The sequence below is a fragment of the Thunnus maccoyii genome, chromosome 21 (genome assembly GCF_910596095.1).
Source record: "Thunnus maccoyii chromosome 21, fThuMac1.1, whole genome shotgun sequence".
Taxonomy (NCBI): domain Eukaryota; kingdom Metazoa; phylum Chordata; class Actinopteri; order Scombriformes; family Scombridae; genus Thunnus; species Thunnus maccoyii.
The window spans coordinates 3068463-3140551 of record NC_056553.1 but is presented as its reverse complement, the minus strand read 5'-3'; the positions used below and the strand labels follow the sequence as shown (position 1 = coordinate 3140551).

At 38.0% G+C, this 72089-nt stretch overlaps 6 protein-coding genes across 8 annotated transcripts in view; 3 read left to right on the top strand and 3 right to left on the bottom strand.

Annotated features, from left to right (window-relative positions):
- LOC121888329 (GTPase IMAP family member 9-like) overlaps nt 1-1662 on the bottom strand; it is a 4909-nt gene extending 3247 nt beyond the window's left edge. Inside the window, exon 1 of the mRNA XM_042399790.1 lies at nt 1648-1662. Coding sequence (XP_042255724.1) covers nt 1648-1657 — 10 coding nt within the window. The 5' untranslated portion in view covers nt 1658-1662. The remainder of the gene's footprint in view (nt 1-1647) is intronic.
- An 833-nt stretch (nt 1663-2495) lies between these two features.
- On the top strand, nt 2496-3590 carry LOC121887988 (GTPase IMAP family member 7-like). Its single transcript, XM_042399201.1, has 2 exons — nt 2496-2711; nt 2869-3590. The coding sequence occupies exons 1-2, from the start codon at nt 2693-2695 to the stop codon at nt 3588-3590; spliced, it is 741 nt and encodes a 246-aa protein (XP_042255135.1). The 5' UTR covers nt 2496-2692.
- Nucleotides 3591-24852: 21262 nt separating this feature from the next.
- Nucleotides 24853-33836, bottom strand: LOC121888328 (GTPase IMAP family member 7-like). Its single transcript, XM_042399788.1, has 3 exons — nt 33706-33836; nt 33474-33526; nt 24853-25789 (listed from the first exon to the last, which is right to left on the bottom strand). Exons 1-3 carry the CDS (start codon nt 33771-33773, stop codon nt 25212-25214), a joined length of 699 nt encoding a protein of 232 aa, XP_042255722.1. The 5' UTR covers nt 33774-33836; the 3' UTR covers nt 24853-25211.
- Nucleotides 27154-28360, top strand: LOC121888330 (GTPase IMAP family member 7-like). Its single transcript, XM_042399791.1, has one exon. It carries the CDS (start codon nt 27286-27288, stop codon nt 27979-27981), a length of 696 nt encoding a protein of 231 aa, XP_042255725.1. The 5' UTR covers nt 27154-27285; the 3' UTR covers nt 27982-28360.
- Nucleotides 33837-34717: 881 nt separating the features above from the next.
- LOC121888536 lies at nt 34718-40204 on the bottom strand. Its single transcript, XM_042400141.1, has 5 exons — nt 39934-40204; nt 37194-37327; nt 36695-37027; nt 36067-36223; nt 34718-35160 (listed from the first exon to the last, which is right to left on the bottom strand). The coding sequence occupies exons 1-5, from the start codon at nt 40202-40204 to the stop codon at nt 34718-34720; spliced, it is 1338 nt and encodes a 445-aa protein (XP_042256075.1).
- A 13744-nt stretch (nt 40205-53948) lies between these two features.
- Nucleotides 53949-72089, top strand: part of LOC121888075 (LIM zinc-binding domain-containing Nebulette-like) — a 121845-nt gene continuing 103704 nt past the window's right edge. For 2 of the 3 annotated variants that reach the window (XM_042399352.1, XM_042399351.1), the window contains exons 1-2: nt 53950-54282; nt 59196-59290. In XM_042399352.1, coding sequence (XP_042255286.1) covers nt 54214-54282; nt 59196-59290 — 164 coding nt within the window. In that variant the 5' untranslated portion in view covers nt 53950-54213. Of the gene's footprint in view, nt 54283-59195; nt 59291-72089 lie in introns of all 3 variants that reach the window. The other variant, XM_042399353.1, reaches the window with a different exon arrangement.

Here is a 72089-nt window from a genome sequence, read left to right as displayed (position 1 = left end):
TGTTATTTTGCTGTTCTTTGACAAAATGTCTCTCTTTCATCTTGGGGAGATTCATCTTCATCTGAAGATGATGCATCATGCCCTAGGTTGTATTTTTCCCCATCTTCTTCTTCAGATATCTCCTCCTCTTCTGAATCATTTCAAGCTATTTTTTATTTCATCTATTGTATATAACTAATTTGCTTTAAAATCTATCACAATTACACTGGTCAGTTTGACTCTAAATGTAATAGGAGGATAAATTAAACAAACCATGTTACATTTTACATTGTGTCACACAGATAAAGAAGAAAAAAGTCATTTATTTATCTTTGTGTTATTTCTTTTTCTAGTGTTTTCTAAGGATGTGTTAAGCCCTGAGATGTGTGGGGTATTGGTTAGCAGGAAGAGAGGATCAGTACTTAAATCACTGCAGAGACACTGGGTGTATTACACTACTTGCTTTTATTGGTAAATGTAATGTTTATTTATCTCATTCCATCACAGTTTACAAAGGTTAACAAAGAAAGAAGGAACAATTTCACCAGTAGAGAAATATTTGGCTTATTTGACAAACTAAACAAACAACATTAAAATAAAGTCGGTTAAATAGTGATTATTAAGAAGCAAAGTGAGAGAAAAACCAAACATGAAATTCATAACTGACAAATCATTTCAAATTAAACAATCAGACAATTCAAGCTGTTGAATCATTTTACAGTCTAACCTGTTTATATCTATATACAAAGAAATCACATCCAACACTTTATTGATCTGGTCTGATACATGCACACTTATTGATTCTACTATTTATTTAAAATCTTCTCCACTTTCTGCATGAGCTCTTCCACTTGATGTTGATGTGGGGTTTTGTTCTCAAAAACAACACATCTTCTACCACACTGATCAACTATTTTCTTTAGATCAGAATCGCAGTCCTGCAAAAAAACCTCCAAGTTCATGTCTGCACGCTGCAGCTCTTCTCCACGGGTAAACAGGATGATTGTTTGTTCTTTAGCTCTGTTACCAAAAGCGTCTTCCAACTTTCTCAGTATGTGTCTCTCACCATCTGTGAATCTACCAACTTGTATCACAAGTAAGAACACACAAGGCCCTGACTGAAGAAGCTGTTTGCACTTTGTCACATGTTGGTTCTTAACTGATGATTTGATGTCATCATCAAAGATGTCTGGGGTATCAATGACACGCACACATGTACTGCTTATAACAGTTTCTGCCTCCTGCCACTCTGTGGTGACCGGCACTGAACTGACTCCTGACAAGAACTGTTTCTTTCCAAGGATTGTGTTTCCACTCGCACTCTTTCCAGTCCTGGACATTCCCAGCAGAACAAGGTTCACTTTGTTGTCAGACTGATTTCCTGCATTGGTGTAGAACAAAAAGATGAAGTTTGTAATAATAATTCACAACTGTTCAGACACATCTTGAAAACCCTGATCTCACTTTTTAAACTCTGCTTTAGAACTTTAAAACTCTTTGCTTTGTCTGGCACCTGAGTAAAAAGGACAAATAAGAATTTATGTTATTATTGTTGTTGTTATTATGAGTTGCTATAAAAGCTTTTGTCAGGTTGAATTAATTTCAAACTGACAAACACACACTTGAATGTAAGTTGGTAAGATGTCGCTGAGAGAGACTGTGGCTTACCTGTCTTCATTTGAGAGTGTGGTTGGTCAGCAGATCTATAATGCAGAAGCAGAATCATATTAACTGACCAGGAAGCTTTTTGTAGAACCAGTTCATCTTTGGTGTAATAGTATTATATAATATAATGATAATAATAATTTATTAATAATTTGTATATTAATTACATCTCACATCTACATCCTTAATTTTTCAACTTTTTTACCTTTTGTCTGTCGGCATGAGATGTCTTTGTTCAGCCAGTTCTCTCAGTTTGCTGAATAACTCCTCCATGGTGCAGCAGTTGTCTGGATAACATTCTTCACGTTTATGATTTAATGGCAGCACAACTCTGAACTCTTCTGTGGGTTTTCCAGTTGTCTTCTGCAGATTTTCCATCTGTTGCCACATCTCTTGTGTTGAAATCTCATCCTTTAACACTAACACAGACATGTCAGGATGTTTTGAAGAAAATACTTTTTTTATCTCCTCACTTTCTTTGTACAAGTTTGGGGTATATGTGACCTCATATGTATCATTTTCATATGTCTCAGTTTTGTTCAGAGTACTGCTGTATACAGATATATCTTTCCCTAGGATGACAGATATTAGACTTTTCTTCAAATTATCTTCAGTCCCCAGGACAACAATTGAAATCTTCCTTTCTGTGAAAAAAAACAACACAATAGAGTTTGTATCATATAAATACAATGAAACATCTTTTATGTGGTCAGATTTCCTTTGATAATCCTAAAGTTTCCTTTCACTTTGACAGTACTTTCTTACTAACACAAAGCAATCAGAATATTAAAAACGATCATGCTGTATATAAAGATATCATGGCCAAACTTACTCTCAGACATGGTCCTCAGATCCAGTGCAGTAAAGTACAGGAGACAAGCTGTGTGTATCTGCAGGAGTCTCTGGTCTGCACATGTTTTATATGGAGCTGTTATGCAAATGTTAGGGGGCGTGTCAACTGTGAAGCTACAGTATAACTAAAACGTGTCTTAAACAAATGTTATAACATTCATAGTCAACTGTGCAGAGACAACAGTGCTGAGAAAAGATGGACTCAGTTCCTCCAGGTGAGATTTCAAGCAATTGTTTTGTTTCATCTACTGTATATGACTAATTTGCTTTAAACTTTATCACAATGTGTTTATATTCACTAAATTATTTGCACATCAAGCCAGTGATAAACTCTTTCAGAGAACCTAAACAGAAGTTCTGATTTGTTTTCAGGTCCTGATTTGAGAATTGTCATGATTGGAAAAACTGGTGTGGGCAAGAGTGCTGTTGGAAACACCATTCTGGGAGAGAAACGCTTCAGATCCTGTCCTGCCTCTGGGTCAGTGACTCAGTGCTGTGAAAAAGCTGAGACACGCTGGGGTAACAGAGTAGTTAGTGTGGTAGACACACCAGGGATTCTGGACACCACGAAATCTGCAGAATTTATCAGAGACGAAATTGTGAGATGTGTCAAAGTCTCATGTCCTGGTCCTCATGTCTTCCTGCTGGTCCTCCAAGTTGGTCGATTCACCCCTGAAGAGAAAAACTCAGTGGAAGCCCTGCAACAGCTGTTTGGTCCAAACGCTAACCAGCACATGATCGTGCTGTTTACTCGTGGTGGTGATCTTGGAGACATGACCATACAAGAGTACGTACGTGAAGGCGACCCAGACCTCCGACGAGTCGTCCAAAGATGTGGAAACAGGTTCCACGTCTTTGACAACATCAACAAAAGTGACAGAAACCAAGTGGTGGAGCTGTTCAAGAAGATCGATGACATGGTGGCTGGAAACGGGGGGGAATGCTACACAGATGCCATGTATCAAGAAGTTCAGGCCACTGCAAAAAGACAAAACGTGAGAGAAGAAGACTTGGATGTTGTTTTTCTGTTTCCATTGTTTGGTTCATTGCTGGAACGTATTGTCAATTTCTTCAGAATACTTACTAGACTGTAAAATACACAGTATGAAACCGTAATCAATGACCACAACACCTGATCAGTAATCAGTGAAAATAGGAGCTTCTGTAGCCTGAATGTGTTAACTGAAGACTATTTTTAAATGACAAAATATTAAAATATACTATTGTGAACATGTGACTGCTTCAAGGGTATCTATTCAAATAATACATCGGTAATGAAAACTAATGTTGTAACTGTTTGATCATGAAGAAGAAGAGTATGAAAGAAAGGATGAAGGCTATTAAAGAACTACTATTTGTATTTTGATTTGTTGGGTGTATAATATACATATATACTATATATGTGGTTTGGTGTTTGAGAATTTCATTGTAATTTATAATTTTACATACTTCGATGACGTATGAAATAGCTTGAAAAATAATAATAAAAACTGAAAGTGAAATAAAAGGATCTGAGACTAAAGTGTTTATTGTAAGTCACAGACTGGTTACCTAATAATTTTATTGAATATGATTATTAAAACAGTAAATTTGGTCTTGCCAACACATTCCCAGTTTGACAATTAAAAAACAAATTTCATTATTATGAACATGATCGTAAAGTGCTGTAAGTATTTCAGTATGAATTAAATAGCGTGAGTAAAAAATATTTTATTATTACAGTAACATGCATGGTGTATGGAGATTCTGAAGAGCTGGTTCCTTATGTGAAAGTCACTGTGTATTAAGAGATCAGTGACTTCATGGCATCATGACACAAACCACCTATCCGGAGAGAAATCTACAGAATGAATGTAACGTTGACACAAGAAGAGCAATTTGTGTTCATAATTTGTTAATATAAACACAGATCAATTCTCCAAACTTCTCTTTATAATTGTTCAGAGGGATGAAAAGCATCCAAACTCACTTCACATCAGGAAAAATGCAAGTTTTTGGGGTGTGACTGAAATTCAGCAAGCTGTCTAATCTGAATAAGATAACTAATTATATAACTGCTAATTACTTCATTTTAAAAATAAAGTAAAAATTTAACCATCTAAACAATAAAATTCAAAACAGCAAACAATGAAGATTATTGGCATTTTAGGTGTTTACCATACATTTTACTGGCAGAATACTTTTCTCACCTTTCATACCAGAATGAACTTTTTCAATTATATATATTGGTGCAATATAACATAAAAGAAGACATAGGAACATAAGACAAGGAAGTTGGACAGTGTCAGAACATACAGACATTAAGACAATACAGTAAAACAGTTTACATTGAACTGGGAGGCTGAGTTTGACAAGTTGAGAATAGAATAGAATATAGAATAGAGCAGGTTGGTGGAGGTGTTTTTAATTTTAATCTTTACTTTTTAGTTTAGTTTCTCCATCTGACCAGCCCAATCTTTGTCCTCAGTATTTTGTTTTATTTATTCATTTATATTTAAGCAATATTAATAGGCTACAGTGGAAACCTCTTGTATTAATCACAGTTACAGTGATCAACTGCTTATATGGGTTAAAAAGCTCAGGACAGAATCATTCCTATACAAATGCTGTTTAAATAAACTATGATAATTCTATTTTCTTTTTACCTTACTCCCATAATACATGTATGATGTGTATTTAGCGGCTGCAGCACCATTATCAGGCATTGCAGCACTTCTGCAGGGTTGTGTGGGGTTTGAGTGTTTATTTCTAACTGACATGAAACAATCAGAAAATAACATTTTATTCCTCTCATTCACCATCTTTCTTGCTACCACTGCTCGCTCTCCTCATCCACTCTCTAGCTCACTTGACCACTGCCTTTCTCTCTCTCTCTCCTTCCTCTTTTGTAAAATGAGTCAGGAAGCTGCCAGCAAAGTCTAACTTTACTTTTAACATTATTAAACAAGGAGAAATGTCCTCTCCTTTTCCTAGTAATGTTTTTATCTTCCCTCATGGCAGGATTGTACAGCCTTACAGGTTGCATTTCTCCAAAAGTTGATTCTGGTTCAACTTTCTCGCTGTGGCGCTCTTGAGGTCCCCACCCCCCGCAGCCTAAATGCACAACCCGTCTGCTGCCAGCTGGTGACCTGAGGCTGATACTGCATGCACATTGAAACCATGACAGGAGGGAGAAAAGGAAAAAGTCATTTTCTCTCAATAAAAAATGTGCTCGTGCCAAAAACCAGCCAGCAAGATGCAGCAGCAAAACAGGCATTTAAACAGCTGTTCTGTATTATGAAATTCAATTCACTTCAATTCAATTTTATTTATATAGCGCCAAATCACAACAATAGTTATCTCAGGGCACTTTTCACATAAAGCAGGTCAAAATCGTACTCTTTAATTTAAAGAGACCCAACAATTCCTCTATGAGCAGCACTTGGCGACAGCGGTAAGGAAAAACTCCCCTTTAACGGGTAGAAACCTCAAGCAGAACCAGACTCTAGGTGGACGCCATCTGCATTGACTGGTTGGGTTGAGAGAGGGGGCTCGTCTTAAATGTAGAGAGGGCATGCAGCTGCATTCTGGACCAGCTGGAGAGTCTTTAGAGACTTGTTAGGGCAGCCTGTAATAATGAATTGCAATAATCCAGCCTGGAAGTAACAAATGCGTGGACTAGTTTTTCTGCATCTTGTTGAGACAGGATGTGCCTGATATTTGCAATATTACATAAGTGAAAAAAGACAGTCCTTGAAATTTGTTTTATGTGGGAGTTAAAGGACATATCCTGATCAAACAGTCAATAAAATTCAGTAAATAGTGAAGCTGGCCATTTCATTACTTTATATTCATGTAATAAATATACAAATGTCAATTAGATGGTAATCTGCACGAAAAATTAAGAAAAAGAAAAAAAATTGGTTCAGTTATAATAATCATCCATTTATAGTGATCACTATAAGTAGTTTCTACTGTATTGCAAATGTACAACAGTTACCAACAAAATAAAATATATAATCAAAATGTATTCATATTGTGAGGCAGTTCGCTCTAACAAAAAACTTTTGCTAGTTTTATCCCCGTTTCCCTGAAAATAGATGGGGTCTGACTAATACTCATCACAATTAGTTATGTCAGTAGACTCATATGTAATGAAACATAGTTTACTATTCCAGCAAGTAGGCTGACCCTTAGTAACGACCTAGCAGTAGGGACGATTTCTAGTCCCTGTTGAGTCAGACATGTACATGCACATGGACACAGATCACAGATCAGTGATCGCAGGTTTGGTTTTGTTTCAGCCAATGTTTCACTTTCTCATTAAATGTTTTCATGTTGTTTATCTAACCAGAAAAACGTCTTACTGAGATTAAAAATGTCATTTACAGGAGTAACCTGCCAAGATATCAACAGCGCATAAAACATAAAGATTATGAAAACATATAACATAAAATGAAAAAGGTATTTTAAGGCTGAAGGATCAGCAAAACAGATACATGATAAAAAGGAAAATGTAAAATGGATCAAATAACAACAATCAATATACCATTGCCAGGAATTAAAAACAGATACCAAGTTGATTAAAATGTAAATATATAAATAAAACAGTGATAATCACAATATATTCTAGTATTCCAACAAATAAGATGTAGTTTAGAAACACTGACAACTTGCCTCTAAATCAGAGGAAATAGTTGTAAAAGCTTGTAAGGAAATAGTTTCCTGAAGTTTATGTCCAACTGAAGCCTGGTCCAATCAGAGCGAGCGAGCACCTTCAGAACAGAAAGAACTTCTACATCAAACGTCCAGTAGATGGTGATATTTTACCTGTTATTGTACAGTTTACTGTTTGGTTCAGTTGATCCTCACACAGATACACAAGTTTGGTTCCAGAGTCAAACATACAGGATGAGAAAAAAAAAACATTTAGACATGAAACATTTTTACTAAACTGACCCATATGTCAACAGACTTGAGTGATTCAGGGTCAAATCTGATGGGAGGGAGAGACGGACACATTATTCTTTATATTGTAGAAAATATTCAGAACAGATTTAGTCTAAACTAAATATTTTGACTATTTTTGGTTAGTAGTAATATTGATTTTGTGATTGACTGTCCAATATCCACATGTCATATTTGGAGGGAAACATGAAATTCCTCCTTTTCCATTTACATGTTCCTGCAGAAAAAGCCTTAAACTTAAAATAAAAACTGGTCAGTTTGACTCTAAATGTAATAGGAGGATAAATTAAACAAACCATGTTACATTTTACATTGTGTCACACAGATAAAGAAGAAAAAAGTCATTTATTTATCTTTGTGTTATTTCTTTTTCTAGTGTTTTCTAAGGATGTGTTAAGCCCTGAGATGCGTGGGGTATTGGTTAGCAGGAAGAGAGGATCAGTACTTAAATCACTGCAGAGACACTGGGTGTATTACACTACTTGCTTTTATTGGTAAATGTAATGTTTATTTATCTCATTCCATCACAGTTTACAAAGGTTAACAAAGAAAGAAGGAACAATTTCACCAGTAGAGAAATATTTGGTTTATTTGACAAACTAAACAAACATAACATTAAAATAAAGTTGGTTAAATAGTGATTATTAAGAAGCAAAGTGAGAGGAAAACCAAACATGAAATTCATAACTGACAAATCATTTCAAATTAAACAATCAGACAATTCAAGCTGTTGAATCATTTTACAGTCTAACCTGTTTATATCTATATACAAAGAAATCACATCCAACACTTTATTGATCTGGTCTGATACATGCACACTTATTGATTCTACTATTTATTTAACATCCTGATCACTGTCTGCATGAGCTCTTCCACTTGATGTTTATGTGAGGCTTTGTTCTCAAAAACAACACATCTTCTACCACACTGATCAACTATGTTCTTGAGTTCAGAATCGCAGGAATGCAAAAAATCCTCCAAGCTCATGTCTGCACGCTGCAGATCTTCTCCACGGGTAAACAGGATGACTGTTCGTTCTTTAGCTCTGATACCAAAAGCTTCTTCCAACTTTCTCAGTATGTCTGTCTCATCATATGTGAATCTGCAAATATGTAACACAAGTAAGAACACACAAGGCCCTGACTGAAGAAGCTGTTTGCACTTTGTTACATGTTGGTTCTTAACTGATGATTTGATGTAATCATCAAAGATGTCTGGGGTATCAATGACACGCACACATGTACTGTTTATCTCAGTGTCTGCCACCTGACACTCTGTGGTGACCGGCACTGAACTGATTCTTGACATGAACTGTTTCTTTCCAAGGATTGTGTTTCCACTTGCACTCTTTCCAGTCCCGGACATTCCCAGCAGAACAAGGTTCACTTTGTTGTAAGACTGATTTCCTGCATTGATTCAGAACAAAAAGATGAAGTTTGTAATAATAATTCACAACTGTTCAGACACATCTTGAAAACCCTGGTCTCACTTTTTAACACAACAGAAATTCTACCTGTAAAAACAATTGAAAATCCACATGTGCTGAAATTTTCTCTTCTAATTCAAATTGGTCAACTGTCTGTGCTTACTGACACAAAACAGTCAAAACATAGACATAAACCTTTTAAAATCTTCTTTGGATCAGTGGAGTGCTTTTCATTACATCCATCACTTTAATAGGCTACAGGCCCAGATTGGCCATCAGGAACACCAGGATTCCCAGTGGCCTGCCTGATTTGTCTGCTGATTGGCCTGAAGTGTCAGGCCAGTGTCAAAACGTAAAATTATTACATCCATTCAGATCTGTAGGCATGAAGTCCCCCCTCCCTTTCATTGCTTTTGACCTGATGGTAAGATCCATGTCTATCATGACACCCGATTGATCCAACACACGTAGCCTCCTGTATCAACAACATCATAGCCTGCAAACTTTCCAGTCTGTGCGCAACTCACTGTTGTAGTATTTTTGGTCAAGACTGCTTATGACTACGAATCAATGCAAATGATAATTACCGTTTTGCCCGGCAAAGCGCCTGTTGTACCCAGTTGTCATGCTGGAGTCACAGCTGTCCTGGGTCGTCTTGTGGTACAGAAGCTTTTCACCTGCTCCTCCGGCCTGTCTGATCTTATCAGAAATGTGAATCTGCACTTCATTCTGCAAGCGCTCAATCTACCAAGAAAAAAACAAAGAAATACAGTAGTAGTTTGTCAAAATTGCCTTGAAGGGATGTGATGGAAATATCTTAAAATAAATTATATTCACATCACGTTGAGGACAGATGTTATACATTTATACCCATTAATCTAGATGAAAGTTATAACGGATCTAAGCAACTGAATTCTCCTGAAGTAAAAATGTATAAGAAAATTGTATTTATGTAAATATGTGACAGAAATGGTTTAATGGAAAACAGTGGACACTGACACGGATCAGTGAAAATTGTCAAGGAAGGGAGCAGCCAAAAAGAAAAACACATTTCACACTTTGTGCTCTTCCTCAGCGATGCTGCCGAGGTAGAGAACCGAGCTTGAAACATGTTGCAATCCAGAATAGTCTGCTTCATCTCAATCAGGCCCAAGCTTTTATCAATATCGTTAATCATATCAGGGTTGGGTAAGTGCGGACCCTCTTGTGTCCCAACCTGGTTCATCTGGTAGTCTTGCAGAACCTCTTTCAGCTTGTTCACATTTTCACTGTAGCGCACCAGTACTTTGGTCACTGCAGCTTGTCTGGGAACTGGAATGAAGCTGACGTCCACTCTGAGCTCTTGAAGGTTTGCCTCGTTTTTAGCTTTGATCAGGATTTCCTTCACTCTGTCTAGATCTGGAGAGACAGCTGTGGCTCCCTGCAGCTGCACAGTGACTTCACTCAGCTCTCTCAGCACTGCTGCCTCAGACTCATCCAGGGCAGCAGAGGACAAACTCGACAGTACCAGGTCTGACCCAACCTCTAAGGCAACAGGATTTCTGAGGCTCTGCAATTATAAAAAAAGATACCATAAAAAGCTTTAAAAAAAAGACTCTGCTGGTAAATTCCTCCAAACTGGTTTGACTAGATCATCTGGCTATGACATTTGTGTTTACCATAATCATGCTAGCTTCAGCCTAGGTTACCTAAGGTCAATAGTGCCCTGTTAGCTCACCTGTGAGTGACTAGTAGATGGCTGATCAGTGGGTTTAGGGTTCTGAGGTGAATTGGTTCGGCTCCAGGTCAGATGTAGCTCCCCAGGAGGAAGGGAGAAAGTGTGAAACTTCCTCTGCAAGACCCTTTCCTGGTCTGTAAAACACAGCAAAGTCCAAAATCAAAAGCCTACATTTAAGCTCAAACTGCAAAGTAATATAAAGGGCTCAACATTCTCTGCTGCCCTCAGGTCTACAGGAAGGTGTTCCACAGACGAGGACTATAGTAATAGATGGATGCCTCGCTGTGGGTTCTGTTCTGACTTTAGGGATAATTAAAAGGCCGCTAACAGAAGCCCTGAGGGTTCTAGAGGGCTCATAGGCTAAGAGCAAATATTATAAACAGGTAGGACCAAGACCATTAAGAGCTTTATAAAGTAAATTTAAAGTAAATTCTCATCAATCCACCAATAATCATAATACACCAATGAGATTTTGGACATTTCATTCATTCAATGTGTTGTGATTTACCACCATAGAAAAATAAAGAAACAAATTCAAGACAAAGAAATACTTTCTCACAGGAAGTTCTGGTGTAAAACTGACATCCTGCTGCATTACCACACTGATCCACCAGATGTGCTACTGAGACTAAAAACTGTACTGATGTCAAAAATAAAGCAGCTGCTTTCAGCCTGACTATTGTGCTTTACAAAGACTGAGAATTACAATCATATAAAAACTTAGAACTTAATTATTTCAGCATGAATTGTGAACAACCTGCATTTAGTTGCAAGGTTATGGAAGTGATTACAGATGGTGATATACAAGTGAGAGCATAAAGTAAACTCAACTCAGGAGAGTAAAAGTTGAATAGCTGCCAGTGATTTATCTGTTTACTAAAATGAGTTAAAGCTACAGAGAGAAAGTGAAGAGGAGAACCAACAGGGACACTTCTGCTGTCCAGAGGCACTTGAAGTAATTTGGGCTGATCAAAGGATCACTATAAAATCACTGATCCCAATATCATTCATCTCAGTTGCCGATCAGTTTTCTGACAATCATTTAATCAACTAAGCATTGCAGCTTTATACACATTAGTTTCTCTTTTTGATAATACTTGTAATGATTTGATTTAACTATAAATGTATTTGTAAAACCATTCATATTGCAAAATCAATCAAAGACGTTCATTCCCCCATCTTCATAAGCTTCTTAATCAGTCATTTTTCCTATTATCCTATTCCTATTTTTCTATAACTCTCTTCATTATGAATCTCTTCTTTAAAGATTGTAAAACTCTGTAAGCTGATTATTTCAACATATGGGATGACTATTTTGATTTGATTTAAAGATCTATGAAGCACGTTGAATCCAAAGGACCAAAATGGAAATAAGCTCTTGGGCTTTATTGTGTTTTATCTTGTTGACAAATACTGAACAAAGACATGATGAACATGATGATTTTTCATGTTGTTCACCTGCCTGATCGCTAACTCTCCTGTCATTGCAGATCCTGCCACACCCACACCTGTCCTGCAATCACCTCATTCCCCTCACCTGAGTTTCCCCACCCATCTCCTCACCTGGATCCCATTAGGCTCATCAGTCACTCCTTATATATACCGGTCCACATTCACATCTGACTAGTGTGTTTGCATAGCTTTCCGGCATTTCTTTATCTACCTGTTCGCTTGCCTGTTTCCCGAGATCCTGCCTGTTTCCCGGTCGTGAGATTTGCCTAGTCCCTTGGAGTTGTCTGCCTGATCTGCCTGGTTTGTGACCCCTGCTTGTTTTTTTTTCGACTGATTAAAGAATATTGGACTCTGCTCCTGTCTCTGAGGTCGTGCTTTTGCGTTCTGAGTCGTTACAATGTCATATTTTTGGTATTCTTAAAGAATCTCAAAGGTCCCAACGGTTATTCAAAGTGACATCACTTTATTTCAGTTACAGTCCTACTAAAAAGTTGCATTTTGCTGTTCACAGAGTAGAGCCACGACCAACTTTTTTTGCAATGCTATCATGCAGTTTTGGTTTGACTGTTGTCAAAGCAATCTCATCCTGTTTCTTTGCAGTACTATTGTTGCCTCTCAAGTCAATTTATTTATATATCACCAAATCACAACAAAAGTTATCTCATGACACTTCATATACAGCAGGTCAAGTGTTTATTCATGGAGGGAATGTTGGATCTCTGCAAATTAACCAATAACGATTACTTTGTAGGGCCACCTGCCAGAATTACGTCAGTGCTCACCTGGCATGAGTTCATTCATGTTTTCCACAGTTAGACCCACAAAATTTCAATAGTCCAATGACAACCCCCCGAATTACCATCGGTGTGAAACCAGCCTCCAGGATGTACTGTATTTCTCAGATCCGCCAGTGTCTGTTGGTCAGTGGAGATACCACCAGATTTATTGTGGGCATTGGTTTGCTTAGTTACGTCTGTGTCGTATGATCATGTAGTCTGACTTCATGTGTATCTGTACCATTACATTTAAACCCTGTAATTTAGACTCTGTGTTAAAAGGTCTTTATCTCCCACACTGTTCTTTCTATGTTGAAGTAAAACTACTCAAATTAAAACTACTACTTTAATGTGGTATCAGTTATTTTATTTTAATTTGAATGTGCTGAAGCACAGAGCCTGAAGAATAAAAAAAACATGTTACTGTCCAAATACTTATTGTCTGGACTGTTTCTCCTCACAGAGCTGCTGTCTGGATGTGATGTCATGTTTGTCTCTTCCTGTGACTGACCTTCTGCTCCTGAGCTGATGTTCGGTAACTTCCCCACAAGGTCATTCCTGCTGATCTTCTTTAAAATACTCTTGAACACGCGCACAGCTCCAGGAAATGTATAATTCTGCACCATCAGATCCACCACATCCCGCATCTTCACCTTTGACAGCTTGATCTGTTTGATGGGTGGGATGTTGCCCACCTTTTCATCCTTCAGGTGCCACTTGAAGTCTTCAAATTCATCGTCTCCTAAATCTTCCAGAATGTCAAGGAGGTCCTTCTTCGTCATCTTGACTGTCTGGTAAAATCAGAACATTGATAAGAGAACAGTTGTGTTTCTGTCTGTCTGCCAGTATAAACTCATTCTTTCTACTGGATCTGACTGGTTTGACAACAATTCCAGTTTGGCTGCAGTCATTTAAGTGTTAGAGAAACTCAAGAGGATCTTCAGTTAAAACGTCTCACCACAAGTCTACTCAGAAGCTGCTCTGAGGCTTTCTACTGGATCGAGTTTTCTCAGTTGTCACGGAAATGTACGTGTGAAAATTGACATTTTTTGGCTTAAATGTTGAGAATAAAGGTTAAATCTTATACAAAAGTTGACAAATCAATCTCACCACAAGGTCCATTTAGTCTGTGATTTTGATGATTATATGAAGATTTTTAAGAACTCAACACCTTTTCTGTTGTGCAAATAAGAAACACAGTTTAGGTGTTTTTGTCAGAACTGGGCCTTTTGTTTCTAACTGCTAATGCTACAAGCCCTGTATTGTAGTACTGAACACGTTCTTTGTTGATGTTTGAGGGGAATGCAGTTTACACTCTAGTTTCTATGGAGTCTACCAAACAAATGTAATGTAATGTGATGTGATATCTTACATTGTGTTTGGAGGTTTTTCTTCATAACTGATAGACAGATTCTTCAGACTGATCTGTCTTCTCCTTCCTCCACACAATCACTCATCTTCTGGACTTCAGTCAGTCTGAGAGGTAAACCAGAAACACTGATTGTGAGCTCAGGACAGAGTTCTTTTGAAACAAGTCTGTACAAGTCTCACATCCTGTACTGAGAGAACAGAAATAAACAGTCTCATACACACATACAAGTTATAGCATAAAGAACCCAGTCACAACTTCACCTGTTAAATTAGGACCTGCTTACTTTCTTTAAAAGCAGTGTGAATAGTCAAGCTAATACAGTTGTGAACTGGGAGTTGCTACTTTGGGTGCTGGTTCCTGGAGTAAAAAACCCCATTTCCCATAGACAATGTTACATGACTCATAATTTGTCACTTCTTCCTTACATTTTGGATGTAAGGAAATGGACATTTACTCCTTTTTGTGATTTTTGAAAACTTTTATTTTGTCAAATGGTATTCTCTGCAGTGTGATTTATCTCAGTTCCTTCTTATTATACTTTTTCTTTATCAGTTCACTGTTCTTTTTTCTTTATTGGTTCCTTGTGCTTTGTCTTATTCTTGACACTGCTGCTCTCTGGTTAACCATTTTGCACCTATCATAGGACAAATAGAGGCACCTCTTTAGTAGTTTACTTACTCTATGACAGCTTGTAAGCCTGATGTTAGTCTGTTAGTCTAGGATATCCTACTTCAGGTTCCCCCTTTGCACACTATATATATATATATATATATATATATATATATATATATATATATATATATATATATATATATACACACACACACACACCAGTGGATTTTGATATGTATTAATCTGTATATATTTACTGCATATTTTGACACGGTTCCCCTCTACAAGACTGCTGATGCTGAACCCACCTAAAGGCCTTCATCATTACAGGTGATATCTTACTTTTAAGGCACTTTCACAAACATGTTTAAATGCCAAACAACAAAAAACACTGTACACACTATGAAAATGGGGTCATGTGTTTCTGTCCACCAATCAGGATTAAGCAGTATTTGAATCAACATGTGATGACAATGGTCAGGTTGTTTGTTCATGTTGCCAGGTCCCTGTCAATCAAATCTGGTCAAACCACAACCACACCGTCCTGACAGTTTGAGTGTTACACCCTGAGAATGTATTTTTCCCCAAACTTTTACCTTGATTGTTTCTGATTGATCATAAACACTTTATGTTATAGTGAAATACTTACACCAAGTTTTCAGGGTTTAAGAGTTCAGAGCCAAAAATAACAACACACACCACAGAAGAAAACACTAACAGTCTCCATACGGTGATCTCTACTATAAATAACTGATTAACAATGAACAATAAAAAGTCTTTCAACCAGCGAGGAGGAAGTATTCAGGTCCTTTTACCAAAGTAAAAGCAATAGTGTAAAGTACTCCATCAAAAGTAATAGTCCTGCATACAAAATCTTACTGAAGTACAGAAATATTATCAGCAAAACATACTTTAAGTATCAAAAGCAAAAGTGCTCATTATGTCAGTTATATATTGTATTATGGCTGATAAATAAACACGTAGCTGATCATATGGAGATAATGTGGACTATTTTGTCCTCTATTTTCATCTAAATTAATCTATTTTATTAATAATTTTATAATCAGATTTGTAGGTAAAGTTTTATAAAGTCAGTATTTACTCCAGCTGTCAGATACATTTAGTGCAGGACTAAAAGTATAAAGTAGGAGAAAAATACTGACTCAAAATTGCCTTCAAGTACAGTAAAGTAACAATAACTAATGAGAAAATCACCTCTAGTTTAATAATTATACATGGTTTTCATTCACTCACAGAAAGAAGACTTTCCTCTCAACTCAATGAAACATATAAACCATCTCCTTTGTCATCATGGCACTTTGCAGATAACTGAATCTGAACTACAACATTTCTATAATCATGTGTTTTGCACTCTTAAGCTGTTCTTTCCCTGCTCACACAGCCACATTTAAATTACCGTCTGTCCAGAATAACGATAAAAAGAAATAAACATTTTGATAATAATTTCTCAGACATGTAATAAATGATCATGTCAGATGTGAACATTTTCAGAAACAGAGATGAACTTACTCTACGTATTCCCGTCTTATCTTATGTCCATCAGTGCAGCAGCTCTCTCGTGTTGTGACGATGTCTGTAAAATAAATTATTATTCATCTCAGTGGAACGACCTGCTTCAATTAGAACTCCAAGTATCATTGTTAAATGATTGAAACTTCTACTTCATCAGTCCCTGTTACAGTCAGCTAAACTCTGTTAATCAGCCCTGTGTGTGTGCAGGCTGCTGTTTCCTCATGACTGAGGAAGTTTCCTCGTATCAAAATGTGCAGTCGGACTGATCGGATGATAGTTCCAGAGAATCAGAGTTCACTGTGAGTCTACCATGGTTTGACCTTTTTTAAAAATATTTTCTGGGTGCTTTTTAAGCGTTTATTATAGTGACAGTGGACAGATGACAGGAAGAGGAGAGAGACAAATGAGGGGTGACACGCAATAAAGGTGGATTTGAACCACAGATGTTGAGATTATGGGGTATGTATTTTTACCAGTGGGCTACCAGGGTACGGTTTGATATTCACTGTAAATCCATCGATTACAGTAGAGTAAGAAGTAAGCAATGTTCAAGTCTAGAACTCATACTGGTATCTCTACACTGCAGTACTACAATGCACACTGTGGTACCGTTTTGTGTAGCCCCAGTTCTGTAGTAATATTAAGAGTAGCAGTAAGAATAATACTGGCAGTAACAGCAGTTGCAGTGATACTAGTACCACTAACAGCAGCATTAATACTGGTAGTACTAACAGTGATATAATAGTAACAGTTATACTAACAGCACAAGTAAACCATTAACCCCGACTGTGAACTCAGAATGCAAGATTCAAGACAAGTCTGTTCAAATGTCACAGGAAGTTCTCTTTGGCTTTAAACATATTTTAAACTCTGCTACCACAATAAACATTATAATGAGTATTTTCTTTTTAGGTAGGTATTAACAGTGTTAGTAATTTTCTGTAATAACTATCATAATTAAACATATTAATAGGACAATGAATGACCTTTTTGAGTTTCATTAAACTGAATGAGTTATTTTTCATTGGGACATAAATTACGGCACATTAAAATCAAATCACAACACAGAAAACAAGTGAAGAGGTTTAAGGTGTTTCACTGTTGTCCAGCAGAAAGCAGCATAGACCTGCCAACACTGAATACAGCACTGCTATTAGTTTTCATGTGAAGGTGCAGGGCAGCTTCTTTCAAATTAAAATGGTGATTTGATTAGAAAGAAATTAAACAGAAAAGACTTTTGCCATTGATTTTCTTTTCATTAGGACACAGTAAGTACATACATAATTTTAGGGAAATACATATAACAACATTTACTGTATTTCATTGAATTTATTTCTTTGATTTGTTTTCATTTAGATATTTTAAATCTTCCATACAGTACTGCAGGATTCTGATAAACCTTTAAAACTGAGTTAAGATATGATCAGAGTTTACTTCTCCACACATCCCTTTGGTTTTCACATTCTATTATTGTACCCCAGACAAAGCACAATGAGCACAATGTAAAGGTTCCTGCCTGCATAACATTCTTCTGAAGCTAATACGACAGTAATGGTAGGTAGCGAAAACCTTCCTTTCTTTATATACACAGAAGTCTACAGTCCTCAGGAAGGAAACTGACTGACCAGGTAAAATAAGAATGTTTTATTAACACTCACCGTGCTCAGACGTCAGTTTTTTATCTGCTCTGCTCCGTCATCTCAAAATGGAGTCTGAACAAACATACTAAACACTTTCTGTTTCAATACTGCCACTTACAAGAGATAGTGTGTGTGTATCTCTTTTGGCTTTAACAGGTTAAATTAAAATGGGTTTTGGTCGAAATGTTAGTACTTTATCTCATCTTTGTATTGAATAGATGTAAATTTGTTAAGTTGTGTTGTTAGTAACTGTTTTTCTTTTGCATTTGGCCTTAATTTGTTAAGCTGAGCTGAGGGGCAGAGCGAGAGACAAGAAGCTTGATGGTGCAGACACACCGAATCCATTGACGTCACGTCGATAGATCCCATCCATTTTCTAGACAAATTCTCCCTGACTTTAATTTTATCCATAACAGTTAACAAGGAAATAACAGGTCATGAAAAGAAAAATCTTTCTAATAAATGAAGGAAGTTGCTCTGGCCGTCGCCATCTTGGCAGTGCGTGACGCTGCCTAACTCCCAGCCAATCAAAAATGGGCAAAGAGGCGGGCCGAATGGCTGAAACAAGCCACCTAGCGGCTGGCGGACCTGTCACTCACAAGCAGCCATGTCCTTCATTATACATAACTTTACGGCTTAATAAAACTTAAATGGGTGAGTTATAAAAAGAATCACCCTCCGTAAAGTTGTCATGAAAGGAGAAATTAGCAACAGAGACCAAAACCGTTTCTTGCACCAGGCTGTAAACATGTTTATTTCTGCTGTAAAGTTGGGCATTTTAACATGGGGGTCTATGGGGATTGACTCACTTTTGGAGCCTCGAGTGGCCATTCAAGGAACTGCAGTTTTTGGCTTCATTTTACAGCCCCGGAGGTTGCCACTTGAAAAATACCTCATACACAACATTGCCTCTAAAACATTGATTTGCTTCTTCTTCTGCCCGTGAACGAGCGTAAATACAGACAGCAACACTCTGCCATTGCAACCCAAATTGTGGTTGGAGGCGGAATTACATCTGTAGTGTTAATGACTTGAAAAAGTTTAAGAGACTTTAGCTCATGAGTCCAAAACCTGGGGTTTATTCCAGAAAGTGAGTTTAGTGAAAACTCTGAGTTTGTTAACCCTGAGATGAGGGGTTTCTGTTCCAGAAAGAGAGGTAACTTAAACTCTGGGTGAGTTAATACGGTAACTGACTCTGTGCGGGAGTGTGGGACTTTTGTCTCCCCATTCTGGCAGTGAGAGTAATACAAAAACACTGTTGACATGATTACATCATAGGCTCTGCCGTAGCCTACTCCGTTGCCACTGTTACGGCTATAAAACGGTGGATAAATTGTTTTGAGCGTCAGACAACCCCTGCAAAATCACTCGTTTCACTATCAGAATTTAATCCATTTGTTCCGATAACATTTGGAAAGTCTAGAAGAGCCGCACGATTAAATTATTTTATCCCCATTCAAGTTAGCAGAGAGCTAACCGGAACCGGCACAGCTGGTGGAAGTCTGTCGTGCACCAGCTCTGCCCATAAAGCATTTGCAGTATGCATTCAACTGGCCAGCGTGGGAATGTCAAACCCAACACCAGATTTAAAAACTCTGTATACAGTGAAATACAGAGAGATTTACCTGGCCGTGATAGGCTTAATCAGCGTTGTGTGAACGCGTTTGGTAAGGGCTTGAATGTAACGGATGTTTATTCATATGTAAAAGTTCCACACTGCAGATTTAACAGCATTTCAGGGACTGTTTAAATTAACAACATTTATTTGCATTTGTTGAAGTATTGTCATTGAATGGTGTTGAGCCAAGATCCACATAGACTTCTAAACATTTACTCTGAACCTCGACACCTTTACAACTGCAAATCTCCAAACTCATTATTACTGGTGCAGACTGTGAGCTTGAAATCATGTCTCTGTGTAACATCTATTATCTGTTATCTCTCTATATCTTTTTAACTTTCCATTGTATTTTTCGTCTTCAGTTGCTGCCCCGTTTTGACTGGATCAGATGAAACCTGAATACTTCTATGTAAAAAATATGTATTTATCATTTATCATCCATTAAGGAAATTCAAGTCTGGTAAATGATGAATTAATGGACAACACTGAATAAAACTTTGTTAACTGCTATCTTTTTTAAGATAAATGTTCACAGTCTGTGCACACACATTTATATACATTCTACGTCCACTGGATTATTATGGAGGCTCTGCCTTTTATTTATCTGATGTCATGGTGAATTGTAAGATCAGAGGTCCGTTAATGATGGCTTATTTCTTTCACTACTCAAGTGCTTAACTCAGAGTGAACATTCACAGAGTTGATTGAACACACACTGATCAGCTGTTCTTGGACCAAAACTCAGTTTCCCATCTCAGCTTCATCAACTCAGAATTCAGAGTGAGACTCAGAGTTTGATAAATCTTCCGTAATAGACCCCTGAAAGGAACCACTGAGAGAACTGATCGAGTCTGTTATAGTGTTTCATTACAACACAAAAAAGTTCAAAGACGTGCCATCTATGGGACATTTACAGTGTGTCAATTTAATTATCAGGTCTTAGAATTTTTATAGCTTATTAAATTAAATGTCAACAGGCATTAACCAATACTGATAGGAGCTTCTGTAGCCTGAATGTGTAACTGAAGACTATTTTTAAATGACAAAATATTAAAATATACTATTGTGAACATGTGACTGCTTCAAGGGTATCTATTCAAATAATACATCGGTAATGAAAACTAATGTTGTAACTGATTGATCATGAAGAAGAAGAGTATGAAAGAAAGGATGAAGGCTATTAAAGAACTACTATTTGTATTTTGATTTGTTGGGTGTATCATATACATATATACTATATATGTGGTTTGGTGTTTGAGAATTTCATTGTAATTTATAATTTTACATACTTCGATGAAGTATGAAATAGCTTGAAAAATAATAATAAAAACTGAAAGTGAAATAAAAGGATCTGAGACTGAAGTGTTTATTGTAAGTCACAGACTGGTTACCTAATAATTTTATTGAATATGATTATTAAAACAGTAAATTTGGTCTTGCCAACACATTCCCAGTTTGACAATTAAAAAACAAATTTCATTATTATGAACATGATCATAAAGTGCTGTAAGTATTTCAGTATGAATTAAATAGCGTGAGTAAAAAATATTTTATTATTACAGTAACATGCATGGTGTATGGAGATTCTGAAGAGCTGGTTCCTTATGTGAAAGTCACTGTGTATTAAGAGATCAGTGACTTCATGGCATCATGACACAAACCACCTATCCAGAGAGAAATCTGCAGAATGAATGTAACGTTGACACAAGAAGAGCAATTTGTGTTCATAATTTGTTAATATAAACACAGATCAATTCTCCAAACTTCTCTTTATAATTGTTCAGAGGGATGAAAAGCATCCAAACTCACTTCACATCAGGAAAAATGCAAGTTTTGGGGGTTTGACTGAAATTCAGCAAGCTGTCTAATCTGAATAAGATAACTAATTATATAACTGCTAATTACTTCATTTTAAAAATAAAGTAAAAATTTAACCATCTAAACAATAAAATTCAAAACAGCAAAAAAAGAAGATTATTGGCATTTTAGGTGTTTACCATCCATTTTACTGGCAGAATACTTTTCTCACCTTTCATACCAGAATGAACTTTTTCAATTATATATATTGGTGCAATATAACATAAAAGAAGACATAGGAACATAAGACAAGGAAGTTGGACAGTGTCAGAACATACAGACATTAAGACAAGACAGTAAAACAGTTTACATTGAACTGGGAGGCTGAGTTAAACAAGTTGAGAATAGAATAGAATATAGAATAGAGCAGGTTGGTGGAGGTGTTTTTAATTGTAATCTTTACTTTTTGGTTTAGTTTCTCCATCTGACCAGCCCAATCTTTGTCCTCAGTATTTTGTTTTATTTATTCATTTATATTTAAGCAGTATTAATAGGCTACAGTGGAAACCTCTTGTATTAATCACAGTTACAGTGATCAACTGCTTATATGGATCAAAAAGCTCGGGACAGAATCATTCCTATACAAATGCTGTTTAAATAAACTATGATAATTCTATTTTCTTTTTACCTTACTCCCATAATACATGTATGATGTGTATTTAGCGGCTGCAGCACCATTATCAGGCATTGAAGCACTTCTGCAGGGTTGTGTGGGGTGGGTGGTTTGAGTGTTTATTTCTAACTGACATGAAACAATCAGAAAATAACATTTTATTCCTCTCATTCATGCTACCACTGCTCGCTCTCCTCATCCACTCTCTAGCTCACTTGACCACTGCCTTTCTCTCTCTCTCTCCTTCCTCTTTTCTAAAATGAGTCAGGAAGCCGTCAGCAAAGTCTAACTTTACTTTTAACATTATTAAACAAGGAGAAATGTCCTCTCCTTTTCCTAGTAATGTTTTTATCTTCCCTCATGGCAGGACTGTACAGCCTTACAGGTTGCATTTCTCCAAAAGTTGATTCTGGTTCAACTTTCTCGCTGTGGCGCTCTTGAGGTCCCCACCCCCCGCAGCCTAAATGCACAACCCGTCTGCTGCCAGCTGGTGACCTGAGGCTGATACTGCATGCACATTGAAACCATGACAGGAGGGAGAAAAGGAAAAAGTCATTTTCTCTCAATGAAAAATGAGCTCGTGCCAAAAACCAGCCAGCAAGATGCAGCAGCAAAACAGGCATTTAAACAGCTGTTCTGTATTATGAAATGAAATTCACTTCAATTCAATTTTATTTATATAGCGCCAAATCACAACAATAGTTATCTCAGGGCACTTTTCACATAGAGCAGGTCAAGATCGTACTCTTTAATTTACAGAGACCCAACAATTCCTCTATGAGCAGCACTTGGCGACAGCAGTAAGGAAAAACTCCCCTTTAACGGGTAGAAACCTCAAGCAGAACCGGACTCTAGGTGGACGCCATCTGCTGTGACTGGTTGGGTTGAGAGAGGGGGCTCGTCTTAAATGTAGAGAGGACATGCAGCTGCATTCTGGACCAGCTGGAGAGTCTTTAGAGACTTGTTAGGGCAGCCTGTAATAATGAATTGCAATAATCCAGCCTAGAGGTAACAAATGCGTGGACTAGTTTTTCTGCATCTTGTTGAGACAGGATGTGCCTGATTTTTGCGATATTACGTAAGTGAAAAAAGACAGTCCTTGAAATTTGTTTTATGTGGGAGTTAAAGGACATATCCTGATCAAACAGTCAATAAAATTCAGTAAATAGTGAAGCTGGCCATTTCATTACTTTATATTCATGTAATAAATATACAAATGTCAATTAGATGGTAATCTGCATGAGAAATTAAGAAAAAGAAAAAAAATTGGTTCAGTTATAATAATCATCCATTTATAGTGATCACTAGAAGTAGTTTCTACTGTATTGCAAATGTACAACAGTTACCAACAAAATAAAATATATAATCAAAATGTATTCATATTGCGAGGCAGTTCGCTCTAACAAAAAACTTTTGCTAGTTTTATCCCCGTTTCCATGAAAATAGATGGGGTCTGACTAATACTCATCACAATTAGTTACGTCAGTAGACTCATATGTAATGAAACATAGTTTACTATTCCAGCAAGTAGGCTGACCCTTAGTAACGACCTAGCAATAGGGACGATTTCTAGTCCCTGTTGAGTCAGACATGTACATGCACATGGACACAGATCACAGATCAGTGATTGCAGTTTGGTTTTGTTTCAGCCAATGTTTCACGTTTTCATTAAATGTTTTCATGTTGTTTATCTAACCAGAAAAACGTCTCACTGAGATTAAAAATGTCATTTACAGGAGTAACCTGCCAAGATATCAACAGCACATAAAACATAAAGATTATGAAAACATATAACATAAAATGAAAAAGGTATTTTAAGGCTGAAGGATCAGCAAAACAGATACATGATAAAAAGGAAAATGTAAAATGGATCAAATAACAACAATCAATATACCATTGCCAGGAATTAAAAACAGATACCAAGTTGATTAAAATGTCTTAAAAAGTAAATATATAAATAAAACAGTGATAATCACAATATATTCTAATATTCCAACAAATAAGATGTAGTTTAGAAACACTGACAACTTGCCTCTAAATCAGAGGAAATAGTTGTAAAAGCTTGTAAGGAAATAGTTTCCTGAAGTTTATGTCCAACTGAAGCCTGGTCCAATCAGAGCGAGCGAGCACCTTCAGAACAGAAAGAACTTCTACATCAAACGTCCAGTAGATGGTGATATTTTACCTGTTATTGTACAGTTTACTGTTTGGTTCAGTTGATCCTCACACAGATACACAAGTTTGGTTCCAGAGTCAAACATACAGGATGAGAAAAAAAAACATTTAGACATGAAACATTTTACTAAACTGACCCATATGTCAACAGACTTGAGTGATTCAGGGTCAAATCTGATGGGAGGGAGAGACGGACACATTATTTTTTATATTGTAGAAAATGTTCAGACCTGATTTAGTCTAAATTAAATATTTTGACTGTTTTTGGTTTGTAGTAATATTGATTTTGTGATTGACTGTCCAATATCCACATGTCATATTTGGAGGGAAACATGAAATTCCTCCTTTTCCATTTACATGTTCCTGCAGAAAAAACCTTAAACTTAAAATAAAAACTGGTCAGTTTGACTCTAAATGTAATAGGAGGATAAATTAAACAAAACATGTTACATTTTACATTGTGTCACACAGATAAAGAAGAAAAAAGTCATTTATTTATCTTTGTGTTATTTCTTTTTCTAGTGTTTTCTAAGGATGTGTTAAGCCCTGAGATGTGTGGGGTATTGGTTAGCAGGAAGAGAGGATCAGTACTTAAATCACTGCAGAGACACTGGGTGTATTACACTACTTGCTTTTATTGGTAAATGTAATGTTTATTTATCTCATTCCATCACAGTTTACAAAGGTTAACAAAGAAAGAAGGAACAATTTCACCAGTAGAGAAATATTTGGCTTATTTGACAAACTAAACAAACATAACATTAAAATAAAGTCGGTTAAATAGTGATTATTAAGAAGCAAAGTGAGAGAAAAACCAAACATGAAATTCATAACTGACAAATCATTTCAAATTAAACAATCAGACAATTCAAGCTGTTGAATCATTTTACAGTCTAACCTGTTTATATCTATATACAAAGAAATCACATCCAACACTTTATTGATCTGGTCTGATACATGCACACTTATTGATTCTACCATTTATTTAACATCTCGTCCACTTTGTGCATGAGCTCTGTCACTTGACGTTGACGTGAGGCTTTGTTCTCAAAAACAACACATCTTCTACCACACTGATCAACTATGTTCTTGAGTTCAGGCTGGCAGTTCTGCAAAAAATCCTCCAAGCTCATGTTTGCACGCTGCAGCTCTTTCTCATGGGTAAACAGGATGATTGTTTGTTCTTTAGCTCTGGGACCAAAAGCTTCTTCAAACTTTCTCAGTATGTCTCTCTCACCATCTGTGAATCTGCTAACATGTATCACAAGTAAGAACACACAAGGCCCTGGCTGAAGAAGCTGTTTGCACTTTGTCACATGTTGGTCCTTAACTGATGATTTGATGTCATCATCAAAGATGTCTGGGGTATCAATGACACGCACATATGTACCGTTTATCTCAGTTTCTTTCACCTCACACTCTGTGGTGACTGGCACTGAACTGGCTCTTGACAAGAACCGTTCCTTTCCCAGGATTGTGTTTCCACTTGCACTCTTTCCAGTCCCGGACATTCCCAGCAGAACAAGGTTCACTTTGTTGTCAGAGTGATTTCCTGTATTGGTGTAGAACAAAAAGATGAAGTTTGTAATAATAATTCACAACTGTTCAGACACATCTTGAAAACCCTGGTCTCACCTTTTAAACTCTTCTTGGGGCCAGTGAAGAAGTCTTTTATATCTGAATAAAAAGACCAAATCAGAGTTTATGTATGTTGTTATAAAAGCTTTTGTCTGGTTGAATTAATCACTCTTCACTACACATACATGACACAATGCCAGATTGTGGATTATCTGTCTCCATTTCAGTGGATGGTTGGTCAGCAGGCCTATAAAGTAGAGGCAGAATCATGTTAACTGAGCAGGAAGCTTTTTGGTTCATCTTTGGTGTAATAACATGATATAATATATTGTTAATAATATGAATATTAATATTTTTTACATGAAGTTAGGTCTAATCCTAAATCTACATCAACTCTTTCAAATCTTTAATTTTTCACCTCTTTTACCTTTTGTCAGTCGGAATGAGATGTCTTTCTTCAGCCAGTTCTCTCAGTCTGCTGAATAACTTCTCCATGGTGTAGCAGTTGAATGGGTAAGATTCTTCATCTTTATATCTTAATGGCAGCACAACTATGAACTCTTCTGTGGGTTTTCCACTTTTCTTGCTCAGCTTTTCTATCTGCTGCCACACGTCTTCTGGTGAAAACCCATCCTTTACCACCAACAAACACAAGTCATGGTGTTTTGAAGGAAATAACTTTCCTACATCTTTACTTGCATCGCAGAAGTTTGGGGTATATGTGACCTCATATGTATCATTTACATTTGTCTCAATTTCCACTTTACTACCTCTCTGTGCAAATACATCTTTCCCTAGGATGACAGATATTAGATATTTCTTCAGATTATCTTCAGTCCCCCAGACAACAATTGAAATCTTCCTTTCTGTGAGGAAAAAAAACACAATAGAGTTTATATCATATACATACAATGAAAAAGTCTACATGTGGTCAAATTATCCTTGATGATCAAAAAGAGTTTCCTTTCAATTCAGTGCTGTCTTACTACCACAAAGCAATCAGAATCTTAACAACAAACATGCTGTATATAAAGATATCATGGCCAATCTTACTGTGAGACATGGTCCTCAGATCCAGAGCAGTAAAGTACAAGAGACAAGCTGTGTGTATCTGCAGGAATCGCTGGTCTGCACATGTTTTATATGGAGCTGTTATGCAAATGTTAGGAGGCGTGTCAGCTGTGACACTATAGTATAAATAAACATCTTAAACAAACGTTGTAACATTCATTGACAACTGTGCAGAGACAACAGTGATGAGAAAAGATGGGTTCAACTGATTCAAAGCTTCCTACAGGTTAGACTTAAAATAATTGTTTTATTTCATCTACTGTATATAATTTATTTGCTCTAAAATCTGTCACGTGTTTATATTCACTAAATTATTTGCACATCAAGCCAGTGATAAACTCTTTCAGGAACCTAAACAGAAGTTCTGATTTGTTTTCAGGTCCTGATTTGAGAATTGTGATGATTGGAAAAACTGGTGTGGGCAAGAGTGCTGTTGGAAACACCATTCTGGGAGACGAACGTTTCAAATCCTGTCCTGCCTCTGAGTCAGTGACTCAGTCCTGTCAAAAATATGAGAAACGCTTGGATGACAGAGGAGTTAGTGTGGTAGACACATCAGGGATTCTGGACACTGCACAATCCCCAGAAGACACCAAAAAAGAAATTGTGAAATGTGTCAAAGTCTCATGTCCTGGTCCTCATGTGTTCCTGCTGGTCCTCCAAGTTGGTCGATTCACCAGGGAAGAGAAAAACTCAGTGGAAGCCCTGCAAGAGCTGTTTGGTCCAAAAGCTAACCAGCACATGATTGTGCTGTTTACTTATGGTGATAAGCTCCAAGGCACAACCATACAAGAGTATGTACGTACTGGCAACCCAGACCTCCGACGAGTCATCCAAAGCTGTGGAAACAGGTTCCACGTCTTTGAAAACACCAGAAATGACAGAAACCAAGTGGTGGAGCTGATCAAGAAGATCGATGACATGGTTGCTGGAAACGGGGGGGCATGCTACACAGATGCCATGTATCAAGAAGTTCAGGCCACTGCAAAAAGACTAAATGTGAAAGCAGAAAACTTGGATGATGAGAAGCTGACATTTATTGCTGAATTGCTGATGCGTGTCATGAATTTCTTGGAAATACTTAACAAACCGTAAAATACAGAGTGTGAAACCATAATCAATAACCACAAAACCTAATCAATAATCAGTGAAAATAGGACAACTTCTGTAGTCTGGGTGTGTTAACTGAATATTTTTACATGACAAAATATTCTAATATACTATTGTGAACATGTGATTGCATCCTGGGTATTCAACAAATAATACATCAGTAAAAAAAAAAAAACTAATGTTGTAAACTGTTTGATCATGAAGAAGAAGAGTATGAAAGAAATGATGAAGACTGTAAAGTAACTAAAATTTGCATGTTTTTGTGGGGTGTATAATATACATATACACTGTAAATGTGGTTTGGTGTTTGAGAATTTAATTGGATGTTGAAATTTTACATAATTTGTTGAAGTAAGGAATGGCTTGAAAAATAATAAAACTTAAAGTCAAATAAAAGGACCTGAGACTGAAGTGTTTATTACTTATTACTGAACATGATTATCGAAACAGTAAATTTGGTCTTGCTATCTTAAATCCACCACATTCCCAATCTGACAATTAAAAAGCAAATTTCATTAGTATAAAAATGATTGTAAAGTGCTGTAAGTATTTTAGTATGAATACAAATACGTAATTAGTATATTAACACGCATGGTGTATGGAGATTCTGAAGAGCTGGTTCCTTATGTGTCACTGCGTATTAAGACATCAGTGACTTCATGGCATCATGACACAAACCACCTATCCAGAAATCTACAGAATGATTGTAACGTTAAAACAAAAACAGAAATTTGTGCTCATAACTCGTCAGTATAAACACAGATCAATTCTCAAAACTTCTCTTAATAATTGTGCTGAGGGATGAAAAGCATCCAAACTGAAAAAATTTTTTGGGGTTTGACTGAAATTCAGTAGGCTGTCCAATCTCAATAAGATAACTAATTGTATAACTGCTAATTACGTCATTAAAAAAAATAAAATAAAAATTTGACCATCTAAACAATAAAATTCAAAACAACAAACAATGAAGATTATTGGCATTTTAGGTGTTTACCATCCATTTTACTGGCAGAATACTTTTCTCAACTTTAATACCAGAATTATTTTTTTTTATTGGTGCAATATGATATAAAAAAGAAATAGGAACATAAGACAAGGAAGTTGGACAGTGTCAGAACATACAGACATTAAGACAAGACAGTAAAATAGTTACATTGAACTGGGAGGCTGAGTTTGACAAGTTGAGAATAGAATAGAATATAGAATAGAGCAGGTTGGTGGAGGTGTTTTTAATTTTTACTTTTTGGTTTAGTTTCTCCATCTGACCAGCCCAATCTTTGTCCTCAGTATTTTGTTTTATTTATTCATTTATATTTAAGCAATATTAATAGGCTACAGTGGAAACCTCTTGTAGTAATCACAGTTACAGTGATCAACTGCTTATATGGATCAAAAAGCTCAGGACAGAATCATTCCTATACAAATGCTGTTTAAATAAACTATGATAATTCTATTTTCTTTTTACCTTACTCCCATAATACATGTATGATGTGTATTTAGCGGCTGCAGCACCATTATCAGGCATTGAAGCACTTCTGCAGAGTTGTGTGGGGTGAGTGGTTTGAGTGTTTATTTCTAACTGACATGAAACAATCAGAAAATAACATTTTATTCCTCTCATTCACCACCTTTCATGCTACCACTGCTCGCTCTCCTCATCCACTCTCTAGCTCACTTGACCACTGCCTTTCTCTCTCTCTCTCCTTCCTCTTTTGTAAAATGAGTCAGGAAGCTGTCAGCGAAGTCTAACTTTACTTTTAACATTACTAAACAAGGAGATATGTCCTCCCCTTTTCCTAGTAATGTTTTTATCTTCCCTCATGGCAGGATTGTACAGCCTTACAGGTTGCATTTCTCCAAAAGTTGATTCTGGTTCAACTTTCTCGCTGTGGCGCTCTTGAGGTCCCCACCCCCACAGCCTAAATGCACAACCCGTCTGCTGCCAGCTGGTGACCTGAGGCTGATACTGCATGTACATTGAAACCATGACAGGAGGGAGAAAAGGAAAAAGTCATTTTCTCTCAATGAAAAATGAGCTTGTGCCAAAAACCAGCCAGCAAGATGCAGCAGCAAAACAGGCATTTAAACAGCTGTTCTGTATTATGAAATTCAATTCACTTCAATTCAATTTTATTTATGTAGCGCCAAATCACAACAATAGTCATCTCAGGGCACTTTTCACATAGAGCAGGTCAAGATCGTACTCTTTAATTTACAGAGACCCAACAATTCCTCTATGAGCAGCACTTGGCGACAGCAGTAAGGAAAAACTCCCCTTTAACGGGTAGAAACCTCAAGCAGAACCGGACTCTAGGTGGACACCATCTGCTTTGACTGGTTGGGTTGAGAGAGGGGGCTCGTCTTAAATGTAGAGAGGGCATGCAGCTGCATTCTGGACCAGCTGGAGAGTCTTTAGAGACTTGTTAGGGCAGCCTGTAGTAATGAATTGCAATAATCCAGCCTAGAAGTAACAAATGCGTGGACTAGTTTTTCTGCATCTTGTTGAGACAGGATGTGCCTGATTCTTGCAATATTACATAAGTGAAAAAAGACAGTCCTTGAAATTTGTTTTATGTGGGAGTTAAAGGACATATCCTGATCAAACAGTCAATAAAATTCAGTAAATAGTGAAGCTGGCCATTTCATTACTTTATATTCATGTAATAAATATACAAATGTCAATTAGATGGTAATCTGCACGAGAAATTAAGAAAAAGAAAAAAAAATTGGTTCAGTTATAATAATCATCCATTTATAGTGATCACTAGAAGTAGTTTCTACTGTATTGCAAATGTACAACAGTTACCAACAAAATAAAATATATAATCAAAATGTATTCATATTGTGAGGCAGTTCGCTCTAACAAAAAACTTTTGCTAGTTTTATCCCCGTTTCCATGAAAACAGATGGGGTCTGACTAATACTCATCACAATTAGTTACGTCAGTAGACTCATATGTAATGAAACATAGTTTACTATTCCAGCAAGTAGGCTGACCCTTAGTAACGACCTAGCAATAGGGACGATTTCTAGTCCCTGTTGAGTCAGACATGTACATGCACATGGACACAGATCACAGATCAGTGATCGCAGGTTTGGTTTTGTTTCAGCCAATGTTTCATGTTTTCATTAAATGTTTTCATGTTGTTTATCTAACCAGAAAAACGTCTCAGTGAGATTAAAAATGTCATTTACAGGAGTAACCTGCCAAGATATCAACAGCACATAAAACATAAAGATTATGAAAACATATAACATAAAATAAAAAAGGTATTTTAAGGCTGAAGGATCAGCAAAACAGATACATGATAAAAAGGAAAATGTAAAATGGATCAAATAACAACAATCAATATACCATTGCCAGGAATTAAAAACAGATACCAAGTTGATTAAAATGTCTTAAAAAGTAAATATATAAATAAAACAGTGATAATCACAATATATTCTAGTATTCCAACAAATAAGATGTAATTTAGAAACACTGACAACTTGCCTCTAAATCAGAGGAAATAGTTGTAAAAGCTTGTAAGGAAATAGTTTCCTGAAGTTTATGTCCAACTGAAGCCTGGTCCAATCAGAGCGAGCGAGCACCTTCAGAACAGAAAGAACTTCTACATCAAACGTCCAGTAGATGGTGATATTTGACCTGTTATTGTACAGTTTACTGTTTGGTTCAGTTGATCCTCACACAGATACACAAGTTTGGTTCCAGAGTCAAACATACAGGATGAGAAAAAAAACATTTAGACATGAAACATTTTTACTAAACTGACCCATATGTCAACAGACTTGAGTGATTCAGGGTCAAATCTGATGGGAGGGAGAGACGGACACATTATTCTTTATATTGTAGAAAATGTTCAGACCTGATTTAGTCTAAACTAAATATTTTGACTGTTTTTGGTTTGTAGTAATATTGATTTTGTGATTGACTGTCCAATATCCACATGTCATATTTGGAGGGAAACATGAAATTCCTCCTTTTCTATTTACATGTTCCTGCAGAAAAACCTTAAACTTAAAATAAAAACTGGTCAGTTTGACTCTAAATGTAATAGGAGGATAAATGAAACAAACCATGTTACATTTTACATTGTGTCACACAGATAAAGAAGAAAAAAGTCATTTATTTATCTTTGTGTTATTTCTTTTTCTAGTGTTTTCTAAGGATGTGTTAAGCCCTGAGATGTGTGGGGTATTGGTTAGCACGAAGAGAGGATCAGTACTTAAATCACTGCAGAGACACTGGGTGTATTACACTACTTGCTTTTATTGGTAAATGTAATGTTTATTTATCTCATTCCATCACAGTTTACAAAGGTTAACAAAGAAAGAAGGAACAATTTCACCAGTAGAGAAATATTTGGCTTATTTGACAAACTAAACAAACATAACATTAAAATAAAGTTGGTTAAATAGTGATTATTAAGAAGCAAAGTGAGAGGAAAACCAAACATGAAATTCATAACTGACAAATCATTTCAAATTAAACAATCAGACAATTCAAGCTGTTGAATCATTTTACAGTCTAACCTGTTTATATCTATATACAAAGAAATCACATCCAACACTTTATTGATCTGGTCTGATACATGCACACTTATTGATTCTACTATTTATTTAACATCCTGATCACTGTCTGCATGAGCTCTGTCACTTGATGTTGACGTGGGGTTTTGTTCTCAAAAACAACACACCTTCTACCACACTGATCAAATATTTTCTTTAGATCAGAATTGCAGGAATGCAAAAAAATCCTCCAAGCTCATTTTTGCACGCTGCAGATCTTCTCCACGGGTAAACAGGATGACTGTTTGTTCTTTAGCTCTGCTACCAAAAGCTTTTTCTAACTTTCTCAGTATGTCTCTCTCACCATCTGTGAATCTGCTAACTTGTATCACAAGTAAGAACACACAAGGCCCTGACTGAAGAAGCTGTTTACACTTTGTCACATGTTGGTTCTTAACTGATGATTCAATTTCATCATCAAAGATGTCTGGGGTATCAGTGACACGCACACATGTACCGTTTATAACAGTTTCTGCCACCTGACACTCTGTGGTGACCGGCATTGAACTGGCTCTTGACAAGAACTGTTTCTTTCCAAGGATTGTGTTTCCACTTGCACTCTTTCCAGTCCCGAACATTCCCAGCAGAACAAGGTTCACTTTGTTGTCAGAGTGATTTCCTGCATTGGTGTAGAACAAAAAGATGAAGTTTGTAATAATAATTCACAACTGTTCACACACATCTTGAAAACCCTGATCTCACCTTTTAAACTCTGCTTGGGGTCAGAGAAGAACTCTTTGTTTTGTCTGACACCTGAGTAAAAAGGACAAATAAGAATTTATGTTATAATTGTTGTTGTTATTATGAATTGCTATAAAAGCTTTTGTCTGGTTGAATTAATGTCAAACTTACAAACACACACTTGAATGTAAGTTGGTAAGATGCCGCTGAGAGAGACTGTGGCTTACCTGTCTTCATTTGAGAGTGTGATGCTCTATATGACGGAGGTCGGTCAGCAGATCTATAATGCAGAAGCAGAATCACATTAACTGACCAGGAAGCTTTTTGTAGAACCAGTTCATCTTTGGTTTAATAGTATTATATAACATAATGATAATAATAATAATGATAATAATGTATTAATAATTTGTATATTAATTACATCTCACATCTACATCTTTAATTTTACAACTTTTTTACCTTTTGTCTGTCGGCATGAGATGTCTTTGTTCAGCCAGTTCTCTCAGTCTGCTGAATAACTCCTCCATGGTGCAGCAGTTGTCTGGATAACATTCTTCACGTTTATGATTTAATGGCAGCACAGCTCTGAACTCCTGTTTTTCAATTTTCTTGTGCAGATCGTCCATCTGCTGCTGCACCTCTTGTGTTGAAATCTTATCCTTTAACACTAACACAGACATGTCAGAATGTTTTGAAGAAAATAATTTTTTTATCTCCTCACTTGCGTCGTACAAGTTTGGGGTATAAATGACCTCATATGTATCATTTTCATACATCTCAGTTTTGTTCAGAGTATTTCTGTATACAGATACATCTTTCCCTAGGATGACAGATATTAGACTTTTCTTCAAATAATCTTCAATTCCCAGGACAACAATTGAAATCTTCCTTCCTGTGAAAAAAACAAAAACAAAACATAATAGAATTTATATCATACACATACAATGAAAAAGATGAAGTTTGTAATAATAATTCACAACTGTTCAGACACATCTTGAAAACCCTGGTCCTACCTTTTAAACTCTGCTTGGGGTCAGAGAAGAACTCTTTGATATATCTGCCACCTGAATAAAAAGACCAAATAAGAGTTTATGTGAGTTGCTATAAAAGCTTTTGTCTGGTTGAATTAATTACCCGTCATTACACATACAAACACACATTTGACTGTACGTTGGTAACATGCCACTGAGAGAGATTAAGGCTCACCTGTCTTCCCCATTTGAGTGGATGGTTGGTCAGCAGACCTGTAAAATAGAGGCAATATCATATTAACTGAGCAGGAAGTTTTTTGGTTCATCTTTGGTGTAACAACAACAACAACAACAACAACAACAACAACAACAATAATAATAATAATAATAATAATAATACTGTAATAATAACAATAATAATATTTTTTTTTACATTAAGTTAGGTCTAATCCCCCCTAATCTACATCAACTCTTTCAAATCTTTAATTTTTCAGATTTTTTTACCTTTTGTGGGTTGGCCTGAGATGTTTGTCTTCAGCCAGTTCTCTCAGTCTGCTGAATAACTCCTCCATGGTCCAGCAGTTGTCTGGATAACATTCTTTAACTTTATGATTTAATGGCAGCACAACTCTGAACTCTTCTGTCTGTTTTTCAATTGTCTTGTGCAGATTTTCTATCTGCTGCTGCACCTCTTGTGTTGAAATCTCATCCTTTAACACTAACACAGACATGTCAGGATGTTTTGAAGAAAATATTTTTTTTATCTCCTCACTTGCTTCGTACAAGTTTGGGGTATATATGACCTCATATGTATCATTTTCATACATCTCAGTTTTGTTCAGAGTATTTCTGTATACAGATACATCTTTCCCTAGGATGACAGATATTAGACTTTTCTTCAAATAATCTTCAGTCCCCAGGACAACAATTGAAATCTTCCTTCCTGTGAAAACAAACACAACAGAAATTCTACCTGTAAAAACAATCGAAAATCCAAATGTGCTGAAATTTTCTCTTCTAATTCAAATTGGTCAACTGTCTGTGCTTACTGACACAAAACAGTCAAAACATAGACATAAACCTTTTAAAATCTTCTTTGGATCAGTGGAGTGCTTTTCATTACATCCATCACTTTAATAGGCTACAGGCCCAGATTGGCCATCAGGAACACCAGGATTCCCAGTGGCCTGCCTGATTCGTCTGCTGATTGGCCTGAAGTGTCAGACCAGTGTCAAAACGTAAAATTATTACATCCATTCAGATCTGTAGGCATGAAGTCCCCCCTCCCTTTCATTGCTTTTGACCTGATGGTAAGATCCATGTCTATCGTGACACCCGATTAATATATACATCAACAACATCATAGCCTGAAAACTTTCCAGTCTGTGCGCAAAACACAGTTATGACGGGTTTTCCCTGCTATTGTAACACTATCGTGTTTTAGCTTGATTCTGCTGCTGCTTCTGTCCTCTCCTCTGCTCTCTGTGTTTGACCTAGGGCGAGGTTCAGCTCCTCACACACACACACACACACACACACACACACACACACACACACACACACACACACACACACACACACACACACACAGAGCAGACAGCAGAGAGGACTTGGGCCACAAACATTAACTGGGAACCATCAGTATCTGGCTTGGAGTAGGTGGGAATGGCTGAGTAGCTGGCATGTACAACAAAGCAGGTTCCCTGACTGTATGTAGCTGCTCAGAATAAGAGGAAACTGGTACATCAACAACAAGGAAAGTAAGCTGCCACAGTCTATAAGATGTCACTGTTGTAGTATTTTTGGTCAAGACTGCTTATGACTACGAATCAATGCAAATGATAATTACTGTTTTGCCCGGCAAAGCGCCTGTTGAACCCAGTTGTCATGCTGGAGTCACAGCTGTCCTGGGTCGTCTTGTGGTACAGAAGCTTTTCACCTGCTCCTCCGGCCTGTCTGATCTTATCAGAAATGTGAATCTGCACTTCATTCTGTAAGCGCTCAATCTACCAAGAAAAAACAAGGAAATACAGTAGTAGTTTGTCAAAATTGCCTTGAAGGGATGTGATGGAAATATCTTAAAATAAATTATATTCACATCACGTTGAGGACAGATGTTTTGCATTTATACCCATTAATCTAGATGAAAGCTATTATGGATCTAAGCAACTGAATTCTCCTGCAGTAAAAATGTATAAGAAAATTGTATTTATGTAAATATGTGACAGAAATGGTTTAATGGAAAACAGTGGACACTGACTGGGGTCCATGAAAATTGTCAAGGAAGGGAGCAGCCAAAAAGAAAAACACATTTCACACTTTGTGCTCTTCCTCAGAGATACTGCCGAGGTAGAGAACCGAGCTTGAAACATGTTGCAATCCAGAATAGTCTGCTTCATCTCAATCAGGCCCAGGCTTTTATCAATATCGTTAATCATATCAGGGTTGGGTAAGTGCGGACCCTCTTGTGTCCCGACCTGGTTCATCTGGTAGTCTTGCAGAACCTCTTTCAGCTTGTTCACATTTTCACTGTAGCGCACCAGTACTTTGGTCACTGCAGCTTGTCTGGGAACTGGAATGAAGCTGACGTCCACTCTGAGCTCTTGAAGGTTTGCCTCGTTTTTAGCTTTGATCAGGATTTCCTTCACTCTGTCTAGATCTGGAGAGACAGCTGTGGCTCCCTGCAGCTGCACAGTGACTTCACTCAGCTCTCTCAGCACTGCTGCCTCAGCCTCATCCAGGGCAGCAGAGGACAAACTCGACAGTACCAGGTCTGACCCAACATCTAAGGCAACAGGATTTCTGAGGCTCTGCAATTATAAAAAAAGATACCATAAAAAGCTTTGAAAAAGACGCTGCTGGTAAATTCCTCCAAACTGGTTTGACTAGATCATCTGGCTATGACGTTTGTGTTTACCATAATCATGCTAGCTTCAGCCTAGGTTACCTAAGGTCAATAGTGCCCTGTTAGCTCACCTGTGAGTGACTAGTAGATGGCTGATCAGTGGGTTTAGGGTTCTGAGGTAAATTGGTTCGGCTCCAGGTCAGATGTAGCTCCCCAGGAGGAAGGGAGATAGTGTGAAACTTCCTCTGCAAGACCCTTTCCTGGTCTGTAAAACACAGCAAAGTCCAAAATCAAAAGCCTACATTTAAGCTCAAACTGCAAAGTAACATAAAGGGCTCAACATTCTCTGCTGCCCTCAGGTCTACAGGAAGGTGTTCCACAGACGAGGACTATAGTAATAGATGGATGCCTCGCTGTGGGTTCTGTTCTGACTTTAGGGATAATTAAAAGGCCGCTAACAGAAGCCCTGAGGGTTCTAGAGGGCTCATAGGCTAAGAGCAAATATTATAAACAGGTAGGACCAAGACCATTAAGAGCTTTATAAAGTAAATTTAAAGTAAAGTTAATTCTCATCAATCCACCAATAATCATAATAACACCAATTAGATTTTGGACATTTCATTCATTCAATGTGTTGTGATTTACCACCATAGAAAAATAAAGAAACAAATTCAAGACAAAGAAATACTTTCTCACAGGAAGTTCTGGTGTAAAACTGACATCCTGCTGCATTACCACACTGACCCACCAGATGTGCTACTGAGACTAAAAACTGTACTGATGTCAAAAATAAAGCAGCTGCTTTCAGCCTGACTATTGTGCTTTACAAAGACTGAGAATTACAATCATATAGAAACATAGATATAATTAATTCAGCATGAATTGTGAACAACCTGCATTTAGTTGCAAGGTTATGGAAGTGATTACAGATGGTGATATACAAGTGAGAGCATAAAGTAAACTCAACTCAGGAGAGTAAAAGTTGAATAGCTGCCAGTGATTTATCTGTTTACTAAAATGAGTTAAAGCTACAGAGAGAAAGTGAAGAGGAGAACCAACAGGGACACTTCTGCTGTCCAGAGGCACTTGAAGTAATTTGGGCTGATCAAAGGATCGCTATAAAATCACTGATCCCAATATCATTCATCTCAGTTGCCGATCAGTTTTCTGACAATCATTTAATCAACTAAGCATTGCAGCTCTACACACATTAGTTTCTCTTTTTGATAATACTTGTAATGATTTTATTTAACTATAAATGTATTTGTAAAACCATTCATATTGCAAAAGTTCATTCCCCCATCTTCATGAGCTTCTTAATCAGTCATTTTTCCTATTATCCTATTCCTATTTTTCTATAACTCTCTTCATTATGAATCTCTTCTTTAAAGATTGTAAAACTCTGTAAGCTGATTATTTCAACATATGGGATGACTATTTTGATTTGATTTAAAGATCTATGAAGCACGTTGAATCCAAAGGACCAAAATGGAAATAAGCTCTTGGGCTTTATTGTGTTTTATCCTGTTGACAAATACTGAACAAAGATATGATGAACATGATGATTTTTCATGTTGTTCACCTGCTTGATCTCTAACTCTCCTGTCATTGCAGATCCTGCCACACCCACACCTGTCCTGCAATCACCTCATTCCCCTCACCTGAGTTTCCCCACCCATCTCCTCACCTGGATCCCATTAGGCTCATCAGTCACTCCTTATATATACCGGTCCACATTCACATGCTCCTTGCCAGATTGTCTAGTGTGTTTGCCTAGCTTTCCAGCATTTCTTTATCTATCTGTCCGCTCGCCTGTTACCTGAGATCCTGCCTGTTTCCCGGTCGTGAGATTTGCCTAGTCCCTTGGAGTTGTCTGCCTGGTTTGTGACCCCTGCTTGTTTTTTTTTGGACTGATTAAAGAATATTGGACTCTGCTCCTGTCTCTGAGGTCGTGCTTTTGCGTTCTGAGTTGTTACAATGTCATATATTTTTGGTATTGTCAAAGAATCTCAAAGGTCCCAACGGTTATTCAAAGTGACATCACTTTATTTCAGTTACAGTCCTACTAAAAAGTTGCATTTTGCTGTTCAGAGTAGAGCCACGACCAACTTTTTTTGCAATGCTATCATGCAGTTTTGGTTTGACTGTCAACAAAGCAATCTCATCCTGTTTCTTTGCAGTACTATTGTTGCCTGCGAAGTCAATTTATTTATATACCACCAAATCACAACAAAAGTTATCTCATGACACTTCATATACAGCAGGTCAAGTGTTTATTCATGGAGGGAATGTTGGATCTCTGCAAATTAACTAATAACGATTACTTTGTAGGGCCACCTGCCAGAATTACGTCAGTGCCCACCTGGCAAGAGTTCATTCATGTTTTCCACAGTTAGACCCACAAAATTTCAATAGTCCAATGACAACCCCCCGAATTACCCTCGGTGTGAAACCAGCCTCCAGGATGTACTGTATTTCTCAGAGCCGCCAGTGTCTGTTGGTTAGTGGGAGAGATACCACCGGAGTTATTGTGGGCATTGGTTTGCTTAGTTACGTCTGTGTCGTATGATCATGTAGTCTGACTTCATGTGTATCTGTACCATTACATTTAAACCCTGTAATTTAGACCCTATGTGTTAAAATGTCTTTATCTCCCACACTGTTCTATGTATGTTGAAGTAAAACTACTCAAATTAAAACTACTACTTTAATGTGGTATCAGTTATTTTATTTTAAATTGAATGTGCTGAAGCACAGAGCCTGAAGAATAAAAAAACATGTAACTGTCCAAATACTTATTGTCTGGACTGTTTCTCCTCACAGAGCTGCTGTCTGGATGTGATGTCATGTTTGTCTCTTCCTGTGACTGACCTTCTGCTCCTGAGCTGATGTTCGGTAACTTCCCCACAAGGTCATTCCTGCTGATCTTCTTTAAAATACTCTTGAACACGTCCACAGCTCCAGGAAATGTATATTTCTGCACCATCAGATCCACCACATCCCGCATCTTCGCCTTTGACAGCTTGATCTCTTTGATGGGTGGGATGTCGCCCACCTTTTCATCATTCAGGTGCCACTTGAAGTTTTCAAATTCATCGTCTCCTAAATCTTCCAGAATGTCAAGGAGGTCCTTCTTCGTCATCTTGACTGTCTGGTAAAATCAGAGAACATTGATAAGAGAACAGTTGTGTTTCTGTCTGTCTGCCAGTATAAACTCATTCTTTCTACTGGATCTGACTGGTTTGACAACAATCCCAGTTTGGCTGCAGTCATTTAAGTGTCAGAGAAACTCAAGAGGATCTTCAGTTAAAACGTCTCACCACAAGTCTACTCAGAAGCTGTTCTGATGCTTTCTACTGGATCGAGTTTTCTCAGTTGTCATGGAAATGTACGTGTTAAAATTTACATTTTTTGGCTTAAATGTTGAGAATAAAAGTTAAATCTTATACAAAAGTTGACAAATCAATCTCACCACAAGGTCCATTTAGTCTGTGATTTTGATGATTATATGAAGATTTTTAAGAACTCAACACCTTTTCTGTTGTGCAAATAAGAAACACAGTTTAGGTGTTTTTGTCAGAACTGGGCCTTTTGTTTCTAACTACTAATGCTACAAGCCCTGTATTGTAGTACTGAACATGTTCTTTGTTGATGTTTGAGGGGAATTACACTCTAGTTTCTATGGAGTCTACCAAATAAATGAAATGTAATGTGATGTGATATCTTAGATTGTGTTTGCAGGTTTTTCTTCATAGACTGATAGACAGATTCTTCAGACTGATCTGTCTTCTCCTTCCTCCACACAATCACTCATCCTCTGGACTTCAGTCAGTCTGAGAGGTACACCAGAAACACTGATTGTGAGCTCAGGACAGAGTTCTTTTGAAACAAGTCTGTACAAGTCTCACATCCTGTACTGAGAGAACAGAAATAAACAGTCTCATACACACATACGAGTTATAGCATAAAGAAACCAGTCACAACTTCACCTGATAAATTAGGACCTGCTTACTTTCTTTAAAAGCAGTGTGAATAGTCAAGCTAATAGAGTTGTGAACTGGGAGTTGCTACGTTGGGTGCTGGTTCCTGGAGTAAAAACCCCCATTTCCCATAGACAATGTTACATGACTCATAATTTGTCACTTCTTCCTTACATTTTGGATGTAAGGAAATGGACATTTGCTCCTTTTTGTGATTTTTGAAAACTTTTATTTTGTCAAATGGTATTCTCTGCAGTGTGATTTATCTCAGTTTCTTATTATTATACTTTTTCTTTATCAGTTCACTGTTCTTTTTTCTTTATTGGTTCCTTGTGCTTTGTCTTATTCTTGACACTGCTGCTCTCTGGTTAACCATTTTGCACCTATCATAGGACAAATAGAGGCACCTCTTTAGTAGGTCTTTAGTACTCTATGACAGTTTGCAAGCCTGATGTTAGTCTGTTAGTCTAGGATATCCTACCTCAGGTTCCCCCTTTGCACACTATATATATATATATATATATATATATATACACACACACACCAGTGGATTTTGATATGTATTAATCTGTATATATTTACTGCATATTTTGACACGGTTCCCCTCTACAAGACTACTGATGCTGAACCCACCTAAAGGCCTTCATCATTACAGGTGATATCTTACTTTTAAGGTACTTTCACAAACATGTTTAAATACCAAACAACAAAAAACACTGTACACACTATGAATATGGGGTCACGTGTTTCTGTCCACCAATCAGGATTAAGCAGTATTTGAATCAACATGTGATGACAATGGTCAGGTTGTTTGTTCATGTTGCCAGGTCCCTGTCAATCAAATCTGGTCAAACCACAACCACACCGTCCTGACAGTTTGAGAATGTATTTTTCCAAACTTTTACCTTGATTGTTTCTGATTGATCATAAACACTTTATGTTATAGTGAAATACTTACACCAAGTTTTCAGGGTTTAAGAGTTCAGAGCCAAAAATAACAACACACACCACAGAACAAAACACTAACAGTCTCCATACTGTGATCTCTACTATAAATAACTGATTAACAATGAACAATAAAAAGTCTTTCAACCAGCGAGGAGGAAGTATTCAGGTCCTTTTACCAAAGTAAAAGCAATAGTGTAAAGTACTCCATCACAAGTAATAGTCCTGCATACAAAATCTTACTGAAGTACAGAAATATTATCAGCAAAACATACTTTAAGTATCAAAAGCAAAAGTGCTCATTATGTCAGTTATATATTGTATTATAGCTGATAAATAAACACGTAGCTGATCATATGGAGATAATGTGGACTATTTTGTACTCTATTTTCATCTAAATAAATCTATTTTATTAATAATTTTATGATCAGATTTGTAGGTAAAGTCTTATAAAGTCAGTATTTACTCCAGCTGTCAGATACATTTAGTGCAGTACAGAGTTCAATATTCACCTAAGAAATGTATTGGACTAAAAGTATAAAGTAGGAGAAAAATACTGACTCAAAATTGCCCTCAAGTACAGTAAAGTAACAATAACTAATGAGAAAATCACCTCCAGTTTAATAATTACACATGGTTTTCATTCACTCACAGAAAGAAGACTTTCCTCTCAACTCAATGAAACATATAAACCATCTCCTTTGTCATCATGGCACTTTGCAGATAACTGAATCTGAACTACAACATTTCTATAATCATGTGTTTTGCACTCTTACGCTGTTCTTTCCCTGCTCATACAGCCACATTTAAATTACTGTCTGTCCAGAATAACGATAAAAAGAAATAAACATTTTGATAATAATTTCTCAGACATGTAATAAATGATCATGTCAGATGTGAGCATTTTCAGAAACAGAGATGAACTTACTCTACGTATTCCCGTCTTATCTTATGTCCATCAGTGCAGCAGCTCTCTCGTGTTGTGATGATGTCTGTAAAATAAATTATTATTCATCTCAGTGGAAAGACCTGCTTCAATTAGAACTCCAAGTATCATTGTTAAATGATTGAAACTTCTACTTCATCAGTCCCTGTTACAGTCGGCTAAACTCTGTTAATCAGCCCTGTGTGTGTGCAGGCTGCTGTTTCCTCATAACTGAGGAAGTTTCCTCGTATCAAAATGTGCAGTCGGACTGATCGGATGATAGTTCCAGAGAATCAGAGTTCACTGTGAGTCTACCATGGTTTGACCTTTTTTAAAAATATTTTCTGGGTGCTTTTTAAGCGTTTATTATAGTGACAGTGGACAGATGACAGGAAGAGGAGAGAGACAAATGAGGGGTGACACGCAATAAAGGTGGATTTGAACCACAGATGTTGAGATTATGGGGCATGTATTTTTACCAGTGGGCTACCAGGGTACGGTTTGACATTCACTGTAAATCCACCGATTACAGTAGAGTAAGAAGTAAGCAATGTTCAAGTCTAGAACTCATACTGGTATCTCTACACTGCAGTACTACAATGCACACTGTGGTACCGTTTTGTGTAGCCCCAGTTTTGTAGTAATATTAAGAGTAGCAGTAAGAATAATACTGGCAGTAACAGCAGTTGCAGTGATACTAATACCACTAACAGCAGCATTAATACTGGTAGTACTAACAGTGATATAATAGTAACAGTTATACTAACAGCACAAGTAAACCATTAACCCCGACTGTGAACTCAGAATGCAAGATTCAAGACAAGTCTGTTCAAATGTCACAGGAAGTTCTCTTTGGCTTTAAACATATTTTAAACTCTGCTACCACAATAAACATTATAATGAGTATTTTCTTTTTAGGTAGGTATTAACAGTGTTAGTAATTTTCTGTAATAACTATCATAATTAAACATATTAATAGGACAATGAATGACCTTTTTGAGTTTCATTAAACTGAATGAGTTATTTTTCATTGGGACATAAATTACAGCACATTAAAATCAAATCACAACACAGAAAACAAGTGAAGAGGTTTAAGGTGTTTCACTGTTGTCCAGCAGAAAGCAGCATAGACCTGCCAACACTGAATACAGCACTGCTATTAGTTTTCATGTGAAGGTGCAGGGCAGCTTCTTTCAAATTAAAATGGTGATTTGATTAGAAAGAAATTAAACAGAAAAGACTTTTGCCATTGATTTTCTTTTCATTAGGACACAGTAAGTACATACATAATTTTAGGGAAGTACATATAACAACATTTACTGTATTTCATTGAATTTATTTCTTTGATTTGTTTTCATTTAGATATTTTAAATCTTCCATGCAGTACTGCAGGAGTCTGATAAACCTTTAAAACTGAGTTAAGATATGATCAGAGTTTACTTCTCCACACATCCCTTTGGTTTTCACATTCTATTATTGTCCCCCAGACAAAGCACAATGAGCACAATGTAAAGGTTCCTGCCTGCATAACATTCTTCTGAAGCTAATACGACAGTAATGGTAGGTAGAGAAAACAGAGAAAAGAGGAAGTAACACACACAAACAAGTTAGTATCTCCCTGTTTTCCTTCCTTTCTTTATATACACAGAAGTCTACAGTCCTCAGGAAGGAAACTGACTGACTAGGTAAAATAAGAATGTTTTATTAACACTCACCCTGCTCAGACGTCAGTTTTTTATCTGCTCTGCTCCGTCATCTCAAAATGGAGTCTGAACGAACATACTAAACACTTTCTGTTTCAATACTGCCACTTACAAGAGATCCCCTGATCGTGTGTGTGTGTGTGTGTGTGTGTGTGTATCTCTTTTGGCTTCAACAGGTTAAATTAAAATGGGTTTTGGTCGAAATGTTAGTACTTTATCTCATCTTTGTATTGAATAGATGTAAATTTGTAAAGTTGTGTTGTTAGTAACTGTTTTTCTTTTGCATTTGGCCTTAATTTGTTAAGCTGAGCTGAGGGGCGGAGTGAGAGACAAGAAGCTTGATGGTGCAGACACACCGAATCCATTGACGTCACGTCAATAGATCCCATCCATTTTCTATGTAGGGCAAGAGGCCTTGCGGTGCATGATGGATACAGCATGGCAAGTTGACGGACCAACCGCCATATCTGAATTTGCATAATCATGACTCGATCAAATAAAATCGATAAGAAATATATTAAACCTAGCAAAGTGAAACCTTACTTGAATTGAAGTGTTATTGACTTATTCTGTTATGTTATTGTTGTTGTTGTCACTACTGCATTGCATTGTGGGATATTTATACTGGCATAGTGTCCAGTGCTTGCATACTGTAACATTTCCCCAGAAATAGAACGAAATAGTGTGCACTTCACGTACTATTGGTTTCATATTAAGGTTTCAGACATACTAAAAAATGTCACATACTGTTTTAGCACACTAAATAGCATGGAGTTTCAGATGCAGCCTCTATTTGATATTTCTTCGCTCCTCGCTCCTCGCTTGAACCGGAAGTTGTTCTGGTCCACCATTTTGAAGGCTGTCCCAGGTATCTTAAGCTGTATTCAGACCAAATCAGGTGGTGCGGCGAAAATGCCAGTCCTCCCATTCATTTAAATGAGGTTAGTGCATTTAGGCTGTGGGGGGTTGGGCCGCAGCAGCCTGTGGCGAGAAAGTTGCTCCAGAGTCAACTTTTGGCTGCGGCTGGAGGCTGCGGTGGCCAATTACAGCCTGAGATCAGACTGATAAGCGCTGTAAAACCCTGCCATGAGGGAGTACAAAGCCGTCACTAGGAGGAGGGGAGGATGTTTCTCTTCATTTGATAATGACTCATCAACTCATGTTTAAAAAAGACGAGAGAAAAAGCAGTGGTAGCAAGATAAAATGATCAATAAAATGTTATTTTCTGATTGTTTCACAGCTGTTACATTCTAGAGCACAAATAAACACGCCTACACCTCCACACACCTCTGCTCAACCCTGCGGCAGTGCTCTGCAACACCTGATTTGGTCTGAATATGGCCTTATTTCTCCTCCAAGGAGCGTGGAGCAATCTCTGAGGAGCTATGAGCGAAGATACACTAGAGAAGGCTTCATGGAAGGCCAATCAGACTGCTCTGATACATCACAACATCACTGCAGTTTCATACCGAAGTGGAGAATGGAAATGATGACAAATGATATAAAATATAAATGTGTTTAAAATGTGTTTCTTGCTGACAGACAAACTCTCCCTGACTTTAATTTTATCCCTAACAGTTAACAAGGAAATAACAGATCATGAAAAGAAAAATCTTTCTAATAAATGAAGAAAGTTGCTCCGGCCGTCACCATCTTGGCAGTACGTGCCTAACTCCCAGCCAATCAAAAATGGGCAAAGAGGCGGGCCGAATGGCTGAAAAATACCTCATACACAACATTGCCTCTAAAACATTGATTTGCTTCTTCTTCTGCCCGTGAACGAGCGTAAATACAGACAGCAACACTCTGCCATTGCAACCCAAATTGTGGTTGGAGGCGGAATTACATCTGTAGTGTTAATGACTTGAAAAAGTTTAAGAGACTTTAGCTCACGAGTCCAAAACCTGGGGTTTATTCCAGAAAGTGAGTTTAGTGAAAACTCTGAGTTTGTTAGAAAGAGAGGTAACTTAAACTCTGGGTGAGTTAATACGGTAACTGACTCTGTGCGGGAGTGTGGGACTTTTGTCTCCCCATTCTGGCAGTGAGAGTAATACAAAAACACTGTTGACATGATTACATCATAGGCTCTGCCGTAGCCTACTCCGTTGCCACTGTTACGGCTATAAAACGGTGGATAAATTGTTTTGAGCATCAGACAACCCCTGCAAAATCACACGTTTCACTATCAGAATTTAATCCATTTGTTCCGATAACATTTGGAAAGTCTAGAAGAGCCGCACGATTAAATTATTTTATCCCCATTCAAGTTAGCAGAGAGCTAACCGGAACCAGCACAGCTAGTGGAAGTCTGTCGTGCACCAGCTCTGCCCATAAAGCATTTGCAGTATGCATTCAACTGGCCAGCGTGGGAATGTCAAACCCAACACCAGATTTAAAAACTCTGTATACAGTGAAATACAGAGAGATTTACCTGGCCGTGATAGGCTTAATCAGCATTGTGTGAACGCGTTTGGTAAGGGCTTGAATGTAACGGATGTTTATTCATATGTAAAAGTTCCAGACTGCAGATTTAACAGCATTTCAGGGACTGTTTAAATTAACAACATTTATTTGCATCTGTTGAAGTATTGTCATTGAATGGTGTTGAGCCAAGATCCACATAGACTTCTAAACATTTACTCTGAACCTCGACACCTTTACAACTGCAAATCTCCAAACTCATTATTACTGGTGCAGACTGTGAGCTTGAAATCATGTCTCTGTGTAACATCTATTATCTGTTATCTCTCTATATCTTTTTAACTTTCCATTGTATTTTTCATCTTCAGTTGCTGCCCCCTGTTTTGACTGGATCAGATGAAACCTGAATACTTCTATGTAAAAAATATGTAATGTTGGCTATAGCCTAATACACAGTAAGATTCCATCAATTTATCATCCATTAAGGAAATTCAAGTCTGGTAAATGATGAATTAATGGACAACACTGAATAAAACTTTGTTAACTGCTATCTTTTTTAAGATAAATGTTCACAGTCTGTGCACACACATTTATATACATTCTACGCCCACTGGATTATTATGGAGGCTCTGCCTTTTATTTACCTGATGTCATGGTGAATTGTAAGATCAGAGGTCCGTTAATGATGGCTTATTTCTTTCACTACTCAAGTGCTTAACTCAGAGTGAACATTCACAGAGTTGATTGAACACACACTGATCAGCTGTTCTTGGACCAAAACTCAGTTTCCCATCTCAGCTTCATCAACTCAGAATTCAGAGTGAGAGTTTGATAAATCTTCCGTAATAGACCCCTGAAAGGAACCACTGAGAGAACTGATCGAGTCTGTTATAGTGTTTCATTACAACACAAAAAAGTTCAAAGACGTGCCATCTATGGGACATTTACAGTGTGTCAATTTAATTATCAGGTCTTAGAATTTTTATAGCTTATTAAATTAAATGTCAACAGGTATTAACCAATACTGAATTCTTCGCTATGTTAACTTGCAGACAAACAATCTGCAGGTTTCTTGTCAACATTGATGTCTTCACTTCTGTAAAATTCAACTAGCTTTTCCAAACTCATTACTGTCACTCTGAGAAGAACAAAGAATCAAATATGCAGGAAGCGTTATCATGATGCAGCCACCACCAGCGCTACGCTGAGTGTGTACGTAACTTCTGTTGTTGAATTTCAGCCGCATGATGAGCAAAGCAGGACAGTGGAAGTGTACTAAAGCTAAGCTAGCAACCTCCGGCTACTTTGCGGGGAAGCTTTGACACGATCTTAACCTTCTGAAACATCCTGTTGAGTCTCAACTGTGCAACAGCAGGTTCTTCCCCGTCATTCAGGATCAGACTCTGGTTAATAGATTGCTACATACTGTCTTACATATCCACCAGCAGCCATTTTCCATGTTGAGATGCTGTGCAAAGCAACTTGCATTACTCATTAGATCATATTCTGAATGGCTGGTGTTGAAGGTGGGGGCCACACCTCCAGCCAATCGGAGTAGGTGCTCATTAATAATGCTGATTTTTGTAAATAGCTTCAAATCAGCCTGCTGGAGGACAGAAGGGAATCTGGGCTGTAAGGAAAGATGGATTTATAGAAATCTAAACATTTGGTGAATAAAATGCCAGATATGTTGAAATAGTATCAGTATTTATAAAAATGAGTCCAAAAAAGGCCATGATACCAGATCTTTAAAGTATCAAAAGTGACAGTAGTCATGAAGTAATCCTTTTTAGTAATCCTTTTTAAGTGCTACCTCAAAACTGCAAGTGCAGTTTACTTTGTTACTTCCCTCCTGCAGAGAGAGAAACACAGTACACAGCTAAAGGATGTATTCTAGACAGACTTACATAAGCTGTTAAAAGTTAAAGAGAACTGTGAAAATTATGATTTTAAACAACAAATTATGTGATTTTGTACAACAAATGATCTTATGTTTAACTTGTACTTTCAAACAAAGATGAGTGTGTATATATAACCTCTTTAAAGAACACCAATATGCTATGTAGCTTGTTTTTGAGAAGTGTTTTATTAGAATTATTATTCTGTATTATTAGAATCTATTATTAGAACAAAGTATTTCTGAGAGGAAGAGAGGAAACTCCACAACTCTACACTCTGCACGCTCAAGGAATGAGCTGTTGTTTGTCTGCTCACAAAGAAAGCAGGAACTGCCTTCACAAGACAAGCAGTTAAACAACAAAGCCAGTGTAGTTACATTAGGAAGAAGGCAAGTCAAGTTTATTTATATAGCACATTTCATATGACAGACGTAAACTCAATGTGCTTAAAAACAAAAGCAAAAAAATAGGTAAAGATCATACATCACAAAAACATATAACATTACATTACATATAAATAAGGCAAGAGAGAGGAATTAACCAATAAGGCACGCATGTATAGATGACCAAATAAGGAGCTGTTTTTACTGTGCTGTGTGACAGTTTCAGTTTCAGGTTCCGGCTGTTGCTGGGAACCTCCAATAAACCAGCAGCAGATGATTGCAGCGTTCTTGAAGGCAAGTAGCTAACAAGGGATTTGGCGATATAGTATATTTTTATACCGCTCTGTTCTACACCTTGGGACTATAAACCTCCATCCAGAGGGAAGAAGCTGAAATTCATTGTGCAAAGGGTGGGAGTCGTCATTTAAAATCAAGCTGGTTATTTGTTGTAACTGTCTGGTGTACAGGGACGCTGGGTTAAACTGTGACTCGCTGATCAGCCTACGAGACCATTTAACAATTTGATTCATAGAGTTTCACCTTCAAAATCAAATGCAGGATCGACAGTTGTCCCAGTATTTTTTCTTCTTTCCACGTGTCCAAAGGAAAAAAAACAACACAGCGTAGCTTACCAGTGGCCTGCAGCTGCAACACTTTTTGAGACACCATGGCCGCTACTGGAGTTGGAGATGATGGAGAAACAACAGAACTGGAAAATCCTCCTGTTTCCCTGAAGTCACCGGTGTGGCAACATTTTGCCTTCCCTGTGGGTTGTGTAAACAACGAACGCGTCGTTGACAGAAAAACTACAGTTTGTAGTAGGGATATCAATGGTTAACCATTAATCGTTTAACCTCCGAGAATATTTCTGACTGGTTACACGTCAGTCTATAGCTTAATTTGCATACACACTCCGCTAACAGCTTGTTCACAACATCAGCTATTCTTTTTGAATGGATAAAGTACCGTTGTAAAACCAACTTCTACACGGAGTGTTGCATTATGGGTTGTTTGTAGTATTAATATTGCTAGGCTAAAGTCTGTTTGTAGTGAGTGTGCTTGAGTCAGTCAGCTCTGAAAGTGTTTGGTTAGTCCAGTTTAACCTGCAGGAAGGAGTTTATGAAGGCTCGTGTAACGTGTTTTTCTGCAACAGAGGACATAAATTCATGACGAGTGAAAACGAGTTCAAAGTGTCTTCCAACGTCTCCTCTTCAGGAGTGGAATATGTCAAGCTGCCAAATACCACTGTCACAGATGATAAGGAGCTAAAATGACAAACAGGCAGTCTTATAAATGCTAACAGCCTGAGAAAATCATTTCTGACAACTTCAAACAGCCTGGCAGTACAGTGTGTGAGTATGTAATTATACTATAATGTAAGATGTATTCAAAAAGTAACATTAACATTATTTTTTCCAAAAAACAGCTGTTGGAAAAGGGGAGGGGTTGTCTTTTAACCAGGGTTGCCTTATATTCGCAATTATTATTTATATTTGTACCTCAAGCCCGAGTATGCTACGCAATTGAGAGCTATTGTGACTAAACGCAATGAAAAACACTTTGAGGAGAAGAGGGATAAGCTAAAAGTCAAGCTAACATTAGCTCTGACCACCAACTACTGAACAGCTCTCACGCACGAAAGCTACATCACACTTTTCTTAAAAATTAACTGGTTAGTTATCAGTTAATGGGTGACGGTCTGTCGAAAACAAAATTAATCAAAACTGACATCCCTAGTTTGTAAGCTATGCTTCACACTTTGGTAAAGTTGGAAATATATTGACAGATTCGAACTGGTTCAATTACTTATAAGCGAAACTGTGTTAAAAACACAAACGACACCTCTCTCCTTCCGTAGTAAGGTATACAACAAGCTACAACCTAATTTTCAACAGTCTCTATGTGCAGCCAGCTGTGAGACGAGAGCGCAGGGACTGTCTAAAAAGTGAAACAAGACTTAAACTTAGTTTCCTCACCAGAAAGCCACCAGGATTAACCCTGGTGGTATTTGCAGGTGAGGAAACTCAAGTTGTTGTTGTAAAGTATCCTTCTGCCATTTAGTAGCTCTTGTGTTTGTTTTTGTGTTTAAGAGATTGTTTCCAAGTGACTGGTGAAATATGTTATTGTTATTACATTTTAAATAAATTATTTAAATTTGACCATATGGCCCCAGTGTGGTACATTAAAAAAAAAACCCAACTTTTCTTTTAATATAAAAACTCAATGCCATGGCAGAGCTGGTGTGTTTAAAGAAACTGTCAAATAAAATCAGTCAATCAATCAGTGTAAATGACAGTTGTCAGGGCATTGTCAAACCAATGATCTGTTGATCTTTACAAATCAAGACTCAATATTCTAACAATCGCATAGCTTTCAGTGCTGAAAAAAAAAGTTTAAATTGAAAGTCAAATCAAATTGTGGATTCAGAGAATCGTGACACCCCTAATGTGTATAAACAATAGCCTAATGTTGCTGCCGTATGTATACCTAATTTATATGACATTATTTTCAGTGTAGATGGAGCAGCTACAATGTTAGCATGGCCCTGTTCAATCTGAACTCTATTCAGAAAACAAGCATTTTAAAAATTGTTTGCTTGTTGTCTTGTGGACCGAGCTGACAAAGCATGAATCATGCTCCCGTGGTCAATCAAAACGTGATCTTCCACACCTACACAGTCTTGAGAAATGGTCTAAACAGCAAAATGAGCTGTTTTTTTAACTAGGTTTTCAGATATTTATGAAAATTTATTTTCACTCAGATTTTTGTGGATGCTTAACTAGACACTCAACTTTGATATCATATATGCATTTTTATTTCAAGCCAAATTTCCAGAGGCTTTAAGAACAATCAACACACTTATATTTCAGTTGAAGAACTGTAGTTGGTTGATTTTATACCTCTATCTGTCAGCAGGGGGAACTATTTGCTTGTTATTGGTAAAACTGAGTGGTTGGTGTCCTACTGTCAAAGTCTTTACTGTCAATAAGTGAAACATGATGAGACGCCTCAGTTTAAAACACCAATTTCACAAAAAAGAGAGACAATCACAAAACACAGCCAATAATGCAGCTGTCACAATAAACATAACAATATAAATAATACACGCAGGAAAAAAAACATGCAAATCATGTGCCAGGTGAGGTGTTATAAATGAATGTAAAGGAATTATCAGTGCAGAAGGAAGCTGTCAGCTATTACATGGCTCTGTGTAATTTTTGTCTACTACTTAGGATGCTCTATGCTAAATACTGGTTTTGGATTTTGTGTTATATATGTGTAACTGACAATTGCTGTCAGATGTCCTTACCTACTGTATAATGTGGAGAAGAATCGGCCCACTGATAATTGTTGATAAAAACAAGAAATTGCAGTATGTACTTTATATGTTTGAATTAATTTAGAAACAGGGTCATTACATACAGTCAGAGAGAATTAATATAAGTTGATGTATCATATAATATTTTGTTCAACTCAAATGTTGATATGGGTCTCAAAAACCAAGTATTGGTTCAGCTCTAATGTGGAGATTATTATTGTTTGAATTAACATATTAAGGATTTGAATGTAACAACTAAAGTTGAACATTTGTAATAACTGGATTTCAGACATGTAGGACATTTTAATGTTAACTGTTTGCTTTCCTAAAGGGTGATTTATAGTTAACTTAGCTAAATGTAGTTAGCTCAGATTTTATAAATGCTGCAGGTGCAAACAAGCTGATATAACATTTGACTGCAGACTCACCTTTTCCACGTAAAGTTACACTTAGTTATTGGTTCACCAAAGGTAAACTAACTTACCTGTTTAGCATCAATACTCACCAACTGTAGGCTTGAAGGTAGCTAGCTAGTTGTCAAATGGCAGTTTGTTGCTTCTTCGCGAACTTTGCCGACTTTCACAGCTGAAAAAAAGAATTAAAACATCGGTGAATCATCTCAGATCAGTCTTGTAGCATAAATAATTCACCATTCCACTGTCCATCCGCATTTCAGTAGATTCAAACAGTCTCATTTTCCCAAAAATATGGAGAAAAAAAAACGTTAAAATACCTACTGGTCTCTACTTGTGGCTCTCCTTGCCGCGTAAACTGGTGTTACACCGTATTTGGTGACCCGTCAAATTCTGTGACCTGCAGTGGTGGAGGAAGTACTCAGATCATTTACTTAAGTAAAAGTATCAATACCATAATGTAAAAATACTCCATTACAAGTAAAAATCCTGCATATAAAATCCTACTTAAGGTACTAAAGTCAAAGTGATACTTTGACTTTAAGTAAATTTAGCTGGTAAAACTTCTATACTTTTAATTAAGTAGAATTTTATTATTTATCAACGTGAAGTACATACATACAAATTTCAATAAGAAATTGAGAGAAAATTAAATAAAATACGAATAAAAATAGATACATACATAAAATGGGGATTAATAAAATACTTGTCTACCTGGTCTACTTACCAACCAACCAACCAATATCTATCTATCTATCTATCTATCTATCTATCTATCTATCTATCTATCTATCTATCTATCTATCTATCTATCTATCTATCTATCTATCTACCTACCTACCTACCTACCTAAGCTTTTACTCTGACGGTAACATAAAGCTATTTCCGGGTGTTCCGCGGTAGTTTCCGGTGTTTTCGGTGGTAACTCCCGCTAGCTTGTCGCAGATGGAGTGATCGGTCCCCCCGCAGCATCCAGCGCTCAGACCGGTCGGTGAGCCGCTGAGTGGAGGTGCAGAGCAGCCGTCTCTCTCTACGACTTTCAGCTTTTTTGACTTTGTTTACCGCGTCGCAGGTTGAAGGGTGGCTCGGCGGGACCTTTGGGTGATCTGTGGACATATAACCGGAGGGATTTAGCCGTTGGAGAGCACAGAGGAGGTTTGGAGGATGAACCCTCAGTGTGCCCGCTGTGGGAAGATCGTCTACCCGACGGAGAAAGTCAGCTGCCTGGACAAGGTGAGCATTTTGTTTGTGGACAAATTATTTAATTAAAAAAAAAAACAACTCAGAGTCACGGAAGTTCATTCATTAAACCTTCAAATTAGCGCAGTGAAAGCTGGAGGAGGATCTCAAGATGCGAAGTTGTTAGAGACGCAGGTAGCTTATAAACTTGTGTCAGTCAGCTCTTCAGCCTGAAATATCTGCCCAAACCTGTCAGAGGACACAGTCAATATACAAAAATACACATATAATAACAACTTTTTTAAGGATCGTTTTTGAGTTATAGCACTGGGACTATGATAAAGCTGTATATAATATAGAAATAATATAGAAAATGTCATACACTGTGACAAATACATATTCATTTAAAATGTCGAGGATAACACCATAAAGTTAAAAGACTATTGTGTTCTATTGTGGTCCTCATCTATCTATCTATCTATCTATCGATCTATCTATCTGATCAACTTTTTTGTTGCTACATGAAAGGAATTATAATTTGTGACCCTTTTAATTCTTATATTTTTTAATGTTATTGTCATACAAAGAATATAAGAATATAAACTCCACGTAAACTCTAATAAACAAACCCAACAACGAAGTAAATACCTCCCCTCCCCTCCCCCAAATAGAAAGCAAGCTGAAAAAAACAAAACAGAACATAGACAGTAATTGTACACATATATTTAGATATACAGTACATAGCATATGTTTACTGTTGACTTTATATGATCTTTTAATCCACAGTCCAATCACCCAGATGGAAAAACAGCATATTAAAGAAATTGTACCCTAATTCCCTCCTTTGCCCTCCAAACGTGTTTACCCAAGAGACTGATTGGTGGAGGTTTGTCTTAGTTATATATGTTATATTTCTCTTTGTAAATGTCTCCCAGGTAGATTTCATGTCGTTGGTTATTCAAAGCTGATGTGTTGACAGTAGAGCCTGTAGCCAACAGTCTGACTAAAAATAACGCCTTCTCTTGGGCGGACCAACTGTCAAACAACCCAAAAATATTCAATCCTTAATGACAATATACAAACCTATAGTCACGAATACTCACCCCAAGACTATTGCAATAGCTACTGTACTAAGGATAAGAGGTTTGGATGTTTACTGTAGCACATCTCATCTTTTTTTGTTGTCACCATTAATAGTGCTTTAATATTCTGATATCAGCCTATCAGTAATGCCTCTATTATACACAATTATACACAAAAAATGCATATTGCTGTCAGGTCTGACACTATCATCCTCTATCGTAATAGTATTCAATTCTGTTTTATACTGTGGGACTATCACAGAAAGGGTAAAACTCCCTAAATAAAACTGTTATAGTGCTACCTCCATAGGTTTAAAAAGTAAAATAAACATTGACACACCATTGAGCACCACAAAAATAGTAACTACGAGGTTATTATAGGTAAAAACCATCTTAGCCTCTTTGATGTCAATGTACAAAAGTAAATGTTGATTTTTGCGTTTGCTTGGCAACACTTCTGTAATAGTCTCTTGCATAATGATGATAAATTATTAATTTATCCTCAGCAGTCTCATGCATTCCCTGTCTGTCCTATGAAGCATCAGATGACACAACAGCATGTAGGCACTGCACATGATATTAGCCCACACCCTTCATAATAAGACTGCCATTCCAGAAGGAGCTGTAGCACATATACTGTTTGTTGATTGTGGAAAAAGGTGAATCTTTTAAAATCAAGCGGATCCAGTTTATACAAAATGACCAATAAGATCATACTTCTGTCCTGTTAAACCTGACATGACTAGTCTGAAGAGACACTGAGGACAAAACCAGTGTTAGAGGCAGTGATTTAAAGAGGACGAGGCTGGCAAAGAAACAAAGAACGGAGAAAGTGAGAAAGAGAGTGTGAGGGAGAGAGAAAGAAAGAAATCATTTCGCCATCCAAGGACTTCAGACTTCCCTGCTGTCCCTTTCAAAGGCCCGTCTAATAAAGCCTTTTGCAAGACTGGATGTCACTTCTTTTACATTTACATCTACAAAGGCTTAAAAGCTTAATATCAAGCAATAATAAAAGCCGATATCAATTATTTTTCCAAGTTTCAGCTCAGTGATATGTTAGTATGTCACTGAACATTCCTCGTGGATCAGCTGTGGAAATTAGGCTTTTTGTGGGTCAATTACAGGCCATCAAAGCTCAGGAGAGAATTGTGTGGGAGGAGAAATGTTTGATCAGAGCAGTTTCACTTCCTATTATTGGCCAATAGAGGTCTTCAAAGGTTATAAGTGGTGTTTGACCCCTTTAAAAGTGTGCAGACCCACAGTTTTTTAGCTACGTGTACAGTTTTGACATTATTAAGTGCAATGAGCAGAAGGATGCAGCGACAGTTTTCTGACTACAAAGCATCTGATGCTGCCTTGACGTTACCGATTCTAGATGCACCGATCTGATTCTTACAGTCCTGATACCAATACCGATACCAATACTGATACCAATACTGATACCAATACCGATACCAATACCGATACCTGGCCTTTGGGTATTGGCCGTTACCGAGTACAGATCCAATACCAGTGTTCAACATCAGGCTTGACTTAAACATTGCTTTCCTAACTTTGTAAATCAAAGTGTAACAAATGAATACATAGATATAAATTTATTGAATTGTTATTTATTGAAATAATGGTATCCAATAACAGATCAACCCATTGTCACCGATACCCGATCCAGCTACTTGAGTCAGTATCGGACCGATATCCGTTCAGCCCACAGAGAAAAGTAAAGTGCATCAACAAGATCTTTTAAAACTTTGTGAAACAACGTCTGAGGTGTAGATTACTGCATGTATTGTTGACAGGAATTATATGAAAATTACCTTCCTTCACTGCAGTCTTGACGGGATAATTATGAGTAATTGGTTGACCTTTAGAAACTAAGCAGTTTTGGTCATGGCGTGAAGGACCATACGATTGTTTCAACATGTTTAGCCCCTTTACATCACAGTTAACTATTTTGCAAACAATGTTAATGTGTTTTAGTGATGTGGGTTGTTTCTTTCTCTTTCTACTATCTACCAGGAATCCATTGATTTCCATTTGTTTTCAGACTATAAAAAACTGATTTACTCTTGAAACTTGTCGTGGAATCCATCACAGCTGATGTCAAAACTGCGTTAATTTTTGTCAAATTCCTTCACAGTTATGAGTTCAAATCAAATCTCCACTTAAACTGCGTTTCTGTGCAACAATGATATAATAATGACAACCAAGGGTGCTGGAAGTAGAGGGTCCACTGGGCCATTGCCCCACTTTACCCCCCTCCCACTTTGTTTTTAAGTCATGAATCACTGTATCCCCAAAAATGCTATATGTCAACACTTAACAAGACGTTTAAAGCTGGCAAACATAAAACAGGTAGAATATTTTCTAAGTGAAATGACTGTTTCTTAATTGGACTGTTACGTCCATAGGTGGAACCTATTCATCATGTGCAGGCAACCAGCCAGTCAGCACACACGTTTTGGACGTTAGCGTGAATTGGTTAATTCATGATATCACATTGAACTGACAGGTCCAAAGCATTTCCTTTTGAGTAAAGGCGATGGAGGTGCCTTATTTAGGCTACTGTAGGCTATGAATGACATTTTCACAACAGCATCACTTGTGAAGGTGAAGCAGTAGGAAATGTTTTTTTTCTGATTTATCATTAAATATGGATTTAGGGCACAGCTGCTTATAACACAAGGACAACGTTAACATTCATATTGTCTGCTTCCTGTTACTCAGCTGCAGAAGTGTTACTGTCCTGTAAACTTGTATTTTTGGGTAATTGAACAAAAAACCTTGTATCTAATCACACAAGCACTGGTTGGGCCACTTCCACACTACCGCTGGCCTTCTTCTGGCCCGGACAAAATGGATGTGAGCCTGAAGTAGCAAACATGGCCCAAATATCCCAAATCAGATGTGGGCCTTTTTTGGTAAAGATGCTCTCGGGTATGTGTATTCTGGATGTGGGCCAGTTCTGGTTTATCTGGTTTGTTCTTGGTTGACATACAGCTTGCTTGTGGCCCAGATCTGGGAAACAGGAGCGTACCGCCCAAGTGCTGTCATTCCACGCCATATGTGGGCCGGACGAAAGTCCTGAAAGTGTCGTGTGTGGGCCGGATCTGGGCCACAGCGATTTAGCTATCTGGGCTGCCACCCTGTGGTGCAAGCAAACTATAGTTATTCTGCAAGAGTTAAGTGAGAGTCTCTGGTTTATCTACCGCTACACACACAAACACACACACTGCTGAAATGAATCGGGCGCCTCCGATGACAACAACAGAAAATTTCAAGAGTCTGCTAACTGACTTTTATATTGTAAAGACACCATTGGCTGACAGGAAGTAATATTTCCGTAGTGGTACAGCTACCAACACGCTTTGCATTTGACAACATCATGCTCAGTCATTGCAGATAAGTGCAGGATTAACGAAGAAGACATATGACCACGTTAACATCTCAGACACATAGTTTAGTACTGATTCAGTCTTTGAGGATTTGAATAATCCTAATAGAGGACAGATGGAGGTCTATCTGAACCCGATATAGAACGAGCAAATGTTTGGTGGTGAGCTCACTTATGTAAATTTAGCGGTTTGTCTTATTTTGATCTAAACAATTAAAGAAAAATATATATATTTAACACTCGCTGTCACACTGCGTCAACAGAAGAGTCCCGCCCACGCTGCTTGATTGACAGGTGGTTTCTGAGAAGCGCTGAGCAGCAGGGACGTCGACAAAACAAACAAAGCTGTAAAACGAGTCCAAAAGTAGTTTTTCAGAAACCTAAACTGACTCATTTAAAATCAATATTGATATGTAACTCTCTGTGCATGTGTGTGTTGTTGTGTGTGTGTGTGTGTGTGTGTGTGTGTGTGTGTGTGTGTGTGTTGTCTCCAGAACTGGCATAAAGGATGTTTCCACTGCGAGGTTTGCAAGATGACCCTGAACATGAAGAACTACAAAGGTTATGACAAGAAACCCTACTGCAACGCGTGAGTCCTCATCTCTCTCTCTCTCTATGCAGCATAAATAACATCACTAACCGCACTAATGTTGCTCTTATTATAATAACTATCATGTACTTACAATGTGCTTATTGTGTGCTGTAGCTGGTGTGTTATTATCTGCATCTGTGCCAGTGTGTGTGTGTGCGACCCTTTAAGGTTTTTATAGCAGCGATGGTTTCGGTCGGCGGTTGGTTTCGGTGGTTTTGGTTGCGAGCCCAGCCCCGCTCGGCTCTTCGCTTCTGCTTCTGTTGCAGTTTTACAGCACTGAAATCTGTGCGTTTCACTTCACCGTTAACATGCTCCGCTTGTTATTATCTGCACAGCGTGACACGCGACATTTATTGTCCCCGAAAGAAAATGTAGTTTGCACGGGCCAGATTAAAAACCTCAAAGGGGTAAAAAGTTGGATCTGCGTTTGATGGATGATGGGAGTAAATTACTACTTGAAGCTGAAAACCTTGTGCTTGTGTCTCATGGCCACAGAAAGGGGGGCTGTGGCTTTGACCTTTGACCTTGTTACTGCTTGTTATGTTGACAGTCTGAGAGTTGAAGCTTATAATTGTAACCTGCTCTGGATGAGAAAACCAGCCACTCAACTAGAAGGTTGTGCAGTTAAATCTGTTTTATTCATCCTTTCTATACACATTCTTATGTTTAATGCAGCAGAAATTTAGGAAGATAATAAACACTTGAGGGGAATTAATTCATTCTTTATTTTTATTTTAATCACAGCCAGCAGTAGAAAGAACAAAAACACACTTTGTCCACCTCTCCCTCCTGTCAGACAAACCAGCATTGACTTATTGGCTCCACAAACACACACAAACACTCACAACAGTGGACGTAAAAGGCAGAGAGGTCAGAGTAACCTTTGACCCTGCGAGGTTAAAAAGGTGTTTCCTCTCCGCGGAGCGTCTTGTGAAACACGCCGTCTTTGTTTCCACTTGCACTTCACCCACCCGCCTATAAACAAACAGCACTCACATCCTGAACGGGGGCGACTTAAAGTGACGACAGCAGCAGCTGCAGCCGTCTGTGTCTGTGAACGCGTCTCATAACGAAACTCTTGTGGATTTTGCATGTTGGGATTCACACACACACACACAGCAGGAATCTTTTCACTGATCACTTTCCTAAATACAAACTAGAAATGTGCCAACAGAGGCGGCAAACTTCTTATATGAGATTTGCTCACATTCATTTTTGTAGTCCATATTTTGAGCCTGAACTCCGCTGTTAATGTTACAAGTAACAAATGAACAGGTGATGTTTAATTTCAAAATGTGTATATTAAAGATGCCTTTAAGGAGAAGAGAGAGGTGGAAAAGGGTCAGAATTGAGTGCAGCTTTCTAAGATCTCATCAACTGATGCAGATTCTGGTGTTCAGAAACATTTTTCTACAGTTTCTTTTCATTTTCAGCTACTGAATATCACATCTGAAATCTAATATATGCTTGCCCACAAAAGTGACTGAAATCTTGACGAAGTTTTGAGCTGAGACAGATACAATATTTTATTTCCTGTAGTTGCTTATTGTTGTTGTGTTTTATAATGTTCTCTTCCCTCCTTTAAACGCAGCCTCTCAAACTACGACTTGTGCTTGTGTGTTGAACATCTTTGGTCTTTTGGGCTGCTGCAGTGTTGCTGTTTATTTATCTGATGATGGTTATTGATTAGTATTTCATTTAATAAGCAACTGAAAGGAGCACAGTCGGGATCACAGGTGAAGTGGCTCATGGTTGTTGTAGTTCTTTGTGCTTTACAGCGTCAGGTTGTTCGAGTTGGCGTCTTGGATTTCACTGATCTCATATCATTGAAAACGTGCAGCAGTTTGTTTCCGTTCTGTGTTTCTGACACTCAGAGGAGTCACTTTAATGAACTTTTTCCTTTGTGGGTTAATTTAGGTCATCGGTCCTTGCAGTTTCTCTCTCAACACGCTGCAGTTAATGGCTTTAGAGTGTGTGTGTGTGTGTGTGTGTGTGTGTGGTTTTTTTTTTTCCACACACTGTGTCAGAGTGTGTTTTCCCTCCTGCTGAAGAATGTCACAGCAGGTCAACAATGACCTGCAGGCTTATTCATTCCACTTAACACGGCTGCTTTAAAGACAAAACGGAAAGAAGTTTCATTGTTAATACATCAGAGAGGTTTGATGCAGGATTAACAGTGACTTGTCATGTGATCACACAGAGTCCCTCATGTCGAGAAATATGATTTATTTTGTGGGTTCAAGATATTAACGTTGCACAAAAAATATGTTTTGTGACTTTGGGTGAAAAAAAAACAGCAAAACTATAAAATGATTAGATTTATTATAATTATTTATAATTTATTTGACAGAAAATGGCTTAAAAATTAATACGTTTTCGATAATCAGCTCACCATTTGTCAGTTAAAAATAGCAAACATCTCTGATTTCATTCTGTTTTGGCTTCTCATCACATTCAGCGATTTAAAGGTTTAAACTCTGCTAACTTGTGATAGCTTTTGTACATAATCGTGTCATTTTATCGAGTGAAAATCATTTAATTAATCATAAAATAATCCTCAAATAAAGATGTTTTAATGGGGAAAATAATAGAAAGTGTACAGATAAGATGAACCAGATTTTCACTCATTTGTTTAATTACAACATGAACATCTTCTGAATCACGGCGTCGTTAGTTTGCTAGCTCTCCTCTGTCTGTATGTAAAGTTAATACGACATGTTTGTTTACTGTGCAGACTTCCTGCGGGGATTTCTTACTCACCAGTGACAGTTCTTTCTTACTCACCAGTTTGTTACAGACCAGTGTCCTGTAATTAAAGAGTCTCTATGAGGCTCCGGCTCCTTCTGAAGCTCTTTGTTTTGGTGTCTCATGAGTAAAAAAAACCCAGCGGCTCTGTTTTTCTTGGCTGTTTGTGTCATACGTCTATTGTTGAGCTGCAAAGACAATAACATCAGAATTGACGGCGTCGGTTCTGCCCCTTCATGACTTTCTAACAGGCTGCTTTGGTTCATTCTTGAGGTTGTTGGACTGTAAAACATCAGACTTGGTAGAAACGTCACTTCCTGGTTTTATTGTTGTTGCTGCTGCTATTTAAAAAGGAGAGGAAACAGTAAAGGGAGGATTCTGTTTGTGTTTTCAAAAACTGTTTTGTGATTTCAGACACTTAAAACACTGTACAGAGAAATATTCATCCTAGTCAGTGACATATTCAGTCTGGTCTGGAGTCAGTTTTTCTATCTGATCCACCAATCTCACACCTGTTTCATTCAAATATCAGCCACAACTGTGTAAACCACGGGAACTGCCATGTTTAAAAAGCAGAAATCTTGATTTTCTCACGATTTCTCGCTGTCAGGGATTCTACGTGTCACTGATTGCAGACATTTATACTCCATCTCATGTATTTTATGACCTGTGAATGCTGTAACGATGGAGCAGATTGGTGTTCACTATTTGGTCGTGGTTTAAATGTGGTCAAAATAGAAAAAAAAATCAAAAAAGCAGCAAAGATCCTGCAGCTGAACACAAACGATCTGTTGATTAGATTCATTTCAGGTGAAAAATAGTTTGAAACATGAGGCTGAATTAGTTTTGTTTTTTATAGTAATATCAGTTTTAGCCATGCTAATCTTGGCTTTAGGGATGGTCGGTTGTTCTGTCGGTTGTTCTGTCTGTCGGTCTGCCCCTTTGGTCCAGATTGACATGTTTCAACAACTATTGGATAGATTGCCATGAAATCCTTTATAGACATTCATGTTCCCCAGTGGATGAATCTCTGACTTTTCCTCCAGCGCCACCAGCAGGTCAAAGTTTTCACTTGTCTCGTGAAATATCTCAACGTCTACTTGATGGTTTGCCACAAAATCTTGCAGAAATGTTCATGGTTCCCAGACGATGTATCCAAGGGTGAAATCTTCAATCAGACATTGGAAAACCAAGTGGATATGGGGTGGGATGGTGGTGGGGGTGCACTAAGTTATTCGTAGTCATTGTATTTTGGGTAGAAAATCAACCTAATTAACAATTAAGTTTGTTGAGGAACCACAGTGTTGAGATGGACGCAACAATCTCAGAGACAGTTCTCCACCTCGATAAATAAAACTAAAACTTTCTGAATGGAGAGAAACTACTAGAGGGATTGGAGAAAAAAGGAATGAACTGATCCTTTAAATGGATCCGTAGGAAAGAGGTCCAGGTTTATCTGAGCTGCTGAAAAGTTCACACCTGCAACTCCAGTCCCAGAACAAAGATAAAACGCTGATATTCCATTTTGTGTGTAATGATATGCTTATCTTGGACTTTTAAAATAAAAATATCCCGACAGCTGTGACGGAGCTCTTGCTTCATCCAGAAGAGCTGCTTTATTACCAACAATTCCTCTGTATAAACTGGAAAACTGTGTGTAACAGCTGACCTGTGTAGACGTGAAGCAGAACACAGAACATTATTTATCATCCTGTTGGGGTGTTAATGAACTTACCAGTTGCCATGTGTGTAAATGTGCACATCACTCTCTTAAAGATGCACTCATTGTTCTGCAACATCCTGGATACATTCAGTGACACCTCAACCACATTATTGGTATGATTCAGACATTAATCTAACACACGTCAGACCTGGCTGAGTCATATTATGTAATAGATGCAAAATATTAGAGAGAAGTAGAGGAAACAAAATACATGAAAGTTGATTTGTGATTTTGGAGAGCTCAGCGTTGTAGTGTTTGCGTCTTCTGTCTATGTGCAGCAACATATTCCTCCCCCCTCCGATGCTCCACGTTAAGTTCCACTCTGCTGTTGCATTGAAATACCAGTATGTCAGGAACAGAAATATGCAGGACTCAGCTCATTACATTCAGGGCTGAAGCAGCGGCGGCGGCCCACAGGACCTACAGGACGGACCCGAAGCTTTGACATCACGCTCACAGCTGTTGTGTTCACTGGTGCTGAACAAGAACATAAACAAGACACAACAGGTTTTCTGTGAATGATAAACATCCAGTGTGGGGACAATTACACGGATGGATGTTTCCTAATAACTTTGATTTTTGTACTTTGATTTTAGCGTCACCATGAGGTTCACATTTACGCTTTTGACTGAAATGTCTCAACAACCTTTGGATGGACTGCCGTTAAATTTGGTAAACACGTTCATGTCCCTCTAAGGATGAATTATAATAACTTTGATGATCCTCTGGCTTCACAGCAAGACTCTAAGACCTGTTTTATTGCCTTATTTTTCATTGCCAGCTCACTTCTTAACTGTGCTGAGGTATAACCAGGAACAATATATGTTTCTTTTTTAGGGATTATTATTAGGGTCTCTTTAGTATTCAAGCCTCCTCACCTTCAGGGTTGTGTATGCTATGGAGCTAGTTGTATAACTAGGATGCATGCAAGAGCAAAATAAAATACTGTTGTATGTTTACCAGCTAAATGTTCATCTATTCAAAAGCTGATGGGTAACAGGGGGAATGATTACTGCAGTTTCATCTTCCATCTGTGAGAGAATTCATTTGCCTATTTTTTTTTTTTTTTACACTGAAACCACTGTGGTTCACATGAATGATGCTGTAGAACAATTACAAGGACTTTATTAATTTCATTCATGGTTGGAAACGTCCTCATGAGTGTTTCAGGGAACTTCTAGTGCTATAGTGGATTTTATGTCCTGGCAGTGGTCTCTCATGCTCCATAAGATCCTATCTGCAGCTCCAACACTGGGAGGCAGACAGAAAGAGGGGGGGGGGGGCAAGTGGAGAGAGGGATTACAAAAGCACATGAGAGCCAACAAACTCCAACACACCAGGCTCAGTGTGCTTATTAAAGGACTCATACAATCACAAACAGAGTTCTTACTAACAACAGGTTATGTTCCAGTGATGTTCGATTATTAAAACCTCTGAAAATCATTTTCTTAAGGTAAAGACTTGCACACACACATAGAGATACACACATATATATATATATAAATATATGGATTCCTATGGCAAGTCATGAGATGAGTTTTAATCTGAAGTGTATGACTGCCCTCTGTGAACCTGGATACCTTATGACCTCTGAGTGGTTTAATGATCACACCCTGTTGAATGAAAGCTTTCCCATTGTGTGTGTGGAGAGACGTTATAGGCGTTTTTTTTGTTGTTTTTCTTGGTTTATGTTGCGTTGACGCTGTTAGTTACAGGTTGTTACTGGAAGAGTGAAAAGTCAAGCTAAAGATGTTTGTAATGTTTCCTTGTTCACATGTGTAACTCACACAGCAAGACGTCAGTGGTTTGCCAAATCTTTAGCGAGGCTTTATATTCAGATAATTACATCTTTATAGCAAGGTTCAGTGGTACAACAACACAATAGCATTAGTGAGCTATGTCTCCAAATGTCTCGTAGTTCCTTACAAGAACTGCCACTAATTTATACTTTAATTCCTGTCAACATTTGGAAGAAGTGAATCAGTTACTGCTCTCTCCTCTTTCTGTCTTCTCAACTTGACAAACATCAGAAGTACAATTTAAAAAGTGAAGAAACAACATTGATTTTATTGCATTTTCTCATTTATCTCACCAAAGCTTGAATTATTCTTCTCTGAAGATACATGTAAACGTCTCTGTCACTGTGCTGACAAGGTTTATTGTTTGATTCAACTAGAGTTTCAATGATTAGTCAATTAATTGATTAGTCAATCAACAGAAAATGAATCGCCCACTATTTTGATAATCAATTAATTGTTTTGATTCATTTTTTAAGAAAAAATGTCTCCGCCGCCCCGAATGTGAATATAGTTTCTTTAGTCCTATATGAGAGTAAACTGAATATGTTTGGGTTGTGACTGTTGGTCAGTGATCGACATTCTCTGACATTTTATTGACCAAACAACTGATGAATTAATCAAGAAAATAACTGACAAGTTTATCGATAAAGCCCCAGATTTAAGTCCTGTCAGGAGGCGGGTTCCAGACGGAGATAAAAGTATAAAAGAAACATCCACATGAACATATCTGAGCGACTTGCGTGCATGTTCGCCTACATGCATCTCGGAGCAGCATAACTCCATCTAACAGACGTTTTTCAAGACCAGTGAATACAAAATATTAATGTCCAGCCGTTTGAAGCAGAAGAGAAAAAGTCTACCGGCTACATTCACTGCAGGCGTCCTCCCATCTGAGATATTTCATGTTAAATTAAGTTACCATTTATGCTAATTAGTAATAATCAAAGCTGGTTATGTAACGCTGCACGCCAGCTGCTCATATATGACGACACATGTGATTCACTGAAACCTTAAAGAGGTCACTCATTCTTCATCTGTCTCTCTTGTAAATGGACATACGTGAACATCATTTTCACATGTAATTTCCATGTTAATAACCTTTTATCAGCTCAGATTGTTGTGATAAAGACTGTGGTTATGTAACACCGCTGCCCACATAACCCAGTTTACTCCTGCCTTATTACGCTCCCAGTAGAACAGAGAGAGCAGCAGCAGCAGAGAGAAAAACTCTATTCATTTCTGTCTTTATTGATTCACTGATAACAGTAGAAAAAACAGGAAGGGAAACAGATCTTGAAGCAGCAGCTGTAGGATATGATACTATTTACATTTAAGGCATTTTTTTTAGCCGGAGTGACTGACTGTACAGAGTGAGCAGGTGGAGGATGATGAGTGTCTCCTCTTCAACTATAAGTGCAGTCATTAGTCATCGGTGTGCCTCTGGCTTGGTTCTCATTCTAAGGAAAACAATACCGAAGTGGAATTAAAGTCCAGTTCATTTTCTCATAGCTGGTGTCTGATAGTTGGAGCGTTTCTGAGACTTGGATGGACATAAAACAAACCCTCCTGGTTGAATCATCAGTAAAAAAAACATGGCAACTATGCAGATGAAGAAACTAGAAGAAGGAAGACAACTACAACTTCCAAACTCTCACTAATAGAAGATGAGATAAAGATTACACTCATTAGAAACCTGATGAAAAAGGGCCAAAAGAGTTTCTAAGAAATTAATATAACTGGTACATTGGGAGTCTTGTGAGGAGTTTTTGGCGATCAGAGCGTACAGGATGATGGAGTCTAGATGTTGGTGATGGTGAAACAGTGAGGAACAGGCCTGGCTGAAGATCTGGACTGATGTGATGTGGAACTGGTTTCTCAATGAACTAGCTGGATGGACGCATTGGACCGCTGGTTCTGATTAAACTGGTGGAGAATGGGGTCGCATTGACACTGGAAGAACAGCTGACAGCAGTAGAGAAAACAACAGATATGAAAGTTTAACAGCAGCGAGATGATTGGCTGATTGTTGGAAGTTAAAAGTTTAGCCAGAAGTGCGAAAGAAAAAATCTGAATGAATGTGAATAAATAGGGTCAGTTTATGCTCGATCAGAAGTAGTTTGCACGACATAAATGGTAAATGGACTGTACTTGTATAGCGCCTTTCTAGTCTTCTGACCACTCAAAGAGCTTTTACAATACAAATCACATTCACCCATTCACACACATTCAGGCTGAATGGGTACAGGGGCTACCATGCAAGGTCCCAACCAGCCTATCAGAGGAAATCTAACCATTCACACACTGATGGTACAGCCATCAGGAGCAATTTAGGGTGCCCAAGGACACTTCGGCATGCGGACTGGAGGAGCCGGGAATCGAACCACCGATCTCCCGATTAGTGGACGACCCGCTCTACCTCCTGAGCCACAGCCGATAGGAAACCCAAAAGTGTTTAGTTCAATCAGACACAAGTTGACATGAATTCAAAAGTTTTATCTGACAGTCTTTGGTGTTGACTCAGTTAATTAAATGGATAAATAGGGATGGAACTCAATCAGAGACCCCCCCCCCAGGAGAGCCACAGACGAGGCCTTGACACTGGTGGTGAAGCAATGATGCGACATAGATGGTGGTTTAAATATTCTTCAGATAAGATGATCATTGGACGAACGCAGAGCCCAGTGAAATGACTGGATAATAGTTGAGAGGCCTCATTTGTTCCGACTGGCTGCACTAGAAGGCGGAGTGAAAGGTCGCAGACAGGAAGGAGATGTTATAACTGTAAAATTCGGGGATAACGGCCGTTATTTTCAGACAGTCTCTCCTGGAAGTTGTTCACATGAAAAGTGACAAAAATAATTGTATGAAGAATGAAAAGAAGAGAGCTACAGAGAGAACCGTGGCTTCTTTCTCATGGCATGAAGTGGATTTAAATGTCGGATCGTCGGTTCCTGAACATTACAGAAATAGTCGGACACCCACCATCCTAATCTGACGTTGTGGGGAATGAAGCGATGCAACCGTCCAACAAACAGTTCAGGCCCTTTAAGCATGAAAGACACCTTGAACCTTGAGCTTCATGTCACTTTCAGTTTCTAGTTCAATTTTAGGTAAATTCGATAAATTCCGGCTTCTCTTGTTTCCTCGCCGCCTCTGGAACCTGCGTCTCTACTTTGCTACTGAACTGACTGTGAGCGGGAAGCGTTCATGAACTGCTGATGTTAGAAAAATTGCACATTTACAGCACGAACCAAACAACAGCAAGAAGGAACTTTGGAAACTGACAACCCAGAAATAAAAGATCTTCCACCCGTTAATCCTGTTCCTGCTGCTGTTTGATTCTTTACAACCTGTCAACAGTGAAGATTTTCCCCTAATAATCATTTAATTTAATCAAATTGTGAGAATCTACAGTATGTAATCTCTATTTGTAGCGACGCAGCTCCATATTTTTATTTACACTGAAAAAATCTCACAGAAATCTGACAGATTACAGCTTTAAAGAGCAGCCCAGACGTTTCAGCACAAAAAAAGAAGCAGTGAGTTAAGCTTGAGCTGAGAGCTCACTACTTAACCTGCTGTAACACTACAAAACAAATGGCTCTATCCTCCAGAGAGAGAGAGACACAAGAAGAAGAAGAAGAAGAAGAAGAAGAAGAAGAGAGCAGCGGAATAAATCCGACTGTGAGAAACAAAGATGGTGAGTGCAGCATAGTGAGAGAGAAAGCTGCTGAGAGATATGAGGACGGGAACCTTATGTAACCCGTCTAATCTTTCATGGTTGGAGCTGAGAATCTGCTGGAAGAAAAAAAAAAAGGAGGAAGAAGAGGAGCGAGAGTCGCAAAGAGAGAGACAGATACTGAGACAGTTTTAAGAATAAATAAATAGAGTGAAATGTGAGAGATTTGGGAGGCAGAGAGAGACCGAGAGGCTCATCCTGACAGCAGAAAGAGAGGAAGAGGAAGAGAGAGGACGGAGGGATGAGAAATGGCTCTATTGAAGGCCGGCCGAGAGCGTTCCGCATGAATGAGTGAGGAGAAAGACAGAGGACAGTGAGGAGAGATGACTGGAGACAGTGTCATGGTGTGTCTCTATAAACAGGCCTGTGATGAGACGCTTCTCTGTCTTCTCTCCAGTTAAGCTGCTGCTGCTGCTGCTGCTGCTGTCGTTGTTGTTGTTGTTGTTGTTTTCCCATCAAAGGCTCCATCATGTTAGGAAGAGACGGTGTTCATGTCGGAGTAAAAGGCTGGAAGAGACTCCGGAGCCGGAATCAAAGATCTCTTTCTTTTCTTCTTCTTCAGTCTGTTTGCTCTTTTCTCCTTCGGCCCTGTTCAAGTCCTCCTCTTTCTTTTTATTTCCTCTGTTTCTTCCTCTCTCCCCCTGCGATTTCTTTACCTTTCTCTCCTCTCCTTCATCTTTTCTCTCCCGTCATTCTATCTGCTCCTCTTATTTCCTTTCCTTTCCTTTTTCTTTCATTTCCTCTCTTCTCTACTCATTTCCTTTCCTTCATCTCATTCCTTTCTGCTCCTCTTCTTCCTTTTCTTTCTCTCCATCACATCTACTCTTCTATCTTTGCCTCCTCTGTCCTTTCCTGCCATCTTGTTTCCTTTTCTTTTCCTCTTTCCTTTCCTTCCTGTTCTCCTCTCCTTCATTTCTTTCTTTCCTTATTTGTGTCCTCTCCCCTCCTGACCTCATCTCACCTCTCCTGTCCTTTCCTTCTTTTCCTCCACCCTCATTTCATCTCTCCTCTTCTCTACTTTCCCTCCTGCCCTCTTCTCCCATCTCCTATCTCTCCTTTCCTTTCCTCCCTCTCTACTCCTCTTCTGTCCTTTCCTTTCCACTCCTCATCTTTTTTCCCTTTCATCTCTCATTTTTGTCCTTTCCTGCCCACTCCCCTCCTTCATTTCTTTCTTCCTTTCATTTCCTTGTTTTATCTCTTCTCCTCTTCTGACCTTACCTCACTTTTCCTTTCCTTCTTTTCCTCCACCTTCATTTCATCTCTCCTCTTCTCTACTTTCCCTCCTCCCTTCTTCTCCCATCGCCTATCTCTCCTTTCTTTTCCTTCCTTTTTCTCCCTCTCTACTCTTCTTTCCTTTCCTTTCTGCTCTCCTCTCCCTCATTTTCTTTTATTTCTTTCCTTTCCTCATTTTCCTCCACTCTTATTTCATCTCTCCTCTACTTTCCCTCCTCATCTCTCTTCTCTCTCATCTCCTATTCTCTGCTTTCCTTTTCCTCTCCTCCTCCTCTCCTCCTCCTCTCCTCTCCTCCTCCTCTCCTCCTCCTCTCCTCTCCTCTGTCAGTATGTGATGAAGATGAACTGTTAAGGCCACTGAGGACACCACAGTCTCTTGTCACCTCTTTAATAAAGACATAAAACTCTTTTATAAAACCTACAGTTTGCTGAGTGAAGCTGGTTCGTCTCCATCAACCAGAGACGAAGGTCCTCTCAGCTCTCACATGACCTGCAGGTGTCACACAGATTTAAACTAAAAACCGTCTATCCCAAGACGTCCTCTCATTATATTATTTACGGGAGTAAAACTTGCTGAAACGTGTGTTTAGCCTTAGATTTCCTTTTGTTGTTCCTCCTAAAAGTTCACAGTTTTGATCAGAAACAGCTGGTTCGTCACAGCTGCACCGGACAAAACGCCGACGCCGACGCCGACGCCAGATAAAAGCACACAAGTAAATGTTTAAAATGTAAAAGCAAAACACAAGAAATGATGATGGCGGCCAGCTTGTTTTATAAAGCGAGAGATGAGAGGATGATAAAGGAAAGTGATGAACGTGGTGAATTAATATGACAAGTCTGATTCCCACAGTGTTGTGATTCTTGCTGTAAATTATGTGAACAGTCCCGGCGACCAGAGAGCTGATTAGATCTGATGTGTATGTGTCTTCTTTTGATTATTGTGGGTGATTATATAATAGAGTGTGATCTACTTCCTGCTGAGGAGGCAGAATAACAGCAGGAATGTACTTAAAGCATCTTCAGAAAGAGCTCAAGATTATACATGTTGGACAAATCTCCTCTTTAGAGGTTCAACGTGTGACAAGATTATTCTTAAAGTCATCAAAAATCTTTCTTCCCTTCGTTTTACTTTTCTTCCATCATTTTTTCTTCTCTTCCCTTTCAGTCTTTCACTCTGTCTCTCTCTACGACACAGTTGTAGTCAGACTCTTTAGTTTAGGGCTGAATGACTTTGAAACAATATCAAATCGTTAGGGATGCACGATATTATCGGCACGTCATCAGTATCGGCTGATAAAAGCTCTAAAATGAAATATTGAATAATAAAATGAGAGGCCGATTTGTTGCCTTCTCCTCCGCCGCCTGACTGTGCTTCCCTCCACGGACTGTTTCACCCCGACGGTCCTGGTGCGTCCCTGTGCGTCCTGGTGCTTGCCCGTCAGACCCGCTGCTTCTTCTCACTTTAACTTGAATAATAACAAACCGGGGCTAACGCTAGCTGGGAGGCTAGCAGAGGCTAACTGGCTGTGCTTCCCTCCGGTCATGCTGCAGCTAACG

Excerpts from the sequence above, each read along its gene's own strand:
- LOC121888330 (XM_042399791.1), top strand. The coding sequence starts at position 27,286 with ATGATTGGAAAAACTGGTGTGGGCAAGAGTGCTGTTGGAAACACCATT.
- LOC121888328 (XM_042399788.1), bottom strand. The coding sequence starts at position 33,773 with ATGGAGGAGTTATTCAGCAGACTGAGAGAACTGGCTGAACAAAGACAT. Across the intron at positions 33,527-33,705 it reads CTCATGCCGACAGACAAAAG|ATCTGCTGACCGACCTCCGT; the intron begins GTAAAAAAGTTG and ends TCTGCATTATAG. Across the intron at positions 25,790-33,473 it reads ACACTCTCAAATGAAGACAG|GAAATCACTCTGACAACAAA; the intron begins GTAAGCCACAGT and ends ACACCAATACAG.
- LOC121888536 (XM_042400141.1), bottom strand. The coding sequence starts at position 40,204 with ATGACGAAGAAGGACCTCCTTGACATTCTGGAAGATTTAGGAGACGAT. Across the intron at positions 37,028-37,193 it reads CATCTACTAGTCACTCACAG|AGCCTCAGAAATCCTGTTGC; the intron begins GTGAGCTAACAG and ends TTATAATTGCAG. Across the intron at positions 35,161-36,066 it reads GCGCTTTGCCGGGCAAAACA|GAAGGAAGATTTCAATTGTT; the intron begins GTAATTATCATT and ends TTGTTTTCACAG.